The sequence below is a fragment of the Mustela nigripes genome, chromosome 14 (assembly GCF_022355385.1).
Source record: "Mustela nigripes isolate SB6536 chromosome 14, MUSNIG.SB6536, whole genome shotgun sequence".
NCBI lineage: Eukaryota > Metazoa > Chordata > Mammalia > Carnivora > Mustelidae > Mustela > Mustela nigripes.
Window position 1 is genome coordinate 71,349,062 of NC_081570.1, and position 72,089 is coordinate 71,421,150.

General features: G+C 37.8%; 1 protein-coding gene and 1 pseudogene across 1 annotated transcript; one reads left to right on the plus strand and one right to left on the minus strand.

Moving 5' to 3' along the window:
• Window positions 1-4,762: 4,762 nt before the first annotated feature.
• Window positions 4,763-52,852, minus strand: SYDE2 (synapse defective Rho GTPase homolog 2). Its single transcript, XM_059375287.1, has 7 exons — window positions 51,435-52,852; window positions 41,971-42,642; window positions 34,044-35,146; window positions 29,332-29,458; window positions 16,257-16,438; window positions 12,788-13,019; window positions 4,763-6,982 (listed from the first exon to the last, which is right to left on the minus strand). Exons 1-7 carry the CDS (start codon window positions 52,759-52,761, stop codon window positions 6,483-6,485), a joined length of 4,143 nt encoding a protein of 1,380 aa, XP_059231270.1. The 5' UTR covers window positions 52,762-52,852; the 3' UTR covers window positions 4,763-6,482.
• A 13,844-nt stretch (window positions 52,853-66,696) lies between these two features.
• On the plus strand, window positions 66,697-66,821 carry LOC132002292 (U4 spliceosomal RNA; annotated as a pseudogene).
• The last annotated feature ends 5,268 nt before the right edge of the window (window positions 66,822-72,089 follow it).

Sequence of the window (72,089 nt, forward strand, 5' to 3'; positions counted from 1 at the left end):
ACCCAGGTGCCCCAGGAGTGAGTATTTGAATAATTACATAGATACTGCCTCTCTTGGTCCTTCATCTTTTCCTGACAGTAAGATAACCATTCTCTGAAAATCCCTTTACATTCTTTCTTTATTAATAATTAACTAAACGTCTTCTATGTTATAGTTCCTAGGCAGATGTCAGTGAAATAGATGTATAAAGGCATGGATATACTTTTTACATTTTTTTTTTTTTAAGATTTACTTATTTATTTATATGGAGGAGGGTTGGTGGGGAAAGCGTCTTAAGCAGACTCTGAGCTGAGAGCGAAGCCCAAGGTGGGGCTCGATCCAACAACCCTAAGATCAGGATCTGAGCTGAAACCACGAGATTCTCCACCAACTGTGCCACTCAGGTGCCCTAGTCTTGTTGAGGATGTAGAATGTCGAGGCCAATACCCAAGTTTCCACTTCATAAATACGTCTAGTAAGCAAAACAACAACAACAAAAAGAAAGATTAACTCAAATGCCAGGTCCTTATCAAACAGGTAAGGATTAAGTTCTTCTTCAATTTGGTTTAAATGTAAACATTTTCTAGTTATAGATGTCCATCATTTAATCAAATAGTACAATAACTATTTGGTACTTGTTAAAAGACACAGAAATCTCCATCTTCTTCCTCCCCCGATTTCCAAAGCAGGTTACTAACTGGGTTTTCAGAGGTAGCCTCTGAAGTGGCATTTGGGCACAGACATGAAATGACCAAAAAAAGCTACTCAAGGAAAGTCTGGATGAGGAGCATTTCACACAGAGGAAATGGCAAGTGCAGAGACCCTAGGACAGAAAGGAAGTTCTCAGCATTGCTAGAGCACAGGGAGCCAGGGAAGAACCTGTGGAAAGGATACAGTTTCTTTCTTTTATAAAAGAGGACTTTGGCTTCTGTGGATAGAATGGATTGTGAGTGTGCGGAGAGAAGAGTGATAGCAGAGAGAGGGAACAGGGAGAGATTGAGAGATGACATAGCTCGGTCTAGAGTGTGAATAGTGACAAACCTAAGTGTACGGTTTCAGGATCTATCATAACTTTGATGGGTTGGGAAAGGTGAAGGAAGAGCGAGACTCCAGTTTGGGGGCATAGGGTAAGATGAAGACTAGGGAAGTGTTGTGGGTATTTGTCACTGTCAGGCTGCTGGCTTCTGAAGCCCCTTCTTAAATTCATAGAATTTACCTTGGTGTAAAATCCAGGGAAAGGGTGCGAGTGAATTTCCCTGTCACCTGGAAGCTGGGGCACCATGGGATGCTTCTGTCAAGGACTCTGAATCAGGAATGATGCAGCAGAGCAGGGGGTTTCATGACTAACTCCAATAGTGTGCATGAGCTGTGTTTGGTGGCAGTATGCTAATCAGGCAGAGCCTTGGTTGTTGTCATTCTGATCACCAAGCCTCTCCTAATTCTGCTTATTTTCCAAGTCTATTTCTCCAGGTTTCCCATTTAAAAAAAAAATAATAAATTGAGGTATAACTTGCATGAAAGGCAAGAATCTTAAGTATGGAACTTCATATGTAAACACCTGTGTAATTTCCACCTTGATCAAGATATAAACCATTTTCAGCACCCTGTAACAGTCTTCCCTCCGAAACATTGTTTGTTGTTGTTGTTGTTTAGTGAATTTCATTTCTGCATGAATTAGCCAGTCAGTTTTTGGCTAAGTCAGAGAGCAACCAAGAACTCTGATTTCTGGTACTTCCATGTTTATCAGACATGAGACTTACTAAATTAAAAATGAGCCTTGGGCTGGGAAAAGAGCATTCCTCTTCATAGGAAAGTCCTTAAGTCTCTAAGATTCAAATAAAAACTTGTTATTATTAAAACATATTTCAATTTGATCACTTTCCAAGTACCTAAAAGTTGGTATCTTTAAATTATAAAATCCTAAACCTTAAAATTCTTCTGTCTGGAAACATTAATTCTTTTCAGGAACCATACCACTACCCACAACCTGTTTCTTTGGGGTTCCTAAACATAAAGCCACACAATCTGAAGTTTTCCAGAGAGTTAGATTACAAACTGGGCTTTAATAGGTATATATGTATTTACTCTTCCTGCTTTCTTAGTCTTGCAGTAATTATTGGCATCATTACCAGGTATACAAGCATTAGTACTTACAGTTAACAGTATATTATAAGGTATTTTGATAAATACTACATTAATTTAAAAAACTTCATTGTTTAAGACTAATGAATCATAGACCTGTACCCCTGAAACAAATAATGCATTATATATTAATTTTTAAAAAAATAGTAACTTCCACTACAAGCTGCTCTTCTAAAAAAATGTAATGGTTACCTCAATCTCATTTGATGGTAACTCCATCCTTCAGTTGCTCAGGCCTTGCCCCTTTCTCTCAGGGTCCATTGGCAGATTCTTTCAGCTTCTACGTTCAAAACACATCCAGAAAACAACCAATTCTCACCACCTCTCTTGCTTCTTCCCTGATCCAAACCATCATCTTTCTTGCTTGAATTACTGCAAAACTTGATGCAAGAAGGTAACACAGAAATGCCTTCACAGTTCTAAAGGGAAGTGAATTGGAACCTAGAATCGCAAGTCCAATCAAAATGAAGTATAGGTTAAAAACAAAGGCCTTGTCTGATATGCAAGGACTCAAGCACCTTTCTTGTGTGGGGGGGTGGGGAGGGTATAAGGGGTGACAAGAGGTGTGTGTGTGTGTTGGAGGGAACTACTTATGTACTTCAGCAAACAAACAAAATCCCTAAATTTTAGAAAAGTGAGATACAAAACAGAATATAGGAGTGCTAGGAAAACATATATCCCAGGATGACAGCTGAAAACTACATTGTCCACATTTGATAAAGTTGATTAAAAAGCTTAGGATGATATCAGGGTTTTACTGAAGAAGATATTTTTCTCCTCTCAAAGAAAAATAAAGGCAAGAATGTACTTCACAAATCCCAGGATGAGCACTAAAAGCACTTTAAACAAATCTGGTAATTCAAGAGCATGATAAAAAGAAAAATAAAAATCAGCAAAAGCCATGACCCAGTTATGAAGCAAATAACACACAGCATGATTTGGAGAAGTTGATGGCTATAAGATAAAATAATCCATTTGACCTTTAGCTTGGAATATTCTGCTTAAATCAGCATAGACTTCAGCACACAAGATTGGATATGTAAGAGAAAAAACCAAAAAGAAAAAAAAGAGAGAGAGAGAAAACCATCTGGCTAACCTGTAAATGCTTTTGCATAACCCATAATGGCTATTGATTTGTAGTTTTTAGAATCAACGTATTAAGGAAAAGCCTAAGTCAAATACAGTTCCCCCAAATAACATAATCTATTAATGTTAATTATATCAACTAATCGTGTAACTTAGAGAAATCAAGAGGTCAGGGGCAGTAATGGGCTGAAGGAAAGTATAGCATTGGTCATTTCCACAATGGTAGTGAGCCAAGAGATACTGTTTAAACAGATGGATCGAGAAGCAAAGATTATTAAAGTTATAAAGGAAACTGAAAGAAGAACTAAAAATATCAAATGGGGAGGAGGAATGGAGATGGCTTGTCATTCATTCATACTGGAAAATCTACAGATACTACTCAAATGACAAATCAAGAAACAGCAGCAGAGGGCACCTGGGTGGCTCAGTGGGTTAAGCCGCTGCCTTCGGCTCAGGTCATGATCTCAGGGTTCTGGGATCGAGTCCCACATCAGGCTCTCTGCTCAGCAGGGAGCCTGCTTCCTCCTCACTCTCTCTGCCTGCCTCTGCCTACTTGTGATCTCTCTCTGTCATATAAATAAATAAAATCTTAAAAAAAAAAAGAAAAAATTAAAAAGAAACAGCAGCGGAAAACCTAGACCCAGTGATGATGAAGGCAGTACCTACTTGAGGAAGTATAGGCAGCTGTACCGCTGAGGAGCAGTGCTGGTGTGAATGGCAGGGAGGCTCACTTTTAATCTCTATCTGTCGGAATTGCTTGAAACTTTATTTAGGTACATGCACTAAAATTAAAATTGTTGGGGGTACCTGGGTGGCTCAGTGGGCCAAAGCCTCTGCCTTCGGCTCAAGGGACGATCCCAGGGTCCTGATATTGAGCCCCGCTTCGGGCTCTCTGCTGGGTGGGGAGCCTGCTTCCTGCTCTCTCTTTGCCTGCCTCTCTGCCTACTTGGGATTTCCGTCTGTCAAATAAATAAATAAAATCTTTTAAAATAAATAAATAAATAAATTTCTATTTAAAAATAAAATTAAATTAAAATTGTTTTTGATCCTAAAAGATGTCAGGATTGGTAGACTAGAAGGAATGACAGCTGATAGTCTAATAGTGCAGAAAAAGCAGGTATAAAAACTCAAAAAGTTTTGAAGTTAAAGGTCATTAAAGTAAAGGCATACTGAGGGTTGCTGGAGGGGATGGGGTGGCTGGGTGATGAACATTCATTGGGGAGGGTATGTGCTATGGTGAGTGCTGTGAATTGTGTAAGACTGATGAATCACAGTCCTCTACCCCTGAAACAAATTATATATATGTTAATTTTTTGAAAGAGTTGAAATAAAAGAAAATGAAGTAAAGGCATAGGCTTACTGAGCACTACTAAATACAGCACAGTCAATAAAAGAGATTTATAGTCAGGACTCATGATTTAGACAACATAAATGTTTAGTATTTTCTATTTAAGATGGCAGAGATTAAACTATTCCCATCCAAAATTATATAACAAGATACATCTGGCCTTTAAAGCATTTCAGATTTTGGAAAATTCAATTCTGGACCAAAAAATAGAGTTACATGTATTTAATGGGTAACATTCGATTGTCCAATACTCTAACACATTTGTTTAAAAAGAATGACACCAAAATAAGTAATCCTTAAAATCATTATGATAATTAATAGCATGACACCAACGTTATAATACTTTAATAAAACTTTTACATTTCTGGAACAACTTATTCAATTCATTTAATATACATGATATAGCAAACAAAAACATTTAAAGCACATTTCTTTTGACTGTTTATTCAATATATAATACCTGTCACATGTTTTTTTTGGTATTCTTCTGAACTATTATACAAAGCTTTAAAAATGAAATTTTCATATAAAAATAGCTATTTATCTGGCTTTTTAACAGTTGAGTTTTCAAATTAAATAACAAGGTGTTCTGTTTATCAATGTATATTACATAGAAATAGTTAAATACTTCAATATTTAGAAAAACATCAAGAAGTCAGTTTTCTAAAGGCTACTACGTCTTTAGTTGGTGATCCAGATTTTATTTATAATTTTAAAATTACATGTTCTGTGGGTATAAAAGTTTAAAAAAATACATTCCAATGTAATTAAAAAGGCTTCTAAATTTACATTTTCAAACACTGCTGTGATTGCTATAGTGACTATCTTGTAATATAGTTAGCCAAAATAAGTTAATTTTTCAAAATCAGTAACATGGATGCTGGCAAGATTTCTTTTGAAACAAATAAGGGTAATTATAAAGTCAATGTTATCGATATACTACTACAAATAAATATGCTTAAAGTATAATTACTTTGTTTTAAAAAGCAGGACATAAAAATGCATAGAATAGATGAAGATTTTTAATGCAAATCACTAGTGCAGAAAACTGGGTTCTTAATTCCTTAAGATAGCAGAGGATTTCAGTTTAAAAGATGACTTCTCACTAGGGATATTGTGACTTTCTGCAAATCAAAAAAAGAAAGTCTCTTATTTCTATTTAGCTGCTTCTAGTGTTTTGGTTCAAGTGTTTCTACGGAACTCCTTTAACTTAAATGTTCTCTCCCTGAAAAAGATATTTTAAGCTAATAATTTTGGCCTCATGACATACATACTTTAAAGATATATATGATTCTGCAGCCAATGCCTCCCCCATTCTAATATCTATCCACATATGCACTTATAAATAGACACATTTCCAGGATTATAAAAATATTTAATTTTCATAAGCTTAAATAATTACTGAATGTTAATACAGAATACATTAATATTTGTATAATTTTACTTTTATTTATAAAAAGGTTTTTTATAGCAGCATTTGCATTGCAAATGAAATATGACAGATGATGCTGCAGTGTACATGGACCCACATTGCAAACCCAATGGAGCAGCTGCCACGTTCCTCTAAAAGAAACATCTGTTTCAGCTACAAAGGAGCAGTTCCTATAACTTACAAAAGCCGTGAGGGGCTAATAACTTATCTGAACCTTATAAGTGCATTTAAAAGTTATCTCCATAGAATTGGCCATATTTGTTAAAAATAGTCACAAGGCCAAGTTATCTCTGCCCCCAGAAAAATTTTCTAATGAGATAAGTAAAAATTATATTAATGAATAGAGTTTTTAATTGAATCACATGAACTAACTAAAAATTAATGGCATTTTCAAGAGTAAAAAAATAAAACCATCACAGTGAGAGGTATAAGATAGTGAGAAAGACAGATCAGAAATTTAAAACATTACAAAAAAGCAAATTAAAACTCTCAATCTCAAACACTCATATTAAGCTTGTTTTTGTTGAGTTCACGCTCCAGATTTCCAATCAAAGTATCAATACTTTCTTGTAGGTCTTTAAGATTGACTTTTCGATCCACGGTAGACTCAATTGTCTGCATGGTCAAGTATGTCTGAAATGTGTACTCTTTGGACATGGGTACTGGCTGTTCAATCATTATATCTTGTCCATACATTTTGCTACAGTTTTCTCCATCTTCTCTATCTTCCGAAGGGACATTATCATAATCTACATCATTTAAATTTTCTTTTGCATTTAAAAAGTAGTTTTCTCCACAGCTGCTCCAGTCTCCTGCGTAACGATTGCTAACTGGACTGTCTAATCTGGTTTGCCTTGGTCTAAGTATTCTTGATGACTCAGTACCACTCAAATTTAACAGGCAAGGTCGTTCTTTCCTCCTCCTCAAATAATTTAGAGAAGACATCTGCTCTTGAAACAAATTGTCTGTCGATTCTTTAACAGTTAAACGTTGCACTAGAAACAAACAACAAATTTGCTTAGTCACAGCCATCCAACTGGCCTTAAAAAAACAGAGCAAAGATAAGCCGTTTAATAATCAACTACAAACATGCATTAAAAAAAAACATGCACACTATTAAAAAATAGCATTCCATAATTACTTTTTTCTATCACCAGAAATAATCAAGATTAGGGACAGAAGCTAGGAGAATGTTCAATGGTGCTAATTCATGCCGTATCATAACATCCCCAAACAAATTTCTGATGTTGATTAACTTTCGGTGCAAGTTAATTATTATCTAGGTATAATTCAAATAGTAGCTAAGCTGGTAGCTTCTTCTAAATTAAAAGCTACAGTAAAAAGCAGGCAAGGCATGTTGGTGTACAAAAAAAAAAAACAAACAAACCAGAAGTTCCTTCTGCAAACATCTAAATGAGGCAAAGACATCTAAAGTGCTCACTCTAACCTTTGTGCTTTTTTGCAATTCTATTAGCAGCAGTGTCAAAATTTACTAAGCAGCCCAAATTTCACTTTGATAAAATGCACAAATACTAGACTTGACCACTAGTTACCTGAGTTTGATTACACAGCATTAACTACTAATAGTCTTCATTTATTGCCTGAAAACAGTACAGATATTTATTTTCCCATTCTGGTTAGGTATTTAACAATCTCAAATAACATTCCTCATATTAAAATTCATTTCTTCTAAGAGTATACATTGTCCTGGCCATACAGATTACTACAGATAAACACATCATGAAAAACCCAGGCTTTACTGTTTACCCTTTTTGTGAATATTGGACAAAACATTTGTCTAAGGTTCTTCTGTATATAAAAGGACTTAAATGTTGAGGCATAGCTTTTAAAAACTGCCCATAATGCCTTTCTCTTTTTGCTTATTTTCCATTAATAAATGCCTCTCCATTTATACTTTCTTTCACTAAGATACATATTATCAGTGTGAATATATTATCAGTAGTAACACACCCACTTTTCATACTCCAACATATAAAGAATGCTTGTTTCCTACTGTAGAAAATAAGATAATAAAAAAGTAATATAAACATGTATATAGGGCTAGTTTTCCAGACTTACAGGGACCTTAATAACAGTTTTCAGATATCTTTTTACTTAGATTTTATTAAAATACTTGATAACTATCTATAGGTATGTTTTTAACATGTCCATTTGTCTATATTTCTATGATGGCCAGTATATATAATTATGAATAGCTAACAAAACTCTTAATCAAAAATTTTCTGAAAATAAAGGTCTGATATTTACTTTAAATTGATCTTTAATAATTAACAGTATTAATAAATAATGCCCCATGCCATTAATTGATGCAGTTATAGAAGGAATATCTGAATTTTTTCTACTGTTTATTCAAATTTCTTTTTCTCCTCTAGCTGCTAGTCTTCTTCCCTTCTCCCTCATTTTCTGTGCTATTCCTGTTCTTAGTGCTTAAGTGTCAAGACTATTGTTTTCATTACTTTGCTAACCTTGAAGTTACCTGGTTTGTGAGCCAACCAAGGTAAAAAAAAAAATTTTCTAAGTAAGCTCTATGCCTTGGCAACATGGGACTTGAACTCATAACCCTCAAGATCAAGAGTCTCGTGTTTTACCAACTGAGCCAGCCAGGAGCCCCAAAGTAAAACATTTTTGATTGTTTGTTGAGCTTATCTTGTTGTGCCCCCATCTCTAACATTTACCTGCAAAACCCAGATTTATTTTGTTGCCAGTTACTTAAAGTTGTTTAAATAAGCCCTTATTCAAACATGAATTTTTGTATATTTTCTTGGAAAACATTTAGAAAACCAATTATAATATTTTATATCATTTAGACAAAAAATTCAGTTTCTGAAAAATCGACTTCACTAACTTTTTAAACTATAATGGTGGAATGATTTCCTATTAAAAATGCAGAGAAAATGCCTAATTTTAACCCCAAAGGGAAGTTCTGGTTTCTTAGCATTATGACTGCCCATCTGCAACAGAATAAAATTTAAAATGCAATCTATAAAGTTGCTGAAAATGTTTCAAAATGTAATGATAAGTACTAAGAAACTTAATTTTCTTATCTTGTTCTACTGACAGATTTGTATTTTTAATCATTTTATTAGTCTTTTATCTATAGTATAACTGCCTTATTTAACAGAATATATTAAGTGCCTAGATAATGCCAAACACCACTGTCTTAGAACTTGGGTTCTAAGGGTAAGCAAAATATAATCCCTGACCTCATAAAGCTTACTCTAGTGAGAAAAATGAAAGAAAAAGGAATAGGAAAAAAAGTTATAGCTTTTCCCCAAAAAACCTGCCCCAAATTTACTCATCATAGAAAATGTGATACAACAAACAGCTCTAAGAGTTATACTCTCTCTAAAGCTATTTCCCCATCTATAAAGAGAAAGTAAATTTTAATATTCTTCTTAAAACAGCAAAACCATTTTTAAAAAGCAACAATTCTGTAAAAATCCAATACATAAAAAAGATGAAAAGAAGACTATTTTGATCAAAAGGGAAGTGTGTTTACATTTTGTTCCCTCACCTGCTGCCAATCTGGCTCCAAAGCTGCTTCCAAAGAACCTTAGGGCTTGGCAGAAGACAATATGAAATGCCACTGGCGGGATGATTTTTACCTTCTAGTGCCAATATGCTAGAATTCTAACTGATCACTTTGCAGATAAGATTTTTCCAATGGAAAGCTTAAAGCAAATTTTATTATTGCCCCAAATTAAAAAACAAAAAATAACACAAAAAGTTAAAATAACGAAGCCACGTGGGTGGGGGGAGGGTAGAACCAACTTTTTTTACCTCCAGAGGAGGAGGGGAAATTCCAAAATACAAAAATAAGTAAGATATGCATCTAGCAAGGCGGGTCAAACCCTTCTACTTGGTGTGTAGAGATGGGCATTCACCAAGTTCATACACTATGGCCCTTTCTCTGTATCACTACCAACTTACTCAGGCTCAGTAACGGTACTACTTCTACCTGATGTCTGCCTTTCCTTCAATCCAAAAGCAAATGATTTTGAGGGCCACATTAACCGGTATTTATTTATTATTTATTTATTATTATTTATTATGAGATTATTAAAATCTCATCTTTCTGCCCTTTATTTGAGGTACTATAACTAAAGAAAAATACAGGTTATAGAAAAGGGGGCAGGTTTTTTTTTTTTTTAATTGAAGTACAGCTGACATACATTTATATCACTTTCAGGTGTAAATACAGGGAGTCAAAATTCTACAGATGACACAACGCTCCCCATAACAGGCGTAGTCACCATCTGTCACCAGCGTTATTACAATGACATTGACTATGTTCCCTGTGCCGCCCTTTTCATCTCCTGGACTTGATGTGATTTGGTAACTGGAATTCAGTGTTTCTTAGCCTTCTCCACCCATTTCACTCCTCCCTCCACCCACTGCCTCTCTGGGAACCAGCAGTTTGTTCTCTGTACTTACGAGTGTATTTCAGGTTTGGGTTTTTTTTGTTGTTGTTGTTTGGTTGTTGACTTGTTTTGTTTTATAGATTCCATATGTAAGTAAGATTATATGGTATTTGTCTTTGTCTGACTTCTTTCACTTAACATGATACCCCCTTGGTCCATCCATGTAGTTCTGAATGGCAAGATCTCCTTTTTTTAAATAGCTGAGTAATAATCCATAGTGTATATGTGGGTGTGGTGTGTGTACCACATCTTCTTTACCCTTTTGTCTACTAATGGGCACTTAGGCTGCTTCCATATCTAGGCTACCGTAAAGCTGCGATGAACACAGGAGTGCACACATCTTTTCAAATCCATGTGTTCATTTTCTTTGGGTAAATACCCCACAGTAGAATTACTGCACTGTATGCTACTTCTCATTCTTTAAGGATCCTCCATACTGTTTTCCATAGTGGCTGCACCATTTACATTCCCAACAACACTGCACGAGGGTTCTCTTCTTCCCACATCCTCACCGACACTTGTTACTTCTTGTCTTTTTGACATTATTCATTCTGACAGGTATGAAGTGATATATCACTATGGTTTTGATTTGTATCTCCCTGATGATCAGTGATGTTGAGCATCTTTGCAAGTGTCTGTTGGGCATCTGGATGTCTTCTCAGGAAAAATGTCTATTCAGATCCTCCGGGGCAGTTATTTTTAAATAACACTAAACTCTGATACAGAATTAATGATAAAGAAATCAGGTACTTATAGTAAACTCCAGGTAAGCAAGTTTTCATTTGTCAGTGATGAAGATGGCTCCTTTCCCAATTCCTGATGCTTATTAAAATTAAAGCAGTTGTAGGAAGAGCTATAGGAAACACATATTTAAAACTTTAACCTGGGAGCTCCCTTCTGTTGGGTACCAAATGCAGAAATCAGACGAATTACCCAGAACCTCCTGATTCAGGATTTTTAAATAGTAATGATATATACTAATTTGGTTAAAATTAGAAGAGTTTTTTAAGTCTGTGTTTGAAAGAAAGCAAAAATTTTAACTTTATAAATTTACAAGTTGACCTTTTTATTCACTTTTATAATTAATTTGATTTTTTTTTAAAAGACTAAATCAAGCATTTCTTTGTAGTTTGGTCTATCCTCATATGTACCATTAAAAGAGTAACAAAGCTAACTTTATATAAAACACTTTGCACAATGCCTAGATGCTTTGTCTATAGAATCTTTTTTTTTTTTTAAAAGATTTTATTTATTTATTTGACAGAGAGAAATCACAAGTAGACGGAGAGGCAGGCAGAGAGAGAGAGAGAGGGAAGCAGGCTCCCTGCCGAGCAGAGAGCCCGATGCGGGACTCGATCCCAGGACCCTGAGATCATGACCTGAGCCGAAGGCAGCGGCTTAACCACTGAGCCACCCAGGCGCCCTTGTCTATAGAATCTTCATAACAACCCCAAGGTAGGAACTATTTATAGAGAAGCCTACTGAGGCTTAGGGGAATTAAATATGTGCCTGGGCCACAATCTGGTTCCGAATCCAAGACTGGCTCCAGGGCTCAAGCACTCTTACCACTGTGTGTTACTCAAGTTCCTAGGTACTTTCATGTTTGGTATTATGCAGGGTGGGGAAGCGGGGGGTCACTACAGGATAAGAAAATTTTGGAACTTAAATACAGCATCCTGTATAGAACATCTCATTAAATACATATCCCTTTTAGCTCTGAAACTACATAACAGAGGTATTAGGAAAATAACTGTCAGCTTTTTGTCATTGACTGGAACAAGGGATGGATAAGAAAGGTGGAAAGATCAAAGATGACTGTCAACTTAAGCCTGGAAAATTTGAAGAACAACCATGGATACAGTAAAGTTGTCAGAAAGAAGAACTGAATGAAGGAGAAAAATGATTTCTCCTTCATATCGCTGAACTAAAAATGAGAAGGGTAAAGAAATTAATATTTACAGAGTACCTATTATGTGACAAGAGCTGTGCTGAGCACCTTACAAACATTAACTTTTTATTTGATTCCCCTATAAATTCTATAAACATATTATTAAATCCATATGGAAAAATATGATATTGAGGAGCTAAGATGTTAAAGAACTTGTCTAAGATCAGAATGCTAACAAGCAACACAACCAGGATACAAATCCAGATCTGACCAAAATGTGTACATTGATCTATATGTCTATCAGTGAAAGCAAAAATCTAAATGGAGAAATTTAAAGATATCAATTCTTAACTATCTGAAAAAGCAAAATCTAGAAAAGATTTTCTTGAATCATATGGGCATATTTAAAGATTAGTTAATTCAAATACCCTATCATTGAAAGAGAAAAATACTTCCATAGAATCATTTACCTGGCCACAGCTGAAGTAAGTAATGAAGAACTTCAATATGTTTTTTAAAATCCAAAGCACTTGCAAGTTCTTCTGAGTCAGTAAAGACTCTGTTGTTATGGGTAGAAGTCTCTTGTCTTTGACTTAATAGTACAGGTCCAAAGCACACGGCCAAATTCTGGCAAGTCATCTTGTTCACTTCATGATAAGAAGCCACTAATTTCAAATGATCCAGTAACATCTTTAAGGTTGCCTAAATTAAATTAAATTACATTTCACTTAATAGAGTTATACACAGGGGCAAATTTAAGGACACAAATTACAGCAGAAAATACAGGTAGGCATCTTTTTAAAAGGTTGTTTCAAAGATTTGCTTCTAAGTTGGATATTTGGAACTCTGAAACATATTTTCTTATGAAAACATTACATAGGACCCTTAGATTCCAATGACATAACCTGATCCATTAAATGGCTAAAATACATACTCTTTATAAAAGTCTCATGAATGCATTCCAAATTTCAACTGGAGTGCCTGCGAAAATATACATCAACAGTTTCCTCTCTTTCCTCCTCTAAAATGACAACAGCTTGGGCTGTGATGGAAGAGGAATTAGGTAAGAATGTTCATCTTAAGCACAAATAAATCCTGTAGTTGTGAGTAGGGGACTACCATCCTTGAATCTGGGAAGCCAAACATTTTAAACACGACTCGGTTTATCATGATTCAGATTAGGAAAAAGGCTAATGCGCTTAACCAATAAATACTTTAAGTAGGCAAACCATGAATAGCATAGCTAGAAATAACAGAAAATTTAGTTGAAAAAGAATACTTTTTAATACTTGAGGAAACTAGTAAGGGGAGTTTGCTCAAGAAGTGGAAGATTATTTAGGTTTAAGCAATTATGGAAAGAAATGATGTTTCTGAAGTGCTGGAATAAGATCAATCATTTAACAAATAAAATGAGTATATAACTTCTTCATAATTATATTAAAGAAATGAATGACAAATAAAACTGTAGTTATAAAAATTAGAAAGAAAATGAAAAAATCAAAATGACATATTTCTAGAGCTACAGCTGGATTCAGTGATCAGAAGGTCATCAGTAACCTTGGCAAAAACAAATCCAGAGAGATAGGGTCGGAAGACAGAATGTGTAGAGTAGTCAAGTGTGGTGAGGAAGTAAGGACAGCCGAAATAAACATTCTTTCAATGTTAGGCTGTGAAAGAAAGGAATGACAAGAGAATGAAAGCCAGAGGAGACTATAATTGATATTTTGAAATAAAAACAAATGTATGAATCATAAAAACACTGTAAATAATAAGTACCTGTTCCTCTTCTCCATTCACTATACATTTCCTAACACAAATGGGACTCTACATTCATTGACATATTAAGGCTAGTTTCAGCATATTGTGCTGTGAGCAATACACACACACACACACACAAATATAACCACCTCTGGTTAAACATCTTAGGTTTAATCTCAATAGCAAACCAAGAAATACAACCTAAAATTAAAAAAATACTTTTTGTCTACTAAGACGAGCCAAAAAATATAATTGTTGTGTCCCTCTTGAAAAGTAATATGAAAATTATTAAGAGCCTATACGTGTTCACATCATTTAAATCAATAACGTCACTGAGATTCTATTCTAAATACATAACTCTAACTGAAAAGAAATTTCTGCATACAAATACATACAAATAGGTTCAAAACCTAAATATTATACAAAAGAGAATAGTGACAACTTACGTCAAGTTCACTCAATGAAATGTTATGCAGCCTTTTTCGAAAGGACAGTAATTGCATGAGTTTTGAGGCCTGACAGGCCTAAATTCAGATGACAGACTACAACACTCATAAAAGCAATATAACTTGGACAAGTGTTTGAATACCTAGATAACTCATTTCTTCACTTATAAGCAAAATGACACAATTTTATCTTATATAAAAGAAGGACTATCTCTATCCCTTCACCACACCCTTCTGCTGCTGTCCACGCCTTTGTAGCTATTCCACTCTCCCCACCCAAAGAAGCAATAATTGCTGGGGTGCCTGGGTGGCTCAGTGGGTTAAAGCCTCTGCCTTTGACTCAGGTCATGATCCCATGGTCCTGGGATCGAGCCCCACATCGGGCTCTCTGCTCCACGGGGAGACTTCTTCCTCCTCTCTCTCTGCCTGCCTCTCTGCCTACTTGTGATCTCTGTCTGTCAAATAAATAAATAAAATCTTTAAAAAAAAAAAAAAAAGAAGCAGTAATTGCTAATCTAATTGAGTGAGCACAAGATGTTCAGAAGACTACAATAAACTGGTGAATGAAGTTTTGGGGCTTAACATTTCTGTATGCTCAGGTGCCTGGGTGGGGTTAAGCATCTGCCTTCGGCTCAGGTCATGATCCCAGGGTCCTGAGATCAAGCCCCAAACTGGGCTCCCTGCTCAGCGGGAAGTCTGTTTCTACTCTCTCTCCCTCTGCCCACCACCCCCCACCCCCGCCACTTGTGCTCTTTCCCTCTCTCTTTCTCTCAAATAAATTAAAAAAAATGTTTTTAAGAGTTTATTTTTTTATTTGACAGAGACAGACACAGTGAGAGAGGGAACACAAGCAGGGGGAGTGAGTGGGAGAGGGAGAAGCAGTCTTCCTGCTGAGCAGGGTCCCTGATGCAGGACTGGATCCCAGAACACTGGGATCACGACCTGAGCCCAAGGCAGACACTTAATGACTGAGCCACCCAGGTACCCCTCAAATAAATAAAATATTTTTCTAAAAATTTCTACATATTCACTCTTGCCCTTTCTACCCTCACATGATAAAAAATACAGGTAAAGTCAGCCTCATCCGGACAAGCCCAGCCATATCACTCTTAGTTTCCCTTTTGTTCTAAGGAACAACAGCTAAAGTTAGGCTAAGACTGGTTCTGCAGACCCAGCTATCCTAATATCTGCTCTGCAGGCATGCCTGAAGATACGGATCTCAAGATTCAGATTGTGAGGAGGCGGCAAATGGGAAGAGACAAGAAAGAAAGAAACGGTGATGATGAGGGTTGCTTAAGTCTTGAGGCTAAGCCATGTACACTACAACAGTTACCACATTGTTGAAATACTAAAAGGAAATAAACTAATATGTTAATTAGGGTTGCCTTTGGATAATGATAATTGCCATTTTCCATTCTTTTCTATATCTTCCCAATTTTTCTTTAATAAACATATACTATTTTAATAAGGTAATCATAGTTTTTAAAAATGTATAGGAAGTACCTGTACCTAAACTAAAATTATATATAGAAAAGATAAAATTGTTACCTAGGTTTATTCCATTTAAGAAGCAAGTTTTTGACTTAATGTTGCTTAAGGAGCCTTTAGTAAAAGGCTGAGCTTAAACTCATAGTGCCATAAATATAAAATAACTGAAAAATTATTTGCAGCTCTGGAGCTAAGTATCTATTCATCAGCTGGCTTTTAGGGAAAAAGGCATACCGCATATGTTTACCTTCTCAACATCAGGAAGACAATCAAGCAGGTCAACAGTGAACTTAGAGTCACTTGGGTCATTCTCACATCCGCTTGATGACATTTTCAAAGGATTTTTTGCCATTGTGTCTAATACAGCCTCATAAAGCTGCTTTGTTATCAGAGGAGAAGGAAGTTCTCTTAGATAGTCCTTAAGAACACCTTTAGAAAACAAAGAGAGATAGCAATTGGTCTTCAGAACAAAATTTTTAAAAACCGTGAATTTTTTTAAAAGTAGTTATAGCTAACCTTTAATATTCTGAAAATAATAAACACAGCAACAAAAACCTATTAAACAAAACACTAGCATTCTGTCATCTTATAAACTGCCTCAGTAATTGACTTGTTTTGAAAGCATGCTAAAAATGCACACACATCATTTCCAATGATCAAACATATTAGGTTTGTTATTCATAAAGTAAGCAATTCGTGGTTCATATACTCTATTGATTCTGGCCCTCTATAAATACACGTGAAACAAAAGTTGAGAAAACAAGGCATACTAATATTAATTGGAAATTATTCCAACTACATGAATTTTGAGTTTCTAGACTTTTGAGAGTTAAGGAACACAATGGTCCATGTATAGCATAATGACTATAATTAATGTATTTAATTATGTATTTGAAAGTTGCTAAGACAGTAGACCTTGTTTTGTTTGTTTACTGATAAGTAAGAGTATTCTTCCTTACATTGCTTTGTAGATTTGGGGTGTTGTATCCAAAGAGACGACTGGATCAAAAGATCCATTGGAATAAACTGGAATCCCATCCTCCAGCTATGCTGTAAGATTTTAAAAAGTGGCATTTTATAGCCACATCACAGTATTCCAAAGTGTGAATATTCCAGAACTTTATCTAGTCAGTCACTGCAGATGGAATACTTGGGTTGTTTCTAATCTTTCATTATTCCCAAACATGCTACAATGAATAGTCTTGCGCATCATTACTTGTATTATGCACATATGTCTATAGGATAATCTCCCAAAACAGGATCACTAAATCCAACATGTATTTGTGAATTTGAGGGGAAAACAGGGGTAAGGATGTCTCCTACGTTTGAGCTTGAGCATCTAGTTGGAGAGCAGTGCTATACTTTAAATGGCAGGGGAAGGAAATGGGAAGGAGTTTCATTTTTTGGTATATTCAGCGTAAAGTCTCTAGGGAACATTCAACGTTTCTGGAAAGAAACATCTAAGGCTCACAAAGAGATGGCTGGAGACCCTGAGAATGATCAACTTAAAGAGGATAACAGAGCTTGGGAATAGATGAGATGACCAGGGAGGCACAGATGATGTGAGAAGGCCCTGAAGAACAACGGCTTTTAAGGGATCATCAGGAAGAGGATTTTCCAAAGGCGTCTAAAGAAGGTAGTGAGAAGAGGAAGGGAGGGGCTCAGGGGGGATTGGCAAGTATGCTGCCAAGGAAGTCAAGAAAAGAATGTTTCAAGAAAGGGTCTATGATATCAACTGATGGCCAACAACAGGCAGGTTGGATAAGAACCATGTTAAGTACTATGGAGAACAGTGTTAAGCAAACCTGGTTGCACACTGAAATAACCTGAAGAACTTAAAAAATATATATATATTCCAGAATCCCATGCCAGCCGTACTAAATCATAATCTCCAGCGGTCTGAGCTATGTCCTTGTATTTTTAACAAATTCCTGTTGTGATTCTAAGGTGGCAGTTTTTGTAACTAGGTATAAGAAACATGAGATAATTCAAGACAAGGATCAAAAAATGTCCACCAGACAAAGAAGTCAGCAACTTTGGTAAGACAGCTTCAGTGGAATAAAGGACACAGAAGTCAGGTTGCATTTGGTTCAGAAGTAAATGGATGTTAAAGAAATAGAGACAGAGAAAGCAAGAGAGGCAATCTGCTCAAATATGGCTTTGAGAGAAGGTGATAGCCATAGATGGGTGAGAAGGAAGGAGAGAAGCAGGATAAAGTAGGGATTTTTTTTTAGATGAAAGAGACATGACCATTTAAATGCTAATATAAAGAAGATATTAAAATGGTTTTTAAGGTCCAAGAGAGAGGAGTAAGTTGAGCAAAATCTTCAAAGAGGAAAGAAGAAGAGATTCCTAAGAACACATGAAGGAATTAAAATTAGTCCAAAATGTGAGGAAGATCATTTCTATACTGTTACAGAAAAGACAGTGGAGAAGTACAAAGGATGTATGCCAAAGAAGGCATGCTGGCAGGTGGGGTCACAGCAAGTACAGAAGGTTCCTCTCTGATGGCTTCTATTTCCTCCAGGAGGTAAGGAGGCAAGGTCATCTGCTAAGAGTGACACGGGTGAAGTGAGATTTGAGGAGTGAGAAAATATTAAACAGACACTCCAGACAATGAGAGAAGAGGAATGGGAGAGACAAGAACACATATTTACTAGCACACACCACTGAAAGCCCAGTTGATTTTGAAGTCCATGGATTTATACTGGTATCAAGATATACCCCTGTGTGATTTTTTTTTTCTAGTAGAAAGCAGCAACTCAGATACAGGCTAGAAAAATAGACCAGCTATTCCAGCCAACATGGAGCAATGTGGACCAGATTTAACTTCTTGCCTGAAACAAGTAGAAACACCCAATAAAATAACTAGAAAGCAAAACAAAACTATGTTCAACACATTGGACATCAGGCAAAGAAGGATATGATCCCTAAGGGATGGGAAACTAATGAAGTATGCCCATAACTACTTCAGCTTACTGCCTGGAAAGCCCTTCCAGGTCGCAGTGAGGAGGTGCAAATGCAGGTAGTTAGTAGGTCTAGCTAAGTGGAGGAGAGGAAGCTAGAAGTCTAAGGAGATCAAAGCAGTAGAGCTTGAAGAACAGAGTATTAGAGAGTAGAGAGCTGTCCAGAAAAAAACTCTGAAGTATTTCCAAATCCTCCTGAGTTTCCATCTGAGTATTGATCAGCAAGTGCTGGTGAGGAAACTAACCAAAGCCAGAGAAAGAACTGCCCAAAATGATTAGAGGGAAAAATTTCAGAAGCTTACACTGGCAGGCAACAGCTCCTGACCTGAGCAACCACAGTGAAAAACTTCATAACTTGTGAGATTTGGCCACAGTACTGTACTAGGTTGAACTGTCTCCCACAAAAAAAAATATATTTAAGTCTTCATCCCCAGTACCTCAGAATGTGGACTTGTTTGGATCTTTACAGAGATAATCAAATCAAAATGAGGTCATTAGTGTGTGTCCTAATATAATATGACTGGTGTTGTTTTAAAAGGGGAATTTGGACACAGGGATAGCTATGCATAGATGGAAGACGATGTGAAGATGCCTGAGAGAACACCTTGTGAAGGCAGAGGACTGGAGTGAGGCCTTGATAAACTTAAGGAATGCCAAAGATTGCCAGCAAATCACCAAAAGCTATGATGAAGCAGGGAAGAATTCCTCTACAGGTTTCAGAGGGAGCAAGACAGAAGTATTAAAAGGATTAAAACAAACAAACAAACAAACAAAAAACAGAACACCTAGCACCCAAGAAAATAAAATCTACAATATCTGGCATCTAACAAAAAATTACAATGTATATAGAAGCAGGCAAATATGATCTATAATGAGGAGAAAAATCAATTGTGAACCAACTCAGGAATGACATAGATGATAGGACATTGAAACAGTTATTATATGGTATTTCATATATTCAAGAAGCTAGAAGACAGACTGAACATGCTAAGTAGAGATACAGAAGGTAGGAAGAAAAGATCATACTTGTAATACTGAAAATTAAAAACTCAGAGATTAAAAATACAATAGATGAAATTAATATTAGCAGAGAGGATTAATGACTTGAAGAAACAGCAAAAGAAATAATCTAAAATTAAATAAAGATTTAAAAAAAAGATTAGAAAAAATGAACAGAATATAGGTGAGCTGTGAAACAAACACAAGTGACCTAATGCATGTGTAATTGAAACCTTTAAAGGAAAGAGGGAGTAGAAGATGGGTGAGTCAAAACCACAATCATAGTTGAAGATTTCAACATGCCTCTCTTAACAAGAAGAAAGAAAACACATAAAAACATCGAGGATTGGAACAACATTATTAATCAACTTGACTGCATTGATAATTATAGTATATTACATTCCAAAACACCAGAACACACATTCTTAAGGGTTCAAATGAAAATATTCACCACAGAAGAGCGTGTCCTTGACATTAAAGTCAGTTTAAACAAATACAAAAAGATGGGGCACCTGGGTGGCTCAGCTGGTTAACCGTCTGCCTTCAGCTTAGGTCATGATCCCAGGGTCCTGGGATCAATCCCCCACATCAGGTTCCCTGCTCAGCAGGGAGTCTGCTTATCCCTCTCTGTCTGCCCCTCCCTGAATTCATGCTCTCTCTTTCTCCCCTTCGCCCTCAAATAAAATCTTAAAAAAAAAAAAAAAGATTCAGGTCACATGAAGTATGTGCTATGATTATAATGGAATTAAATGAGAAATTAATAATTTTAAATATCTGGAAAATTTCATAAATATTTTGACACAAACTTAGATACTTCTAAATAACCCATGATTCAAAGAAGAAAAAGGAGAACCAGAAAGTGTTTGAACTAAGTAAAAATGAAAACATAACACTTGAAAAATTTGTGGGAGGTTAAAGCAGAGTTTAGAGGGAAATCTATAGCACTAAGTGTCTACATTAGAAAAGGAGGAAGGTCCCAAATCAATGGGTTCAATTTCTATCTTAAGAAAATGATGGGGATGGGGGAGGAGTACTCAAAGTGAGTAGAAGAAAGGATCCCAGTCGAAAGACCAGTGTTACCCCGATATCAAAACCAGACAAAGACATCACAAGAAAACCACAGACCAAAAACTTTCAGGAACACAGACACAAAATTCCTCAACAAAATGCTAGTACACTAAATCCAGCAATATATTAAAAAAAGAAGAAGAACAACAAAAAGAAACATCATGACTAAGTGGGATTAATCTCAGGTATGCAAGGGTTGGCTTAACATCTGAAAACCAATTAATGTAATATACTACATTAATAAAATAAAGGACATAAACCACATGATCATTTCAATAGACTCATAAAAGTCATTGAACAAAATCCAACACACTTTCATGATAAAAACACTGAACAAACTCAGAATAGAGGGGAACTTCCTCAACTTGCTAAAAGGGACCTATGAAAAATTCAGTTAACATAATAACTAAAATCGTCAAAAACTGAAAGCTTTTCTCCTAAAATCAAGAACAAAAATGGGGTGCCTGGGTGGCTCAATGGGTTAATCCTCTGCCTTTGGCTCAGGTTATGATCTCAGAGTTCTAGAATCAAGCCCCACATCAGGCTCTCTGCTCTGCGGGGAGCCTGCTTCCCCCTCTCTCTCTGCCTGACTCTCTGCCTACTTGTGATCTTTCTCTGTCAAATAAATAAATAAAATCTTAAAAAAAAAAAGAACAAGATAAGGATATTCACTCTTGTCACTGCTGTACAACATATACTGGACATTCTAGCTAGGGCAACTAGGCAAGAAAAAGAAATAAGAAGGACCCATCTTGGAAAGAGAAAAGTAAAAGTATCTCTATTTGCAGATGACATAATTTTATATATAGAAAATCCTAAGGAATCCACTAAAAAACTAAGAGAACTAATAAATGAGTTTACAAAGTACAAGATAATATGCAAAAATCAACTATTTTTTACAATTCAATGGAAAGAGAATCGACTTTTAATAGATTCTGGATGGGTCATTTCATTTGCATATAAAAATCACTTAGGACAAAGGCAGAACTTCAGTTGGAAATATAACCATTGGTGAGATATCAAAGTGTTCACTGAGTAAATGGGAATGCCCAAGAGTTCTGTAGATTATGGTAAATAGGAAAGATGCAGGTGGTGGTGCCAGGAGCCTTAAGAGAGCTTTATTCCTCAGGAAAGCATAAGTTTCTACTCAACAGTGAAAAGACAACAATCTGGAAACCGTTGGTAAACTACTGACCAAACTTCTTCCTTGACATACATAAAGAAATATGATATATATAAAAAGAGCTTGGCATATCACAACAAAGAATACATGTCAGATGTACAGTGATGATAATAATAAAAAATTTTATATACCATAGACATGAGTCTTGTTTGTTCCCATTTTTTAAGTTATATCACGGGATTTTTTTTTTTTTTTTTTTTTACTACCATCATTAGTTTCACAGTCTAAAGCTATCTACAATGAATAGCAACACTTGGTGTAAAGAGGAAAATTGAGTTACAATTAGTGAAAATGCAGTTTCTTGTAGTTGCCAAATAAAGACACTACTAACCCTCTAGGGCATGATTAAAAAAAAAAAAAAAATTCCATACATTTTCCTTAACAAAGCAAGACTTGTTAGTTCTAACAAAATTCAAGATGCCCTGGTAGTTTGAGACTCGCCCTATAAAGCAATTAAATTAAATTAAAACCTAAAAGATCTCCAGAAAAGATAACTTTATAGCTTAGTAAAACACATATTTCAAATATCATTATCCTTTATATAATACACTAAACAACCATTAATATAAGTGGAATTTTAAATTAATCCCAGCTCAAGATTACTTCCTTCACACATAATTTGATGGTAAATAAGGGAGAATTATTACTAATGAATACTAAGCACTTAGAGAATGCTCAATGTATATTATGTTCAATGAAGTAAAAGTTATAGCTCTTTTTCTATATGTAGACAAAGAGTTCACTGGAAAAATAATGAACAGATTTCACAAAATGATACATATTAGAGATATTATACTACATTGTGACAGATACTATGTAACTACTCATCAATCTAGACATTAGCTTTATGACCTTATCTCAAAAACTTAGTAACAGACTGGAGTATCTTAAGCTATAATGCCTTTTTAACATATTTCAAACACTCTGGAGACATAAAAACTTTCAGATAATAAGTTTGTGGTAACAATCTTTATTGCCACAGGGAAACTTGGGAAATTTTTACATGGAGAAATTTATTTAGTGCAAACCAGTAAATTTTTTATTATGTACTTGAAGAAAATGCAGGCAATTACAGGTAAATAAAGAACTAGTTCTGGCTATATCTCTTAAGCTGCTCTGTAATAGTTAGATACTATGAAACCATATGCTTCTCACCTTCATTCAGGCACAAAGACCAACTATACAGGAAAATTCTACTAATCTCCATGATAGAATGATAGGTATCATCATACTTAAAAAAAAAAAAAGCATTCTAATAACTAAAACTACTTCTACCTCTCAAAGACTAATTTGTAGTATCTTTTTTTTCATTGATTCTCATGTAGCAAAATCACTCTGTTCTTTTTTTTTTTTTTAAGATTTTATTTATTTATTTGACAGACAGATCGTAAGTAGGCAGAGAGGCAGGCAGAGAGAGAGAGGGGGAAGCAGGCTACCTGCTGAGCAGAGAGCCCGATGTGGGGCTTGATCCCAGGACCCTGAGATCATGATCCGAGCTGAAGGCAGAGGCTTTAACCCACTGAGCCACCCAGGCACCCCAAAATCACTCTAACTAGAACTCTGTCCCCAGATCTTCCAATAATTAACTCTGTATCATACAGATCTTAGCTCAAAAGGCACTTCTTAGATTAACTTTCTTCTCTGTTCCCCTAGCCACTGGAGTTACCAAAGCTGAACCTCCAGTCAGGATCATTCCCAATGTCCTGCTTATCACTAGTAAGTTACTAGATCTCACTATTCATTGGATTGATTACTGATTCTCTCTTCCCCCACTAGAAAGCATGCATAAGGACTGAGATACTGTTCATCCTGTTCACTTGTCCCTGGTGCCTAGAAGAATGCCTGGTGTATAGTAAATGTTCAATAAATATTTAGTAAATAAACCAATTAATTTCTAGATAGGGAAAGATAAGTGATTAAATGGACTCTGGTTAATCTCATGCATAGACTTCCCTTCTCTTTGGGGCTTTTTTTTTTTTTTTTTAAGATTTTATTTATTTGACACAGAGAGAGAGACAGTGAGAAAAGGAACACAAGCAGGGGGAGTGAGAGAGGGAGAGCAGGCTTCCAGCTGAGCAGGAAGCCCAATGTGGGGCTCGATCCCACTAGGATCATGACCTGAGCCAAAGGCAGAGGCTTAACAACTGAGCCATCCAGGTGCCTCTCATTTGGGTTTCTTACTTTGATTTCCATAGCCACTATCACACCAGTACCCCCAGGAATGTACAGTGTTAAGTTTAAAACTCTGGTTCTGATTTGGAGAAAAATACCAAAACAAATAGTCTTTCAGTATTTATTTACTCTTTAGCACTGCAAAACAAATAAACAATTTTTTTAAGTTTTGTTTTTTATTAAATATACAGGAATAATAATTTTAAAAGTCACTATAGAACTACACATATTCACCTCAAAGAGTTCGTAGATCACTGTCTCCACACCTTTCTTTTAGCCCTCCCAGCTGCCTCTACGTGTTTAATGTGTAAGCACTATTATAAAACCTAATACAGGGAAACTCAACCAAGTTGGAAGGAAGAGAGAGAGGTAGGGAGGGAGGGAGGGAAGGGAAAGACAGAAAGAGAGAAAAGTGAAAATGACCATGTTCTAACTCTGCTGTTTCCAAATGACCCTCATCGTCAGGTCTGGGTTCCAGTCTGAGACAGCATTCCAGGTATCTCTCACCACTTACCTGCCTGATGCTTTTCTCTTTAAAGCAAGTACTGCAAATCATGTAGCTCGCTGTCTCCCAGGTTTTTGCTAATAGATTGCTCTCCTCCAACTCCCGCTGGCTAAGTCCAGTTCACCCTTTAAGTTAGCTGAGGAGTCACCTTTCCCACCGAGTTTTCCCTAATTTCCCCACAATTTATTAAGTGCTCCTCTTCATATATTATAATCAGCTATCTCTGACTCTGTCTTCCCCCTTAGACTGGTATTCTTGAGGACAGGGATTATCTCTTACACATTGTTGTATTTCAAATGCCTTAGCAAAGTGTCTGGTGTATAGTAACATACAACATATGATGGTTAGATGAATGGATACCATTTTTCTACAAGCAATGGCAGGACTATGAAGATTAGTATCTAATTAAACTCATTCTCCAAGTGAGACACTGTCCCCTGAGAAAGTGCCCTTATCCTCTATCAGCACCTACTATAACAAAAAATTAACTCACCAGAACAAGAATACTGAAAATACAAGTACAGGACCACGAGAATCTTTCTCAGGTGAAACTTCTATAGATAATAAAGAAACATTAGAGTAGATGGATTTGAACATAGACTCACTGACATTTCCTAAAGTTAATGCTATAAATTAATTTTTAAGTCCATTAATCTGACCCACCCTACCTCACTTACTCTTTCTGAACTTCCTACTTACTTTGGTCACACTCCACAGATGTTACTGCCTCAGTATATTTCGATTGTTACATCTATGATCATTCAGTGTTTTGCATTCCTTTAAATGTCTATGTTCAATCCAGGTTAAAAAAAAAAATAGAAATAATTTGAAAGTTAATGTGCCAGAGATCAGAGAACATATAATACATATGGTATGGGAAAATGTATTATTTAATATGCACAAATGAAGAAAATTACTAATGTTTGAAAGATAATTTGGGGTTTACTTCTGACCAAGTTTTCTTTTAAGGGAAAATAAAAGAATGAATAATTTAAAAATAATTAAAATCAGAAAAATTCACAGTCAAATAAACGTTTAAGTACTGAACTTAGATATCGATCATGTAATACTGAAATATGAAGACAGTTTACCTAAGGCAGGTAAATTTTCCTCTGCAGGAGGCATGTTCTTTTCTAATAATCACTAAATGATAAATATTTTTACTTTTCTAATAGCTTCTATTGTTCCTATGATAAATAAGCTCCAAAAAGGGCTATGAATAAATTTCATACCTTAAATTTTGCACTTCCTTGAAAAATCTGGTTTGTTTGGAACAGTTCATTCTGTGTGCCAGACAAACCAGCTACTAAACTGTGAGTAAACTCTATTATTCGCTTTATTAATGGCTCATTTTTTAGAACTACTGAACTGTTAATTATATTCGAAAGTTTACTTAGAAATGTGAGTTTACATGGAACAAACACATTAGGCAACATCATTACTGGCCAATTCTCCAAATCAATAACATCCTTTCTTCTGAGACATAATGAGACCCTGTGTATAATTTATTGTAATTCCGATGACATTTCTCAATTTTAAATCATTTCCTTTGCTCTTTATCAAGAAAGAAAATAGTTCTCGGTTCTTTTTAAAAACAAAAAAAACAACAGCTTTCCTGGGGTGCCTGGGTGGCATAGTTGGCTAAGCACCCGACTCTTAGTTTTGGCTCAGGCAGTGATCTTGGGGTCCTGGGATAGAGCCCTGAGTCGGGATCCACACCCAATGTGGCGTCAGTTTGGGATTCTCTCTCTCCCCTCACTTCTCCTTCCCCCCATCCATTCTCTCTCTCTCTCTCTAATAAATAAGTAAATCTTAACAAAACAAAATAAAACCCAGCTTTCCTGAAATGCAAGAAAACAAAGAATAGAGCCAAAAAATGCCCAATTCATAAATTATGGAAACTCTCAATTTTAGAAAAGAATGCTATAAATCTAATATTCATTCAATGATCTATTATTCATATCATCTGCACATGCTACAAATTTCTAAGGATCTTGTCATAGCAAATAATCAAAATAAACCACATCATTCACCTTTTTAATTTGTACATATTTGATATTCTTATTTTTTATTTTTTATTTCCTTTTTATTTCTAAGATAATGCTCCACCAAGGCAAAATCTCGTTTCACTGGGTTATAGAGTGTAATTTCCTGGGAATTGCTACTTATAAAATTTTCCTTTAACGAATTCATAAAATGGGTCCTTTGCTGATTTTAATCACATATTATTAAGGGGAAAATTCTACGTTTTTGTAGATATGATCCATTTTTTTTTTTAGAGAGAAAGGATAAACTTTCTTCCTTTACAAAAATAAAAGGATCCAGTATTTCTGATTTGTTAAAATGTATACGAAAGAAAAGGTGGCTTGGTTTGTTGTCTCTTTTAAAATGGTTGGGATCAAAGTTTTGATTATCTAAGAGTACATATTAAATATTATGAAAATACAGTCATTCAGCATTCAGAGACTGGGAGCCTCATCTATATGAAAAGAAACAATCCTAAAAGTAAGTTTTAAAGGACTCTAACCAACAAAAATCTCTTTAATATGTGCAAGTTACACCTTCCTCAAATTCTCTCCTAAGCAATTAACTGCATGTGATATAAAAAATCAAATTAGAGAGATACATAAACAATATTACAGCATGAAAGAAATGGTAGTTAACAGAAGAGAGAACTATCAAAATAACCCAGAAGATCTGGAGACCCCCATACCAAAGCATCTATAGGTGAAGGGATATGATATCCAAGATATACTTCAAAATACTCCAGGTCTAGGGGAGAATATATGGGGGGTATAAAAGAGACAGGTTTGATCATGTGTTGATCATGGAAGCCAGGTGATAGATAAAGAGGGTTTATCATAGTGTTCTCTCTACTTTTGTATATGCTTCAAAAATTTGCTAATAAAAAGTAAAACAACAACAAAAACAAACATAGAATTATAAGCCAATAATCCCTGAAGATATCCACTAGTTTTGAACAATGTTATAGCGGCCAAATTCAAAGGACTTATTTCTGTTCTCATCTTATAAGCTCTCAATCAAATGACACTGCCTCACACCTTTCCTTAAACTCTGTTGTCTTTTGTTTCCCAAACTTTCTGACTCTTTTCCTCTCAATGTCTTTAGCTGGATTTTCTTTCTTTGCATGCCTTCCAAAGTTTGGAGAGACTCAAAGGTCGTATCTTTTCAAACTTTATGGACAATCGCAAGGCATTAATTACAATTACAGGTCTGTCGGAGGCAGGCCCCTGGCCAGGGCAGCCTCTGCCATTAAAAGATGGCGCCTGGCTAGTTGCCAGGTTAGGATTGCCTCGTGAGACTAAGCGGAACGCCCAAAGAGGAAGTAAACAGCATTGGTTGCTAGCGAAGTTGTTCGTTTAGGTGCACAGCCTGATTCGCTACCTCCTGTACCCTGCTCGCTGATTGGTCATGTAAGCGTATATAAGTGTGTAGACTTGCGGAAATAGAAGAGAGAGAAGATGCATCCGAACCAGGGTTCTTGTCTGAACCAGGGTTCTTGTCGTCCTTGTGCGCCGAGGGCGATACAGGTCAATGACCCTTACATTGCCATCTTCCACCCCCATGTCTCAGGAGTGTTAGAAGTATATTTTCAATGCTATATATTGGATTATATTTCTCTCCTAAACTGTACTTTCTACTTTGCCTGATATTTTCACATAGATCTCCTACTACTAGCACCTCAAATTCAATGTAAAAGAAACCCAATTCATAATCTTTCTTTAAATTTCTCCACCAAAAGCAGTAGCTCTCCTTTCAGCTTTTTAGTTTCTGCAAATGGTACCTAACCAACCAGGTATCCAAGCCATGCTTAGCTGGGCCCTCTCTTTCTTCATATCCTTTTAAATCTGTTCCTTCCTGTTGTTACTGCTATGAGACTCCTTCAGCTGGGACCACTGCCAAGGCTTCCTGACTGGTTTTCTGTCTTCTGATTTCTTCTAATTCTAATCCATCACATTGAGTTGCCAGATTAGAAGATTATCTCTAAAGATTTCACTACCCTGCTCAAAAATCTTTGATGGGTCCCCTCTGCCTATCTGAATTCTCTACCCAGATAGTCAATGCCCTTTACATGACCTAAGCTCCAATCAAACTGAACTCTAATGGTGTTTTATTTATCCCTCTATGAAGAAAATGTACCCTTTTCCTTCTGCTACCTAGTACAGCTAATTTAATGCAAGTCTTACTCCCACCTCCACTCCCCAAATATTTGTTGCCTATTTAAGGGCAGGGACCACACCTTGGTACCTCCCCATAGAATATAACACGGTAATGTCTGTGAAGGAAGGAAAACAAGACTTCAGAATAAAACCCAATTCAATTTGGGCTACAAAATAGTATCTCAATTCCTTTTCCTACAGATGTAGTCTTTCCAGAATGTGTACAAAGAATAAAAAACATTTATTACCTGTTATTACATTTATATCTGGGTACTGGTTTTCACACAGACCAACAGCTTTGCTATCTCTCTCAAAAGCCTCTCGAAGTTCTTTCTTGACTGCTGCTGAACCACATAATCGATACAGGCCTACCACCTAGAAATGAAATTATGGCCATATTAGGGTAAATTTGATAAAGAGAAAATACAATAGCACAAAATGTAGAAGTCACATGAAATTGGTAATCAAATATGTTCTGATGACATTTAATTAAAAATACCTCAGCTTTCGAAATCTCACCATAGACTATATTCATCAGTTGAATAAAAGCATTTTATTCTTTCATTTAAATCCAAATAATATACTATGATTTCTGTAGTGCTATCTACCTTAAGATACAAGCCCTTCACTTTAGTTTTATATGCTCAACCACTATGCCCAAGGTTGTGCCCTTTCACATCTTTCGCTCTAAACTGAAGAAATACAGCACAGTGGTTAAACGAGAGTTTTAGATTCCAAAAGGACCACTCTATCACTCCCTGCTTAGTGATTTGGGGCAAGTTATTTACTCTCTTTAAATCTCAGTTTATTTATCCAAAAAAAAGTACATACTTGAAATAAGATTCCAGTATACTATTTGCGTTACCTTACCAGGAAAAATAAAATATTCTAGGGATGAAATAAAAGCAAACTTGGAATTTTTTTTAACTTACTAAGTCAACTGATTAAAAATAAAGGAAATTTGGGGTGCCTGGTGGCTCAGTGGGTTAAAGCCTCTGCCTTCGGCTCAGGTCATGATCTCAGGGTCCTGGGATCGAGCCCCGCATCAGGCTCTTCCACCTCTTTCTCTCTGCCTGCCTCTCTACCTACTTGTGATCTCTCTCTGTCAAATAAAATAAAATCTTTTTAAAAAAATAAATAAATAAAAATAAAGGAAATTCAATTAAAATAATATATTAAGGTAAAATAAAACTTTTAGTTCAAAATATATGTAAGATCCACCCTCCCCTCAACCTACACTAAAAAGATTTATTTTAAGAAGATTTAACACTGTTCATTCATACAGGAGATAAAATATTAAGTCTCAGGAAGCTCCCTATAAACTCACTGAGAGGAAATCAATATGATACCTGTGAGGAGAAAACATGTCTGATGAAGCAATCAGAGTTTAAAAAACAAAAAACAAATTAAAAAAAACTCTTCAAGAAAATAAGTGATTATTAACTATACCTCCACATCAAACACTATTTAGGAAGCTGAATCACTTTGAATTGAAGGAAGTTATAAAGACATTATTTCAAGACAGAAATAAAGTAAAAATAAACAATGAAGATCCTCAAGGATATGAACTAGGAATCACTTTAAGATCTTATAAACAATCTAGGAGAAGGCGTACACAAATGAAATTTCCAGGTGCACTTGTGACACAAACCTCTCCAAGTCATTACATAACTGGTAGAATACAGAAGGTGGGTCTTGATATAGGAAAGTGTCACTCATAGATACAAAGAAATGTTACCCAAAATATTGGAGATGATAAGCTATTAAAAATTTTTGGAAGACAGTAAGGAACCTACAAGATTTTTGTTTTGTTTTGTTTTGTTTTGTTTATTTATTTGAGAGAGAGTGCGTGCATGCGAGCAAGGCCAAGGACAAAGGGAGAGGGAGGAGGGAAGCCAACTCCCCGCTGAGTGCAGAGCCCAGCATGAAGCTTGATCTCATGACCCTACAGATCATGACCTGAGCCTAACTCAACAGTCCGATGGTTAACTGATTGGGCCACCCAGGCACCCCAGGAACCTGAAACTGTTTTTAAGAGAAGGTAATGCAAGGTGGTGCTACATTCAAAAGGATCAACGTAGTATGGGAAACTAAGGAACATACTGAGAAGTAAATTTCCTACTCTTATCCATGTCCTACACTGGTCACATCTCACAAGACATGGCAGAACCATAGATAACCCAGGAAATAAAACTAAAATATTAAAATGTTATCACATTAGAAGAAACTAACTTGAGTAGACCCTTCTGGTGTGGGCACACTTAAGTGTCACAAAATTCCCTAATAAGGATATATCCCCTTCAACCTGAGAACGAGATGAACATAGAATCAATTGAAGAAAGCATTATTTCAGTAGTAAAAAATTAAGGGAACATGCTATTCCAAAAGGTGAATAAAGGAAGATAGAAATCTAACATATATATTTCAAGGAAAGGATACCTTAGGATATTATCCCCAACTTCAGATGCTGACTTCTTGAATCAAACACTTGAAGTACATGGTTGATGTCTCTATAGAGAATCTGTACTGGATCAACCATGAGTATGATTTCCACCATAGTTTTTCCCATTGGAAGCAGGGGGGTAGGTGGTAGTAGTCATCAAAGCATTTGCAAGATGCCACAAACTACTCTTGTATGACTGTTGAAACCTCATGTTCATGGTAACAAAAACAAGAATAATTACTGACTAAAAAGGTAAACAAAATCTAAGCCGTGTGCAAGTCCATAAAATAACAGACACAATAAGCCTCTTTCTATGTATGTTGGGGCTGGGGGGGGGGGGGGCAAAAGAAACAAAACCAAAGAAAGTGTTTAAAAACTGCAGTTCCAGGGGCGCCTGGATGGCTCAGTGGGTTAAAGCCTCTGCCTTCGGCTCAGGTGGTGATCCCAGGGACTGGGATCGAGCCCCACATCGGGCTCTCAGCCTGCTTCCTCCTCTCTCTCTGCCTCTCTGCCTACTAGTGATCTCTGTCAAATAAATAAATAAAATACTTTTAAAAAATAAAATAAAATAAAAACTGCAGTTCCAAATGCACTACTTTAAATTTTACTTTTTAGTTCACAGGCAATTCTTTTTTTTAATACACTATTTTTAAAGAGTTTATCTATTTATTTGAGAGAGAGAGCAGAAGCAGGGGGAAGGAGAGGGCAAAGGGGACTCCCCACTGAGCAGGGAGACCAATGCAGGACTGGATCCCAGGACTCAGAGCAGAATCTGACCTGAAGGCAGATGCTTAACCAACTGAGCTACTCAGGTGCCCCATCACAGGAAATTATTCCTCATTAAAATAACTATTTCTAAACTTAAAGTATAGAAATAAAAAGCATTGCTAAAAATGTTTTCTTAGTATTTAAAAAAGTTACAACAGTCATATATCCATTCTTTATAAAATATTTCAGAAAAGAGTGCAGAAGTACAGTGCTATTTGAGCTACTTGTTTTAATACTCAATTGTGAAAGTTTCTGTTTAATAATTAGCTTCACAGTCCCCCTAATCTCTGACCCCTCTACATCTCTCTACATCCTAGCCAAAAAAAAAAAAAAAAAAAAAGTTGTGGGAGAAAAACAGAGAACCTTAAGAAAAAGTAACCAGACCAAAAGTTACATTGGAAACTAAAGGCTTCAATCTCATATAGACAACATAAACTCAATCTGAATAATATATCTAAGAACAGGTTTCAAAAGATCAGATATCCCTCCTACCTCTCACCTTCAGAAAGCTGCATCATCTGTTTTTATAGATAATCAGCAAATAAGACCCACAGAGATTAACTGACTTGCCCAATGTCACCCAGCTAATTAATAATGGAGGAGAAACCAGTACCTGTTTCCTGCATCTTTAATACAAAATCTCACTAACTCACTTACACCTTTCCGTAGTTTCCACATCAGGTCCAGGGTGAGTGATTTTTAAATCTTTTCTTATATAAAGAAATCATATCGGGCTCTCTGCTCAGCGGAGAGCCTGCTTCTCTCTCTCTCTCTCTGCCTGCCTCTCCATCTACTTGTGATTTCTCTCTGTCAAATAAATAAATAAAATCTTTAAAAAAAAAAAAAAAATTAAAGAAATCATAGTTCAGACTTGGTGATATTTACCCTTGATGCTTTCAATCAGTGTCATAAATTCTGATAGCCCTAAAGCAGAAATACCTCAGAAATACTGACATTAGACTTAATTTTTGAATTTAAGCAATTACTTGTACCTCAGAATAATACCCTCAGTGATATGCTGTTTTTCGTTGTCATAGTCCACATGTATTCATGAAAATAAAGAAAGATAAGGTCTATTAAACTGGTTAATATTACAGATCTGATTACGTGTAATGCCAGAGTTTTTGTCTGTTTTAATGGGCTGCTTTTACCTTCTTATTTATTTATTTAACCTTCTTATTTAAAAGGAAAAGGGAATGAGAAATGTTATTAATAGGACCTCTCTTCATCCTCCATGCTATCCCAAAGTTCAGAGACAGACAAGCTTGTGCATCCTGAAGGGTGAGACGAGGGAGAGGAGAGAATAAGGGCAGGGAGTTAGTTTTAGGAGCAAAGTGGGGTTTTAAGATTCACTGTTGGAACTCTGTGCCATGAGAATGTCAAACCAGGCAGAAGTATTCCTTAAATGAATCAGTCTTTGGCTATCTTATCAGCTCTGGCTTTTCCTAGGAATGCCATTGTAAAGCAATCCTGATACAGAGGTGTAAGGCCCAAATAGCTCTGCCTCAGAACTTGAAACTGTGGAACGATCTAGCATGTTCTCAGTTGCTCACTGACAACACAGGTGAAAGTATGAATTATATGCTAAACAGTCATGGAATAAAAATTTAAAAACAGGAATGAGAAAATGTCTAAATTGGATTTCTTTTAACCTCACCTTGAATTCCTTCCCTGAAGACTTACTATAAATCTAATTAATTAAGGTAAATAAATTGATAAGGAGGTAGTAGAGAAAGAGTGAAATAATACCTGACAGCCTCTCTTCTCAATTTCCATAATACATTTTTGTATCAGGAGTGGCACCATCAGCCCTATATTTTCTTTCTCTACAACTTTTCGAATATCAACACCAAATATTACTGGTTCTCGATTTATATCCAGCCCATGAAGAGAATTCTCCCACTGTTCCAGAAGAGTCACTTTCACATAAATAAGACCTCGGGGCTCAAGTTTGACAGCCAACTGATGTGTCTTTGTCACTCTGAATAAAGTGGGGAGAACAACAGTTCCATGACAACACACTCGATTTTTTCTTGGAGTCGGTTCCCAACTGAACACTACTAATTTCAAATGCTGTGCATTTTCAATTTCTATGTTGAAAGTATGATCCATGTCTAAAAATGTTGTCCGACACGTGAGCAAAGCGGTTCTTGCTTTGTTTACTGAATCTACCTGAATTGCACAGAAGACATCTTTTGAATCTATCCGAGGTGGTTTTAAATCCTCAGCACCATAGAAATGCACACTCATGAGCCCAGATATGTACTGTGAACATTTAGGTTGGTCAGAAAAACTATAATGTCTGAAAGCATCAATGTCTATTTCACTCTTGCTACAACTGTTTGGAGTTATTTCTTTTCCCTTTCCAAATTTGTTTTCAGATCCATGTTTGATAGATTTAGTTATAAGTTCAGGTGAATCTCCATCACTGAGATAACCGCCTTTACAAGAATACTTAGAACTCATAAATGTTTTCTTCTGGTAGCTGTGCTGAGAAGATACGCTGGTATCCAAGTGGTACCGACTTATAACATTCCTCTTCGCAGCTGTGGTTGTGTTCCCAGAAGGGAGAATATCAGTATGATGAATTTCCTGACAGTTACATTTAGACAGAGAAGGGGTATTATCTGGACTGTTCGTGTGATTCAAAGTTCCTCTAACGCTCAGCTTTCGGCTAAGTTCTGGCAACCTTTTCATTTTCATAGAAAGTTTCCTCACAGTTCGTGGAGATTTTATTTTATCTGGGAAAGACCAGTTAATTGAGCTATTTTTTTTCACAGGGCTAGGGCTTAGAGAAGATGGTTCTGGCACTCCCAATTCAGTCTTATTTGTAGCAGCAAGGCTCCCAGGACCTTTAAAAAAAAAAAAAAGAAATTATAAGGTGATATTTTCTGATTCCTGCCTTATAAATCATCGATTAAACAAACTCTCATATGGACAGATTTTTTTTTTTCTCTCGTTTCGTCTCATTGGGGAGATTTAGTTAGTTATATAAGCAAGTTTAAGTAAATCTCCATTACCACTTACAAACAGAGTATTAAGGATTTCCAGGGGTGCCTGGATGGCTCAGTTGGTTGAGTATGCAACTCTTGACCTCAGTGTTGTTAAGTTTGAGCCCCATATTGGATGTAGGGATTACTTAAAAATAAAATCTTAAATAAAAAGGGGGGGGTTCCAAATAGCTTACAGCAGAAAAAAAGCATCTCCATCTCCACCCGCTTTTCTATTCTAAAGGTTTGGAGGAAGGGTAACATAGATTCCTTTAAAATCTTTCCCACTGCAGTATAATTCAGGGATTATGTTATTTTATAACCATAAACAATGGGTATCAGAGGAAACTAGGAAAGCTTCCTATTTTGGCATATTAATACTTGTTTATTTTAACATATTTCCTATTTTAATGTTTATTTAGAAATCCTACTCTAATAAAAGAACACTTCTTTTTTTAAAAAAAAGATTTTTAAAAATTTATTTACTTGAGAGAGAGGGAGAACAAGTGAGTAGAAGCAGGGAGTGTGCATTTCTATGGTGCTGAGGATTTAAAACCACCTCGGATAGATTCCCTGCCAAGCAGGGAAGCCAGATGATGCAAAGCTGGCTGGATCCTGGATCCATCCAGGATCAGTCCTGGGATCATGACCTTAACAGTAGGAAGATGCCTAACTGATTGAGCCATCCAGGTTCCCCAAAAAAACATTTCTTCTATTTACAATCCTCTAAAAACTAAACTTTATCATGTAGCATGACTGGTTTTTAAAAAACTTTAAAAACCAAATAAAATTTATAATTTTGACAACTCAGAGCCCTTCTTCATTCTAATGTTCTAATAAAACATGCCACGGAAGATTACAAAAAATGAACTTTAGTGAATCAAGAATAACTGAATATTGAGGGGCGCCTGGCTGGCTCAGTCAGTTGGGTGTCCAACTCTTGATTTCGGTTCAGGTCATGATCTCAGGGTCATGAGACTGAGCTTCACCTGGAACTCCCTGCTCAGCACCATCTGCTTGCCCCTTTCCCTCCCCCACTTGTGCACGCTCTCTCTCTAATAAACAAAATCTTTAAAAAATAATACACTAAAAAAAGAATAACTGAATATTGAATGTCATAAAGCTAATTAATTAATTTTTAAAACTATAAAGACACTTCTTATATTATTTATATACAGTAACTCCCTAGAACTTCAAAAGCTAACTTAGGGTCTTTCCTTGTAATTTCAATATATTCAATGACAGTACAGAGACATAAAGAAGTTTTCTTATAATTCTCATTTTCATGAAGAGTAAAGGATTGAACTCTTTCTAAATTCTCTTCACAAAAATAGTTTTATTTTTTTCTGAATGTGAAAGTAAGTTTTTAAAAGATACAAAGAAATACAAATAAAGTGACTAGCCTAAACTGCACTACCAAGAGATTAGCCATTGAAAATACTGTGGTCAAAAATAATTGGTCAAAATAATATTAAAAGTTGTTTAATATTAAATTGCTAATATATATAATACTGACCATTTATTGAGCTAGAAAAAGTATGAAAAATTAATTTAAAACTTCATATGCAATGATCCTCATTTAATTCTTGAAATAGCCTTATGAGTTAAGATACCACTAGCATCCCATTCTGCAGATAAAGACTTCATACACAGGGCTGCCTGATATGTGTAAGATCCCAAAGCTGGTAAGTGGCAGAAACAGGAACGATTCAAATCTAAGCATAGGCTTTCAAAGTCTATATTCTTAAATACTATACTTTAGAGCCCTTCCATCCTTCTAAACATTTTTTCATCTATACATACACATTACATTTATTTTTAATGACCTTTTCTCAACTATTATTAAGAAGTTAAAATATTCCAGGGCGCCTGGGTGGCTCAGATGCTAAGCGTCTGCCTTCGGCTCAGGTCATAATCCTAGGGTCCTGGGATCAAGCCCCACATCAGGCTCCCAGCTTGGCGGGAAGCCTGCTTCTCCCTCTCCCACTTCCACTGCTTGTGTTCCTTCTCTCGCTATCTTTCTCCCTGTCAAATAAATAAATAAATAATCTTAAAAAAAAAAAAAAGAAAGAAGTTAAAATATTCTATTTAACCTCACATTCTCAATCCCCCAGTTTAATATATATATATATATATATATATCAGGGCACCTGGATGGTTTAGTCTGTGAAGCATCTACCTGTGGCTGAGGTCATGATCTCAGAGTCCTGCTCAGCAAGGAGTCAGCTTCTCCCTCTCCCTCTGCTTCTCACCCTGCTTATACTGCATCTCTCGCTCTCAAATAAATATGTAAGTTTTTAAAATGTATAGACTAATAAATTTTATTTTAAAATTTGAAACTGTTCCTGTTTAAGGCTTTAAACTAATAAAGTAAAATGAAACTATCTTCTAAAATCTAATGTAAGTTTAAACTGTTCCTTTAAAGAAACTATCTAGGGATGCCTAGTTCTCTGTCAGGAGAACCTGTGACTCTTGATCTCAGAGTTAGGTCTAGAGCTTACTTAAAGAAAGAAAGAAAGAAAGAAAGAAACAAACAAACAAACAAACAAACAAACAAACTATTATTTAAACGATTTAAAATTTAAATCAATTTTTCACATTTCATCTAACTATTCCTTACAAAGATCTCCAATGACCCTCATATCAGAGACCACTTTATGTAATACATTTTACAATTAAGATGACCAAAAAAAGTATTAATTCATTTCAAAAATCAATAGATTAAATGACCTTTCTTTAAAGAATTAATATAATCTCCCTCCACCCCTCTTTATGTGTCCTAATGACAAAGAAGTGGTTTTTTTATAGAGAAAGGACTATTTTAAGTACACCTGCTGGGCTTTTCTGTAAGCAACTAGTAAGAAATGGAGTGTTTGACAAACTAGACAAAGCATTCCCTTGTACTATAAATTGTAGTACAAGTCTACTGGTTTACTGGCCTAAAACATTCTATAGTAATTGGATTCCTGCTGTAGTCTATAATCTATTTTGTCATGGCTTAAAATGCTACCCAGTATATTAAATTGCTCTAGGTTTGTTTTACATTATTAAGGAGGTAATTTAACATTCTGACTTTTTCTACACATAGCGCATTAAATATTTCTTACTTAAGTCCTTAACTAATTATTAAAATGAACTGGGTAAATTAACAATTTCTGCTGTAGACAAGGCAATTTATTAAAATGCTCTGTTTCTGTAAAAGAGCTGAAATATTACCAAACTCAATAACTGCTGAAAATTAAACCAATATTACACTAATCAAATCACAGACTAGCTATAAAGGAAAAGTACAAAATGGAAATCCTTATAAATTCATGGGCCAGGCTAGAATCTAGTGAACCTGGCACATTCCTTCAGCACCTAAAACATTAACTGGCACACAGCAGAAACTGAGTGATGGCTGAATAAATGAATTTACTCAACCAACCAATTGTTAGTTGTCTGTAAGTTGGTAAATCTTTTAGGAACTATAATACAGGAATTACATGTAACAGTTAACAGCCATAAAAACCCAGTAGTACTACTAGTAATTAATCCTAATTAAGTAAAATAGAATATGATGAACATCACTCCATTAGTAGTAGAAACAATCTATTAACACCCAGCATGTAGATCTGGACACATCAACCCAATTAAATGCTACAAAACTGGCAAACAATAATGTTAATCTACATGTACAATACAAGATGAAAATACCAAGTGAAAATATCAAAAACCAAAATCAGCATGCTAATGATTGCAACTAGTTAAAGATGCATGTATACATGTAACTTGAGAGACAAAAAACAAATCATAATTGTGTTACGATGATTAAAAAGTTGTCATTCATTTTTTTTTCTTTCCTATTTCTTGACAATAAAATTATTTTAAAATTCAACCATTCTCCTTGCCTATTTCTCAACAGTTCTCTGTTAATACTGCTAAAGAAAACATTACCTTAGGTGACCTTTCTGATCAAATTTTAAAAAGATGACATGTAAATAAATTATCTAAATATGCCCTTCGGTGGGTGCCTGGATTGTTCAGTTGGTTAACTGTCCAGTTCTTCATTTTGGCTCAGGTCATGATCTCAGGGTCCTGGAATCGAGCCCCGTGTTGGACTCCTTGTTCGGTGGAAAGTCTGCTTGTTGCTTATCTTCCTCTCCCTCTGCCCCTTTCCTCCACCACCCCCCCACCAGAGCGTGAGCTCTCTCTCTAAAATAAATAAGTGAATATTTATAAATAAATAAATAGATATTTCTTTTGGTCATATTTAATAGTGCTTATATTTTAATAATATGTTAAAGAGAAGAATAATAGTGAGAAAGGAGACATAAATGACAATCCTACCATACTTTCAAGTTTGGGGGTTTTTTGTTTTTGTAATGTCTGTTGGTCTTCCCAGGTTCACAATTTGCCACAAACATAAAATAATAAAATTTACAGACAAGTAACTTAAATCAAAGTACGTATCACTTTACAGACACTGGCTTTCTAACTTCCCACTTATTCCTGTACCCTTTTGCCTTTTCTGACCATACCAATCCGCCACTCTCTGCCATACTCCTTTAAGCCTTCCCTACCACTCCACCCTAATCACAAACTGCCTTCCAAACTATGATATTATATCGCATTTATTTCTCTCTCCATCCAGATTACAAAAAAAACCAAAAAACAAAAAACCACAAACTCATGCTGAAAAGTCAATCTACAAATAGGAATGCACACACACAAAATTTTTTATTACCTTCAATCCCACCATGGTGGGGGGAGGGGGTAGTTACTTAATATTTCCAGTGTAACTTCTCAGTGTTTCTTTCAAAAAACTAATATCATATAGTACATACTGTTTTTTAACTCACTTGTTCTCTTATCAATATAACATCCACTCCACCTCCTCATATCCCTGAGGAAAAGATTCAAATGCAAGTAGTTTATTTGTAAAGTACAGAAATACTAGCAAGAGGTGAAAAAATTCAGGGGAAAATCCAAGAATTATCAAGCCTGCTACTACTATGGTGCTTAACTTCAGAGAAAACTCTGGGAAACAATGTTGAATTATGGCACTCAAGGAGGGAGAGAGCTGAAGTAGCCCTACACCAACTCCTGTCAGTCACTGGTTCAGGGGCACTCCCAGGCTGCCCTGCAGAGAAATTCCCTAAACTCCCAGAGTCCTTAAGCAGAGAGCAGATACTGATGGCTGGAAGTAGGCGGTTTCCTTCTAAATAAGCAATAAAACACAAAGGATGTGGACGAGGTACTGCCAGCACCTGCTATACACCACATCTAGGAATATTCTGTATCACTTGGAATTTTTTTTTAGATTTTTTTTCTTATTTATCCAGTTGAGAGAGGGAGAGCATGAGTTGGGGGGAGGGACAAGCAGACTCAACGCTCCCTGCAGAGCTGGATTCAGGACTCAATCCCAGGACCCTGAGATCATGACCTGAGCCAAAGTCAGATACTTAACCAGTTGAGACACCCAGGTGTCCCTCATTTAAATTTTATAAATTAAAATGACTTGATATAAACCAGAACTGCTTTTTATCAAACATTTGGTATCTGCAACTAAATATGTTTTATGTTGTTTCCTGTGTAGTGTGTTTGGGACCAAATTTGAAAAGAAGCCTATCAAAAAATCAAGGCAATCAAAGAAGAATAAAACCATCAGGTTGAACTATATGAAATGCCATGTTTTGCAGGTCAGAAACTGTTGAATCTCAGCAATTTCATATAGTTCAACCTAATATGCATCAAACTTCAATTATTTCCTTTCTAGGTGCCATAACTATTGTTGCACCTATTTCCAAGGTCTTTACTTACATCTCACTTCTTTTGCTCTTCTTCCTTTCAGTTGTTCATGAGGAAATGTAGGCATGAAACAATAAAGTAATAACTACCAATGCATTGAACATACAACTTTTCAGCTGTAACCAGGCTAGGTGTAAATGAATGAAGCAAAATCAGATTTATATAAAGAATATATCTTTCTCAGGGGCACCTGGGTAGCTCAGTGGGTTAAAGCCTCTGCCTTCGGCTCAGGTCATGGTCCCAGGGTCCTGGGATCGAGTCCCGCATCGGGCTCTCTGTTCAGCGGGCAGCCTGCTTCCCCCTCTCTCTCTGCCTGCCTCTCTGCCTACTTGTGATCTCTGTCAAATAAATAAATAAAATCTTAAAAAAAAAAAAAAAAAAGAAATTTAGGGGCACCTGGGTGGCTCAGTGGGTTAAAGCCTCCGCCTTCAGCTCGGGTCATGGTCCCGGGGTCTCAGGGTCCTGGGATCCAGCCCCACATCGGGGCTCTCTGCTCAGCACGGGGCCTGCTTCCCTTCCTCTCTCTCTGCCTGCCTCTCTGCCTACCTGTGATCTCTGTCTGTCAAATAAAAAAATAAAATCTTTAAAAAAAGAATATATCTTCCTCTCCCACTCCCTATGATTCCATTCTTTCACTGTCTCAACGGACAGACATCCTTTGAGTTGGTGTAGGACTCCCCCAGCATCTTCACCCCTTACAAAACCAAAGTCTGTGATAGTAATAATTAAACCACCATTTATATAAAAAGGTTTGTAAGTGTTGTTGAGTTCTATTTTTACGAAAATATACTCACACTGTAAGGAAAAGTACATGGCTATCATAGACATCTATATTCAGTTGTAACTACTGTCAAAGAACTGAAAAATGGAAAAAGAAAAGGAAAACATATCTTTACCTGCAAAAGGAGATTTCAACATGAGACTCTCCTCTACCATGATACCTTCTTGTGTCTTGTGTCCAACCCTTTGCTTGAATGGCTGCATGATCTCTGGGGAATGGATGGGATCTACAGGATTCGTTTCATTGGACTGTGTGCTTCTGAGTTCTGAAGAACACAGCAAGTCTTCAGTGTACTGCTCTGCTTTCATTAGGTCACTACCAGACAACACTCTCAAGCTAACAGTAGGAAACTTCAGAACAGGAGAGTCCGCTTCACCAAAACTCAAAGCATTTGATATACCAAAGTCATCATCCTCAGGAATGGGGTTGTACCATATTTCTCTCTCATCGTCTGCATCATTTTCCTCATTAAAGTCTAAAGAACAGTTTCGTGAAGGTGAAGAATCTGTAGCATCACACACCATATATGTACAGTATTCTTCAGACGACTTGAAGAAAGGTCGTGAAAGCTGATGTTTGGGTGAGATGGATAAGTGACTTAAGTCTTGGCATTTCTTATTTTCTTCTTCCAAATTAAAAGGTCGCAGAGTGCTCTGATATAGCCAATTGCGTTTCTTTGACACAGTGATGCTATTAAGTGGCTTATGACTTCTGAATCCAATATTATCCTTCAGGTCTTCAAGTTCTCTTCTCTTCACTGAAGACCCATAAACATTTTCAAATAAATCTATTTCAAAGGGAAAAAAGATGGTAGAATGTAATGATGTAATGCCTAGCATACCATGAAAGACAGGTCACTTGAAATCAGTTATTAAAACAATATTTTTAAAAAGATAGAAAAGTAGTATTACATTTGGAGATTAAAACGAAACACGAAGAATTTTGGCTTTTTCACCTAAAAATAATTTCTATTATTTAGACTACTGGTATAAGTGACATAAGAACTCTGAGAAAAAGAATAAATTGTAAGACTGCCTTTATACGCATGATAGGGCTCACAAAGACTTACCCTAAGCAAAACATACTTTATAAAAAGCTTACATGGAATGTTTTGTACACAGTATGCCTTTAATTAATATTTTTAATAATTTCCAACTCACTACAAGGTCCAGAAATCTTTAGAAGACATAAGTAATATTTCTACTTTCTCATACAAAGATGAACTTTGAGTAAATCTTTAAAAATAAGTGTGGCTTACTTAATACTAAATGCTTTCCTGATTACTGAAATTTCAGCATAACATCTATTTCCCAATCATATAGTTATGCAGTAGCATTTTATGCAGGGTTTAAGCTCTAAATACCTAGGGCAAAATTAAAAATAAAAATCCCTTAAGAAGGCTTTAGTTTAGAACCAGATATCTTGTCTCACAGTAAATACAACCAGCTCTCATTACTGGCCAGGCACAAACTTAAGGAGCAAGAACATAAGAATGAACAAAATAGTTCCTACCCTTAAAAAATTCATAGTCCAATGAGGGTCATCAAATACTTGTTATGTGTTTGTGTTAATATAATGAAATAAGGCTCTAAAAATGTATACATAACATTAATTCCATATAAAGAGGAACATATCCAAAGAACTGCATAAAGCAGGCTTCAATGACGCTCAATAAGTTAAATATACACCATAATACCAATTCATTAAACACAGAAAAACAGACAAAACCACCTTTCTAAAAATTTAAGGTCATGCTAGGTTTATAAATGATGGAATTATAGTTTATCTACTTTAAGTATGCATATGATTGATTCATATTAGTATTATAGCAAATACAATATAATACCCTAATAACAGAGTAGTAAAGGTGTAGTATGAGGAGCTTAATAACAACCAAAAAATTAGGTTCATACATCATCAAGGCTTTCAGTAACCTCCGTCTACTGAACAAAAATCCCTTAAAAAATGTAACCTGTACCCCTGGGGATAAAAATATATGTTTATAAAAAATAAAAAATTAAAAAAAAAATATATATATATATATAAAAAATGTAAACTTGTCTTTTTTTATTCTAATTTTTATCCAACCAAGCAATTAATTTTAAAAAATTATATATATAAATATTTTTAAAAACCCTCCAACACAAACTGCATTTCAAGTTCAACTAGTTCCAGAGGCAGGAACAGACCAGGACTCAAAAGGCAAGGAAGCGCCCATGAATGCCTATTATGCATTTATTTCCTGAGTGCCTACTGTATATCAGTGCTGAGAGATAAAACAGGAAGCCCTTAACCTCATTTAAGCCTCCACAAAAATGCTAAGATTATTTCCACAAGCCAGAAAAAATGAAGAATGTGGTCAAGGTACTAGCTGTAGTATTCAAATTTAAGCCAGTCTAACCCTAAAATCAATGTTCTCCTACACCTGTCTCTCCTATACCATGCTACCCACCAGAAAGTAGTGAACAGGCAGTCCTTTCTGAATATGGTAATAATATCAACCCAGTTAGTAAGAATTAAGTGAGATAATGTTGGAAATATTTTGAAAACTATATAGTACTACTCAAAAAAATCAAGTAACTTGTTAAGACCACCTAGTTCATAAATGGGAAAGGCAGCACTCAAAATAAACTCTTCTGACTCCAAAGTTTGTAGCAGTATGCCTGGTCCAGGACTAAGAGAAACACACATCTCTACCTCCAAGATTTATCATGCAAACATGTAACAGATATTCAATACCTATCTTGAATTGATTTAGTTTAATTAATGAAAAACATGAAGATTCAAGAGTCTTTCTTGGTTCTGCTTCCTTTAAAGTAAAGAAATTAAAAACTGAAAATCAACACATACTCAGGAATCACTGGGGCCTCTGGATTTTTAGTGGCCACGTCTCTGTCCAAGTGTACTAAAAGCTAAATCTATTGCACATTTAAGTCCAAATGCCATATTATTTATTAGCACATCAGACATTCACAAGGTATTACTTGTAATCTTTATACAATTGTAAATTTGAAGCCAAAAGTACAAAATTATACAACTCACAATGGCTAGGAGTCACATCTTATCTTTTTCTCAGCTGTCTCTCAAAAGATCCAACATTTTATACAGTTAAATTATTTTTAGTCCTAGAGAGTTTTTTGACATACATTTTAAATGAAACAGACATGTTTCTACTTGTACTGCATTCCAAGGAGCTGCAATGACAAAAACAAAGCTACTGGCATCCCATACTTACGCAAATTGACCCATCTATTGACGTGAGTACTTAAAAGTATAATATTAAAAGGAATAATTACACAAGATACAATGCAACTACTTTTCATGAAACTACAAACTACAAAAACTTGAAACCAAACAATCTGATTGCTACTGCTTGAATAATTCAAAATAGTACATGATGCTGAAGTTGAAATTTAGAGATAAACAGGTACATGATTGTGATTTCTGGATAAAGGCCAAATTTATTCATTTATTAAAATTGAATAAGCAAAGCCTACAGGGCACTAATTTTACTTGAGCAATTATTTATAGAGAATTTAAAACATTTCATTTTTATCTCCCTTAACCAAAGGGATGAATATGACTGTTAATGACACAGAAGTGAAAAACCATTTGCAATCTTCTATTTACTTCCTTTGATGCTAAAATTAATGTTAAACCCTACAGGCATAAGTGTGAATTACCTTTAGCTTCCATTAGCTTTACTTACAGCTCTATTCATACATAAACACCACACTGAAAGAAGATAAAGGTAAAAAAAGATACCAAAATAAGTATGCAAGTTGCAAGGCAAAAAAGTCTTTATTCCCTTACAATTATACCTGTTGTGGTATAATTAATTAAATGATTAATTAAAGTCATTTTACTTTGAAAATATGTAAGAGAATGCAGAAGCGGTAATTAAGTTTTTCACTTAGAAAAATATTCTACATAGTCATGAACTACTCAAGCCAATTTGGGTTCTTAACTATCTCATAATAAATTTAAATGAGTTACTATTACTAAACATTTATTTAGTGTCCTAGCTCAAAATATCAGCAACCTTTCTGAGAAATTATGCATTTTCACCCTTAGTGAAAATATACCTATATACAGACATCTTTTCATCATTTAAAAAAGACCTACTGCAGAAACAAACTCTGTTGCTTTTGCTTACTTCTCTTTAAAAAATCCTAAAAAAAAAAAATCCTAAATAAAATACTGTATTAGAGTTTAAATAAATACAAACAGCCCTGCGTAGAGTCAAACCTGGCAGCCCAGAAGAAATGACTAGAATAAACTTAAACCTTACGTTTATGCATATACATATATAAACACAAATATGTGTGTGTGTGTGTCTTTCTCTTTTCGAGATAAATCTAAAGAGGGAAATGGGTAGAAGGGAGAAAAAAAGAAACTTATTTTTCTATCTTTTATGTTTCCTCCCTTGTGACTAGCAACAAAGCCCTTAAGAAAAAAGCTGTGTGCTAGCTTTGGGGACAGTAGAGAAAAAAAAACCCTGAGACTGTTTTCAGTTCCATAAAAGTAAGGGGGAGGAGCAAGATAAAGATCCACAAAAGAAAAGATGAGCAGAATAAATAATGCCCCTAAAGGGGTATGTTCTAGCCCAATTCCCAGTGTTCTTCAAGGTGGTACTCCCCAACTTCTGATCATTTCCCTCTCCATCCAGAATCCTAATGATCTGGGCAAGGTAGTACTCTCACAAAGCCTGCTTGCCTTTCTCTTGATAACGGCCAACTAAGTACCAAACATGGTGCCAAATGGATTATCTTTTTTCATCCTCACAGCAATCTGAGTACTAAGGCTATGCCATGTTGAGTAACCTGTTCAAGGTCACAAGCCTGATAAGGTAATTGGTGGGGTCTGATCAGAAACCCAGAGGTCCTATTCTGATAACCAGTATAGTATATGGCCTTCTCTCTGGCAGATTCCAAAATCTCACATTTACTGGTAGAAGATGAGACCAATATAGAGGGAACTGCTTAAACTTGTCACATGTAAGCAGTAAGTATACATGTATACATAACTAAACCAAAGCAGAAAGAGCTCAACTGCTTTGTTCTAATAGGGGTCAGGTATCAGAATAAAGTAGAATGCTTTTTCAAAATTTTAACAACTGTATCAAGATAGGTGATAGGGGGCATTGGGAACTCTAGAACCTAACTACTCAAAATATGTACCAAACAGTAGCATCAACACTAGGAGTATGTTAAAATGCAGAATCTCAGGTCCCACCTCAGGTCTATAAATCTGCATTTTAACAAGATTTTCAGGAAATTCATATGCATATTACGTTTAAAAAGCACTGCTCCATAACCACTCTTTGAGTGGCAATGGTCTAGAAAACAGCCTTAGCAATTCTCAAAAAATAAACTCCACTTAGAAATGTAGGACTTTCAAATCAACACACTATTTTCTGCTGCCTTTGTAATTCTCAGAGTTTTCCTGCCACCAGCAACTCCAATGTTCTATGGCACTCTTTCAAAAAAAAAAAAAAAAAAGGCAATTAGACTTGCTCCTAGGGCCACAATGGCAGAATTTCTCAGAGGGGTAAATTTAACGCTAGAAGGCAGCGGTGCCTGAATGGTTCAGTCAGTTAAGCATCTGCCTTTGGCTCAGGTCATGATCCCAGGGTCCTGGGATGAAGCCCCACATGGGGCTCCCTGCTCAGCTGGGAGCCTGCTTCTCACTCTCCCTCTCCCTCTGCACCCCCCCTGCTTGTAAGCACCCTCACACTCTCTCTCAAATGAATAAAATCTTTTCAAAAAAATAAACAAAACAAATAAAAATAAAACTAGAAGACAGTCAAAAATTATATGCATATTGCCACTAATCGTGAAGAGGGCTCATGCATAAAAGAATTTGTTGAAAAAAATCCATAAAGATCATGTAGCTCAAAAAGATAAGAAACCAGAGCTACAAATACTTGAGAAAAAAGAAGAAATAGATGGGACTCCACATTTTAAATGTCAACTTCCCTTTAAGGTTTATTACATGAGATTAAACCAATTAATTATACTATTTTAAGAGAACTGCCTAAAATTTTTTTAGACAAAATTTCCTTTCACAGAGAGTGTAGTAGCAAAAGTAGAGTCAAAATAGGCTAATTTTAGGGGCTTCTGGGTGGCTCAGATGATTAAGCCTCTGCCTCCGGCTCAGGTCATGATCTTGGGGTCCTGGGATCAAGTCCCACATCTGGCTCCCTGCTCATCAGAAACCCTACTTCTGCTTCTCCCTCTGCCCCTCCTCCTGCTCATGCTCTATATCTGTCTCAAATGAATAAATAAAACCTTTTTTAAAAAGGCTACTTTTAAAGCAGTAAAAGGCTGAAATAGTTTAACCTAGTGTTTTTGAATTTATTTCTGAGTACTATATGCTAATTAAATTTATTTATAAAGACTTTTAATGAACTATAGTTGGCAAATTAAAATTCCTTTGTAATCTTAAGGCTTGCAGAAACTTGACAATATTTATCATGTGTAATGACTTTAGATTTCTTAAATAATCATCTCAATTAAGAACAAATTGGCCAATCTGTGAATACTACATACCCAATGCACCAAGTCACTGGCACTGTTATACTCCCTAAAGTTTTAGAGGTTCTTAGGAGGAGCCAGATCAAAACAGAAAATCATTTTGGCTTCCATTTGTTATAGAGTCTCAAAAATTTCCCAAATACCTAAATATTAGGTAGATTAGGTATCTCTGTCCCATTATACGTTCCTATATTATAAATTCTGTAACTTTTTTTAAAGCAAAATATCCTCACAAAGAATACTGCATAGAAATGTAGGATATTAACCTTTTAGTCTAACATCTTTATACAATCTAAAATGTACTGCTTCATTTGGACTGCCCAATTAAATTTTAGAAAATATGACTGTAAAGTAGAATCCGGAAAAGATATTTAAAAAACAAAACAAAACCAGAATCCATGTAACATCAATCTGAAGTTATTTAAGGTAAAGGTTTAAAATAGATGTATTGATTTAAAAATTGTCTTAAAATCTACGTGAACTCCTTCATCTTTGCAACTTTGAGGCAGTTACATTTCTGAACCTTATTGAAATTCCATTCATGTCCTCAATCCAAGCAACGTGATAAAATTTGTTGGGTCAGACCTCTAAAGAACTTTAGCATCTGTCTGACCTTAAATAAATACAGGTTTTGGAGTCATAAAGACGTTAAGTCTGAATCTATGTAATTGTTTGAATCCATACCCTAGTATATACAAACCATATACTAGTTTGTGTGACCTTGGGCAAACTACTTAACCTGTTTCTTTTATTGTTGTTAAATGACAAATGTCATACCTGGGTGGAGGGAGGGGTCATATGAGAACCGCATAAAGTACCCAGAATGGTTTTAATAAGTTAAACTAACCTTCATGAAAAATAGTTAAAAAACAAAATTAGCTCTCCAAATCTATACTAGATATGTAAGCATTACACAAATTATTTTTATCTTTCCTAAAGATTTGAAAGGAAGCAACATTTGATTAAATAACATTAAATAATAACATCTGAGAAAGTTGTTTAAACCAGAAATTATCTGGGGCACCTGGGTGGCTCAGTGGGTTAAAGCCTCAGCCTTCGGTTCATGTCGCATGGTCCCAGGGTCCTGGGATCCAGCCCCGCATGGGGCTGTCGGCTTAGCAAGGAGCCTGCTTCCCCCTTTCCCTCTCTGCCTGCCTCTCTGCCTACTTGTGATCTCTCTCTGTCAAATAAATAAATAAAAATCTTTAAAAAATAAAATAAAATAAACCAGAAATTATCCAAGCTTTTGCTTAGATTCCTTGTAAAATATCTAAAATAATACCACATAGGGATTCTAATGTTTCATTTTAACTTCTTTTAAAGTTACTTCCATTTAATTAGTTTCTCAATTAAAAAAATTCAATGAATTCATTGTTAAGCATTACTACATTTATTAATTTATTACTTTTAAAGTCCTTGAATATTTATTTATAACTTAAGGCCTTAAAAGCCATCAGACTTTGCATGTTTAACCTTTGCAACAAAAGAGTATAAAATATTTGTTTTATGCAGATTTTTGCTATGGCTGAAATTTAACAAGCTTACAAAGAGTTAACTGAACCAAATCATGGGAAGTAAAGATACAGTGGCAATAAAATATGATTACAAATTCTTTTAAACCTGCAAATGCATGATTTTAATATAAATTTAGCATAAAGTACATCTCTCTTTACAAAAAAATTTTCATCCTGTTATCCTTTTATTCAAGTGAAATGGAATAAATTTGAGGAAAAAAATTGACAGGTATGGATTAGAGATTTATTGATTCAAAAAAAATTCCAAATTTGTATAAGCTTTAAATGAATCATTTGATTTGTCTTCACTGTGTGATAAGAAGTTTTGTGAACTTTGTTTCTCCCCACTGTTTTGTATTTAGTGGTTAAACAAAGTTAATGTGTATAAACCCAGCCCTGGAGAATCTGTAATTCTTACCAGAGAAAATGACAAGTACTCTGAATACTTTTTACATTTCACCATCCAGTATTTTTTAGAGAATTAATGACATGTACGTCTTTATGTTCACTAAAAAGTCTTTGTATTTAAGATTGTACTTCAAAGGATCACGTTGTTTTGGACTCAGTTTGAAGGTATTATACTTCTTTCAGGAAAGAATTTTTACTACTTACAGCATAATTAAAAGATTTCTAAAACTGGCACTCTAAACCTTCAGCGAAAATTAAAAATCATGTACATACAAAGCTGGGAGCAAAATCCTATTTTATAAGGGCAAATATAGTTAAGTTTACAAATGACTGTAAAAAAGTCTACACTTCCTTAGAACCACAGGTGACATCTTTTTTTGATTAAAATACTTGATTTTCCACAATAAAAAGATTACTCACTTTGTTAGTTTTTTTGTGGGAGGGAGGAAGGAGGAAAGGTGGAGAGAAGTATGTGAAATCCTACTTGACTAAAAAGAAATTTTAGTTGGTAGTTTTTGTTTGTTGGTTTGGTTTAGTTTGGGGTTGGGTTGTGTGTGTCTGTGCTGTGCGCACGCCGGCCTGGGGGGCGGGGGGGGGGGGGGGATGCGTAATGAGTAAAATGACAGTTTATGAAGCCCATAAAGTCTACCTTGGATCAAGTTCAAATTCACAAACTCCACAAAGTCTACGGATTTGCCTAGAGCCACAAATAATAAAAATCAAGGCAGCATCGTCGACTCTATACTAAAAGCATGTGGTGAACTTAACCTTTACTCACTGTCCCGCTGGTTCTTCGGGAAGAAAAATCAAAAATCCCAAGGTCCTCCTCATGCCACTGTCTTAAAAACAAAACAAAACAAAAAAACGGAAAGGAAAGAAGGAAGAAAAGAAGGGAGGGAAGGAGGGAGGAAAGAAGGAAAGAAAAAAGAAAAAGGCCAAACAAGTGAACGCATTATACTAAGTAACCCGGGGCACTCAGCTGCCACTTACGTGACACTCACTTTGGCACCGGCACGTACCTGTCTGCAAAAACATACCTTATTCTTCGCTCTTAAAACAGAAGCCCAGGTAGTAAAGATTAAGACGCAAAGTGTTAGCATTCTGATTGCAAAACAACCTACCTGTTAACGTAATTCTTTGGTCTGGAGGCACAGAGAGGACTTGGCTCTCATGCATTTTCAAAGGGCCCAGATTTGGAGAGGTTGCCTGCGCTCCCGTGACTTTGGGGGGTGCCCCCCGGGAGCGACCCTTCATTCCCAAGGACAGCAGACGTCCTTTGTACATCCACTTCTGCAGCTTCTTGACTGTCACCGCGGGAGGCTTGAGAAAGGGGAGCCCCTCCTGGCCATTTTCTTTGCCGCTGCGTAGCACAGCGGACCCCGCAGGTTCCCTGAAAGGGCTTCCTGAGGAGCGGCCGGGGTCCCCGGAGCGGGAAGTCAGGAGGCCGGAGGGCGCGGCGGCCGGGACGCTGCCTCCGCTCCAGCCGTCCATCCCGCCTCCACGTGGCGGGGGCTCGTCCAGGTCTCCGCGCGCGCCGCACCTGATCCAGCTGTCGCTCGGCCACCGCTGGAAGGGAAGAGGCTTGGCACCCACCCGGAGGCTCTCGAGGCTTCTGCTGCAGGACAGCCGCATCCGAGGAGTCCGCAGGCGGCCTTTCCCCGACTCCCTCGGAGGCGACCGGGGCGGGGACACCTGCTGCCAAGGGCGGCCACCGCCTCCCCGCTGCCAGTCTTGGGGGCAGGCTCGGCGGTCCGCAGCGCCGCAGGGGGAAGGCGGCTGGCCCAGCGCCCGGGCTCCCACAAGGCAGCCGCGATCCGCCCAACCCCTGTCGCCCCGCCGCGCGCCCGAGTCAGGGGGCAGGTCGTGCATGGCCTGGATCAGCAGATAATAGGCCTCTCGCAACTGGGTCTGCAGCCTGCCTGTCTCCTGGCGGCCGCCCTCCGCCCCCGGGGAGGAGCCCGCCGCCGGGGGAGGCGGGGGCCACCGCTCCGCCTCCGCCCCCTTAGGCTTGGGCGCCGAGTGGGAGCCGCCGGGCAGGTTCTCGTAGTAGTCGGCGTCGTCCTCCCGGTCGTCCTCCTCCTCTCCGCTGCCTTCGGAGCCCGGCGGGGCGTGCAGACAGGCGCGAGGAAGCCCGCCACCCGAGGAGAAGGCCTCCTTCCCGCCGCGCTGACGAGGCCCGAGCGCTCCCCACTGCTCCGGGCGCCCTCCGGGGACCCGCGCCTCGGGAGCCCACGCGTGCGGCGACGGCGACGGCTGCTCCAGGCTCGGCCGGGCTGCGCGGGCGTGCTTACCTGGGCGGGCGTCCGGAGCACGGCCGGCGTCTCCCTCGGCAACCGCGGAGGCCGCCACGGTAGCTGCAGCGGCCGCCCGGAGCCCGAGCCCCCCGGCGGCGCGGGGGCTCCGCCTCCCCCGGAGCCTGGACAGCGTCCTTCTCAGGGGGTCCGCCATCCCTTCCGCCTCAACACCCAGGCTCGCCCCCGCTGCGGGAAGAGGACGGAACCCAGTTCGGGGAAAATCTGTGCTCGCGGAGGCGGCGGCGACGGCGGCGGCTCCCCATGACCGGCGCTGGCCCTCGCGGGCTCCTCACATACTTGGCATAACTCTGCCGCGGGAAGGGGTGGGGGAGGGCGGCGGCGCCGCAGAGCGCATGCCCCGGAGCCTCGGGCCGCGACGGGGCGCGCAGTCTGCGAGCCGCGGAGCTGCGCTCCCTGGGGTGGGCGCGGGGCGAGGCGGAGGGCGGGAGGCGAGGAGGGCCAGAGTGACCTAACGGAGACCCGGGGACCCGAGAGGGAGCGCCCAGAGGGTGGGGAGGAATGGGGCGGCGCGGGGGATAGGTAGACAGTGAAAGTTGAGGCAGAAAAAAGAATGAGCGGGAAGGCGGCAAAGTTTTGGAGAAAGGGAAAGTGCCCTCCTGGCTGCCACCCCGTCACCTTCACCCCCTGCCTATTGCCACCATTGCATGAGGCGTGTCTAAGGTAACAAGTCCCAGCTTGAGAGAAAACAAAAATCGTTTTGACGGACACAGTGTGAGTACAGGTGTATCTCATTGAGTGCAATGTGTTCTACAAACATTCCTAATCATTTTAACGACACGGAGAGCCAGCTATTTAAAGAAAATTTGCAGAGATTTCTTTTCAGTGAGGAAGAATCCTTTTGCCCCCAAAACCACCACTTTGTCCCCGTCTTTCTTTCTTTAATGAATGCATACTACCACAAAATTCTGATTATCAACCAAAACTTGTAAAATGGAGACGCAGAATAGTGCCCTGACTTTCAGCCCTCTAACACTTCATTTTAATGAAAACTTGGTTGAGAAAAAATTGGGCAAAATTGGGAAACAGTGTTAGTTGGAAATACCAACTCTCTTAAAAACATTAAATCCTGTATTCTGTGTAACAGTTGCACAGTACCTTGAGTTGCCACAGGTGAATGGACCTATCCCTGATTGGTAAGAATCATCACTGCTGTCATCTCTGATTTCAGTTACTTTTTTTTTTTTTTAAGATTTTATTTATTTATTAGGGCAAGTTGGGGAGGGGGCAGGAGAGGGAGAAGCTGATTTCCCTCTGAGCCCAAGCCCCATGCACCACAGGACTCCATCCCAGGACCCTGAGATCCTGACCTGAGCCCAGGTCAGACACTTCACTGACTGAGCCACCCAGATGCCCCCAATTACTTTTTTTTTTAATGTTTACATATTAGAAAAGGGCCTTTGTCTGATTAGCTCATGAATGTACTCCTCTAACTCCCAGCACAATACTCGCACATGATAAGAATTAAAGAAATACTTGTTGAATAAATGAATGCTTACATAACTAAATAAAAGAATTTAGTCTTGGGGCATCTGGCTGGCCCCATCACTAGGGCATGCAATTCGACCTCAGGGTGGTAGGTTGGAGCCCCACAGGCCCCATCTTGGACAGAAGTAACTTGGGGGAAAAAAAAAAAAGAATTTGGTCCTAAGTTATCCAATTTCCAAATATATTTATGTAAGTTTCATTTTCCCCCACCAGTTAAAGACCGATCTCTAAATGTGCTTTGGCATATACCACTTTCTTTAGTATCTAGTCCCTACCTCCTTGAATAATTTTACCTGCGTCTTGCATCTCCATTCACAAAAATGTTACCCATCCTTTAAGACGCCTTCTCTCAGAAGTCATCTCTGATATTTCAGAGGACATGATCTCTCATTCTTCCAAACTCCAGGAGTACTTTATTCATAGCCATTCATAGTGTATTTATTGGTTTTTGTTTTCTACAAAGTATGCCTTATCTCTCCTGCCAGAAAATTCATAAAATCCTTATGAGCAGAGACTATTTGTAATTGACTTCTGTATTCTCCACAGAGCATAAGTATAGCATCTTTTATGATAAATAAATATTTTTGAATTAATGTCAGTTTTAATTTAGAGGAAACGAACAGCTTTATTTCCAGTCTATTGCCTAACTCTCCACTAGACCATATTATATTAGTGTTGTTTTAAAATTCCCGGGACGCCTGGGTGGCTCAGTTGGTTGGACGACTGCCTTCGGCTCAGGTCATGATCCTGGATTCCTGGGATCGAGTCCCGCATCGGGCTCCCAGCTCCACAGGGAGTCTGCTTCTCCCTCTGACCTTCTCCTCGCTCATGCTCTCTCTCGCTGTCTCTCTCTCAAATAAATAAATAAAATATTAAAAAAAAAAATTCTCTTGGAGGGCGCCTGGGTGGCTCAGTGGGTTAAGCCTCTGCCTTCCGGTCAGGTCATGATCTCAGGGTCCTGGGATTGAGTCCTGCCTCAGTCTCTCTGCTCGGTGGGGAGCCTGCTCCTCTTTCTCTCTGCCTGCCTCTTTGCCTACTTGTGATTTCTCTCAGTCAAATAAATAAATAAATAAATAAAATATTTTTTTAAGTTTTTTTTTATTTGTTTACTTGACAGAGATCACAGTAGACAGAGAGGCAGGCAGAGAGAGAGAGAGGGAAGCAGGCTCCCTGCTGAACAGAAAGCCCGACGCAGGACTCGATCCCAGGACCCTGAGTTCATGACCCGAGCCGAAGGCAGCGACTTAACCCACAGAGTCACCCAGGTGCCCAATAAATAAAATATTTTTAAAAGTAAATAAAATTCTCATAGTTATGAATAAGAAATACTTTTGTTTGTTAAATAATCTTAATCCTCATCTAGGGAAATACTGTGAAATGTTAAACTATAATTTGCATGCATTACTATTTATAGTCCTACAGTATTTTTATTCCATGGAGCAAAGGCTATTTAATGAATAATCAAGGCATACAATTATGTCCCAGGGAAATATTCCCACAGGAAATGACTGACAGTAAATCTGCCAATAATGGTGTCTGTAAACACAATTCGATCTCTATCTCAGAAATTATTTCATTCCAACTCTTGTAAGTTAACAGTTATGAAGTATACCATAAATTGCATATATGTGTAAAAATGAACACAAAAATATAACCTTGAAGGAGGTCTAGGTTGAACTTCTTTAATTCAGCTTGTCAACTTGTCAACTTGTTGATTTCAGGAGTTATAAATACATTGGCCCATATCAAATACTACACATTGTTCTACACATTACGACTAAGTCTGAACACAACTGAACTTAATGCCACTTAGAAGCAGAAAATGTTCTATCACATAAATTCACAATTTTTAAAGGGTCACAACAGAAGTTAATAAGGCAGTTAAGGCTATATGATACTGCAAATCCCAGTGTATGTGTATTGCACTTCAATAAAAAGTTTATAAAAATGTAACTACAAAGACAGTACCCACAGAATTTACATTACATATACAATTAAGATGGTGACAAGATATGAACATAAGTTAAACTTCATGAAATCCTTTTTGTGTTTTAACCCATTCTCTCAGTAATCTCAATTTTCATATATTTCTAGTCAACAGATTCCTACAAAAATTAAGGGGTGGAGATACATTTTCCAGTGTTTGTACTTGTTTCTCACTGACTTGGGAATCATGTTGATGCCCTGTGAATTAACAACTGTGTCGGCACAGTCACAAAAGATGAAACAACTATGGGATAATAGGACTCCAGCAAGGCAGGGAGCCAAACTAGGGATGGGGTAGTACTGACTCAGTCTGGGGGAAGAAGTGGGAAGCAGGGCAGGTTGAGACAGAGGGCTAAGTTTAACAGTAATATAAAGCAAATGTCTAGGTATGTTATGGTTATTTTCTAAGCAATTTAGAGTACACTTCTGTCTCACTGCTGTTCAGTCTTCCATTGGAGTCTTAGTGGAACCAAGGACAAATTTAACTCCAGCATTTGCCCAGTTCTCTCTCTCTCTCTCTCTTTCTTTCTCAGCTGGCTTCTAGGGATCCTCTGGTAAAGAGCTGCCTGGTCTGCCATGATGCCAAGCCATCAATATTGAGTAAAAGTGTTCTAGCCCAAAACTGACCACACTGCCACTGCCCTGAAAATCAAAGATGGCATGTCCTCAATATAACATTTTTTTGTCAATTTTTTCCATAATTAATATTTGGCAATTAGTCATGTCCCTTACCTCATCCCCTACCTTGAACCAAAGCAATAAAAAGGCGGCTTTTGCCTAATGTTTTAGAAATATATAATGTTTTAGAATATTCACTATTTTACACTTTTTTTTCAAAGATTTTATTTATTTGACAGAGATGTCAAGAGAGGGAATATAAGCAGGGGGAATGGAAGAGGGAGAAGCAGGCTTCCCACTGAACAGGGAGCCTGATGTGGGGCTCCATCCCAGGACCCTGGGATCATGGCCTGAAGCCGAAGGCAGATGCTTAACAACTGAGCCACCCAGGTGTCCCTATTTCACATTTTCTTATCATATATTTAGGATGTGTAGAGTAAGTTTCTCAAAGTTACCATAATAAGTGAAAGGGAATTCAAACCTCATCTATCTGATTCCAAAACCACTATAGTCTACAGCCCTGGGACATTTCCCTATAGAGAAAAATAGAATATCCATTCACTATAATAGTCACCTGCACTGACCTAAAACTTGGTCTTCATAAATTATTTGGTCACCTTTCAGAAGAGTTTAATATTTCTGAGCTTTTGTGAATCGGGCAGATCATTAGAAAGATACTTGTTGAAGATTTGAATGCTTTTCTGTGTAGTTCTCTTCAAAGGTGTTAGGATGAAATCCTGTAATATATTCTCATTTAACTGCAAGTATTAAGCCACAATGTGCAATTCCATCCTAGAAACTCTGTCTAATTTTAAAAGTTGGACAAACTACAACATTTTAAAGGTAAAATATATGCATCCTTATCCAGGCACTCTCAGATGAGCCTCTTTTATTTTTTATTTTTATTTATTTTTTTAAGATTTTTATTTATTTGCCAGAGAGAGAGAGTACAAGTAGGTAGTGAGGCAGGCGGTGGGGGGATGGGGGGTAGCAGGCTCCCTGCTGAGCAGAGAGCCTGATGCGGGGCTGGATCCCAGGACCCGGAGATCATGACCTGAGCCTAAGGCAGAGGCTTAACCCACTGAGCCACTCAGACGCCCCAGATGAGCCTCTTTTAGAAGTGAACTAAGGGGATAGCCTGTCCCTCCTAAGTGATTTGTATCTCAGGGTAACTCACAGTTGATGGAGGGAAGTAGTTGTTTCAAAGCTGTTATTCTAATAAAAAGAACCAGTGCCATATTTTTTTGTTCTGATGAAATACTGGATCTAATGATGGAGCTCGACAAAAATCACAAGTGGCTACTCACATTACCAAGAGGGAGGCACAGCCTGACATTATATGGCCTCTGGTTGAGTACCAACCACCATCTGTGGGGTATTCTTACCATAAATTAACCTGAGTTTGATCAACCTCAAGGTCTGATTACCAGTTTTCAGGAACTGCAGAGAACAGAGGAGCGTGCTAGCACCAGGGGGCTGCAATTATAAAATCCAGGCTATGGGAAAGTACAGGCCAGGATTCAGTTTCTTCAACCTATTAACCAACTGCACGATATGGACTTTTTTTCTTTTAAGTAGGAATCTAACTTTCCAAATGGATCTTGGCAACTATTTAAAGCAACATAATTTTGAGGGCGGCCAGACGGTTTACACTGCGGGGATTGCACGAGAATATTGAAATCTAGGTCTAGACCGTAATTCTTTTTTTTTTTTTTTTAAAGATTTTATTTGTTTATTTGACAGACAGAGATCACAAGTAGACAGAGAGGCAGGCAGAGAGAGAGAGAGGAGGAAGCAGGCTCCCTGTTGAGCAGAGAGCCCGATGCGGGACTCGATCCCAGGACCCTGGGATCATGACCTGAGCTGAAGGCAGCGGCTTAACCCACTGAGCCACCCAGGCGCCCCTAGACCGTAATTCTAATCCAAATCTGATGTAGTGTAATAGAAAGTATTTGAAATCAGACAGAACTAGTTCCCCTCCTAATCCTGATCAGTCACATGCCCCAAACCCACAGATCTTGGTGAGGGAGCTCTTGCTCAGCTTTGCCAAGTCCAGATCATTATTCCTCCTTCTTCCTGAAAATCCACTTCTCTCTTGAAATAGACAGCATTCAACTATATCACCTGCCACCTCTGATTTTCGCTGTCATCTGCCAACCTCTCCTTTGTTCATTCTAGCATCTGCCCCGCGATCTCTCTGCCATTTTTCCTGTCATTATTATTTGGGATTTTGTTATTTATGAAAACTATCCAATAACCTGGTCTATTTTATTTTTTGGTGTTTTTTTTTTTGGGGGGGGGGGCTAATTTTTTTTAACTTTTCTAATAATCTTGTTCTCCACCCACCTCAGGCACCCAGTCTGAGTCATACATTAGACTTCATCATAACCAGTACCTGCAAACACTCTAGGCACCACTTCCTACTTTTTAGCATTCAGGCTCCAACTATAGTTTGATCCCACCGTCCCTCCGGTCCGTCACTCCTCTTCTGTCCTTTCTTCTCCGTTTGGGTTGCATGCACGAGTCCTCATACCATCACTCCCTTGCCTACATTCCAACTCTCATCCTCTCCCCCACTGTCCTCCTCACGTGGCAAAACTCCAACCCTGGTTACAACTAACTTTCCCACAAACTTCATACTTGATACTTGGATGACTTAAGTGGCTGGTGAAAAACACGCTAGAACCTCCCCCTGGTCCCTCAGTGCTGCCAAATAACTCCACTAAATACCCTTAGCCCATTCATTCCCGTCTTTCTCTCAACTTTTTGACACCACTATCCCCTCCTCACTGTCAGTTATCACTTCTCTTTTTTTGTGAACTAAGGGGACAGAAACATTCAGGGGAGAATGGCTTCAACCTCCCACCACCAGATCTCCCAGCTGGCATTACTTGCCCTCTGAAATTCCACCTCGGGTCCCCTCTGGACCCATGAGATGTTGCCCCTGTGCCTACGGGAGGTCAACTCTCCGCCCTCCTACCTGTCTCCTCCCCTTCCTCCTCTCACTGCCCTCCAATCACACTGGCTTCCGTGTTCCTCCAACACACCAAACACACTCCTGTCTCTGAGCCTTTGCATTTGCTGTTCCCTCTGTGCGAATTCCTCAAGTCTCAGCTCAAATGTCATCTGCTCAGAGGGCCCTTCCTTGACCATTTTACTTAAAATAATAACCCTGACACTTCCTCTCCATTCATTTTGCTTTCTTTTTCTTTTTCTTTTTCTTCACTATACTTATTTCTAGTTAGTATTACATTAGATGTCTATGAGTCCACCACCATCACCACTAAATGCCATAACCCCACTTTGTAGAATATTTCTGGCATGTGTAGATGTTCCATATGTATTCGTTAAATGAATATGAGATCTTCATGCCCAAGAGCAAGTTAACGTATGTTACCATTTCCTTCATGGTAAAACTGATTGCTATTATTCTATGAGGTATCTTAAAGAAAATTAAAAGAGGTAACCTTGAATTAATTATACTAAGTCAAAAAAGTCAGCCACAAAAGGCCATATATTGTACTATTCCATTTCCATGAACTGTCCAACAAGAAAATCAATAGAGACAGAAAGTAGATTACTGGTTGCCTAGGGCTGAGAGAAGTGAGGAATGAGGATTGATTGCTGAAGGCTGTGAGTTTCTTGTTAGAATGATGAGAACATTCTTGAATTAGATTGCAGTAATGTTTGCACAGCCTTGTAAATACACAAGAAACCACTGATGTGTTTCTTAGAATGGTTCATTTTATAGTAAGCAAATTATATCTCCATTTTTTAAACAAAGGAGCAGTATTTCTCTGCCCTTTTAAGTTTAACTATATTCCCACTAATGTTAATGGAAAATGTCAGTTCAAAAGCAAAGGTTTTAAGGGAAGCATTAAGAGAAGATTGTAGATGCAAATAAGAACAGTTCAAAATGTGTTTCATTGGGTATTCGCTGTCAGAAATGTTTTTCACATACCAAATCCCAGCTTTTCAATAGTGCATTCAATTCTACATATCCAACAAATAAATACAAATAAAAATTTTCTTACTTAAAGTTTACTTTTCTCTATCAATTACCAAATGGGTTCAAATGCAGACTTACAAAATTAAATAAGCAACCTCAACCTCTCACTACCACCCAAAAAAAAAAAAAAAAAAAAAAAGCAGAAACATTTTCAGCACATAGAAATAGCTTCCTTTCATCTCCTACTGGAAACTCACAGTTCTTTCATGTAAACAAAATGAAAGAGCATTACTTATAGGCAAGAAGCTACTAAGAAAAGCCATAATTACACCAAAAGAGATAAGTAAGTAAACACATATTTAGCCTTTTGTATTCTTTTAGCAGAGGATTTTTCTTTAAGGTACTAGGTAAGGAGTTATATATTACTTCATGTTTTGGACTAGCAGGGAACAAATTTGGGGGGAAAAGAAAGCAAATACTGCCTAATGATGTCTCTCTTGATTAAAAATCATCTTCTGATTATTCAGGTGTGTGTAAAGAGGAAACTTCAGATAAGCACTTATTAATTCACTATTTCAGGTAATCCAGAAAGTATGCTAGACTCTTTTTTTTTTTTTTTTAAGATTTTATTTATTTATGAGAAGGGGGGGGGGGGGGCGAGCACAGGCAGACAGAATGGCAGGCAGAGGCAGAGGGAGAAGCAGGCTCCCTGCCGAGCAAGGAGCCCGATGTGGGACTCGATCCCAGGACGCTGGGATCATGACCTGAGCCGAAGGCAGCTGCTTAACCAACTGAGCCACCCAGGCGTCCCTTAGACTCTTAATATTATATAAAACCAATTATTTTCCTCCCAAGCTCATTTTCATAACAGCACATGTCACTATTAATACCTACAATGGTTTTACTTTAGAAAAAAAATCTCCATTTTATTTCAGTTTCTAACTTAAATTGTGGTAAGGTATCAGTCACATACAAGAAAGGGGAGCACAGTATATGCAAAGATAGAAACGTCCATTCAGTGTAGAAACAGTGGATCCTAAGAAATTTCAAGAAATTTCAGGTGGTGTCATGGACTGAAGAGTTGAATTGTGTCTTCCCAGATTGTATATGTTGGCCTCTCAATGTGATGGTGTCTGGAAGTAGGGCCTTTGGGTTGCAAGGGACAGACCCTGGTCTGATGGGATTCACGTCTTTATAAGAAGGGACAACAGACAACCTGATTCCCGTCTGGGAGACAGACCAAGGAACGTCCATGTGAGCTGTCTTAGTCTATTTGGGCTGCTGTCACAGAAATACCACAGACTGGGTGGCTTATAAACAATGAACATTTATTTCTCACAGTTCTGGAGGTCAGGGAGTCTAAGATCAAGGCACCAATAGACTTCGTGTCTGGTGGGAGCCCACTTCCAGGTTCATATAGGACTGGCTTTTCTCTGTATCCTCACATGGTGGAAGGAGCAAGGAAACTTCTGGAGTCTCTTTTGGAAGAGCACTAATTCCATTCCACCTTCAGGATCTAATCACCTTGCAAGGGCCCACCTCTAAATACTACCCAAATACCTTGGGCCTTAAGATTTAACATATGAATTAGGGGGCCCTAATAGACACAAACATCCAGTCTATGGGATGGGCACACAGTGAGAAGGCCATCCTCCACAAGCCAAGGAAGAACCCTTCCAGCAACTGACCGTTCTGACACACTGACCTCGGACTCATAGCCTCAAGAATTGTAGGAAAATTTATTTCTGTTGGCTAAATCACCTAGCCTACTGTGTTTTGTCACAGCACCAGTGTATGCAGACTAAAACAAGTAGGTTCTCTTAAAGAGTTAAGTGTCTGCTTTCGGCTGGAGTTGTGATCCCGGATCCTGTTATCGAGTCCGGTATAGGGCTCCTTGCTCAGCAAGGAGTATGCTTCTCCCTCTCCCTCTGTCCCCACTTGTGCTCTCTGTCTCTCTGTCAAATAAAGAAATAAAATCCTTTAAAAAGGAAAGAGAGGGAGGAAGATTTTAAAGTAATATGTTTTGGGGCACCTGGGCAGCTCAGTGAGTTGAGTGGCCAAATCTTAATTTCTGCTCAGGTCATGATCTCATGGTCCTGGCATGGAGCCCCCTGCATGGGGGCTCTGTGCTCAGCAGGGAGTCTGCTTGTGGATTCTCTCTCTCCCTCTGCCTCTGCCCCTCACCTCTCAAATAAATAAATAAATAAATAAATCTTTTAAAAAAGTAAATAATAAAAAATAAAAATAAAGTAATATGTTTTCAAAGGGTTAAAGATATGTAAATTAGGCAACCAAAGATTTAGCTTTATTTGTGATAATAGTGAAAAATCACATCATGAAGTTTGGACAGTTTCTTTGCTCTAAAAAGTTCTGTCTCTGTTTATTAACCATAAGACAGTAATCACCAAAGAAATGTTTTTTTTTGCATTCTATTTTTCTTGAAGTCTGGGACTGTGTTTTGTTCTCCCACAGGCCCCAGCACTGCACATCTTTATGCATCTTTTGAAGTCTGGACACTGGTCTCAAGTCACATTCCTGTTCACAAAACATATCTTCCTACCATTTTTACTAAACAACTTATCCAAGGGTGAATAAAGTTCTTTCTCCCACTACTAATGCATTCAAGATAAAGAATAAGACTTTCTGTTTTATCACCAGAATAAACAAAATCATCATTCTATGGATTCATTTAAGATGAAGCATGGTGACAGTTTTCCTGGGTATACCTAGACATGCACTGCTGGGTATACCCCCTGCTCAGTGGGGAGCTGGCTTCTCCCTCTCCCTCTCAACTCCCCCTGCTCATGCTCATGCTCGCTCTCTCAAATAAATAACAAATTTTTAAAAAATGAGTTTCATGTAAAGACAACTTGACATCACATATCTCTGGCAGGGTCCAAACTCAGAGCCCACCAGGATCAGGCAGATCCTGACAATGAGAGGACCATTCCAGGTGTAGCAACCAAACGACCATGCTTGCCTATTAAAAGGGAACAACTGTTTTCTCAGGTCAAGAAATGATGAAGGTCATTTGAGAGAGAGAGAGAGAGAAAGAGCATAAGTATGAGCAGGGAGAGGGAGAAGCAGGATCCTGAACCAGGGATTGAACCCAGGATCCTGATACCATGACTTGAGCCAAAGCCAGATGCTTAAATGACTGAACCACTTAGGTGCTGCATAATGAAAAAATCACTGCTTCATCCTTGTCTCCCGGTCTTGCTTTTAACCCTTTGGCCATGGAAGTGGGTTTCACATTTAAAAAAATACTATTAAGGCTAACTTGTGTGTTACCTCAGATAACTGAGAAAAGAAGCTCATGTAACCATTTTCCAAGCCCCAAACACACATACCCACATTTCCACATGAAGGATAGTTACTGCTGGGAAACTGTGTTTTTCAATATTTCAACAACCTCATTAGAAGTATTAAAATAATATTCTGGTCATACAGAACAATTATCTTAGAGCGTGGTGTTTTATTATAAACATGGACATGGTACTTGCTAGTGTATTTGATCGAACATGTCTGAGGAATGAAAACATAAAAACTTATTTTACAACAAGAATTTTAAATGGCCCAATAAAGAATGTCATTTCTACCAGTATCTTTGTGAAATTACACTGGGGGAAAAATGTTTTTCTTTAAATGCAGAAGTTCACTTATCTGAAAACTTTTTTTTTTTTAACTATGCACACCAGTCAGCAACCTCATAATTACATACCCAAAGATTGTTCAAATAAAAAGGGAACAAAGCTCCTAAGCAAAGTTCAATGCATATGTCAAGACTGCCTGAAGGTATAATAAGTTTTATGTCTCTGTTTGCCCCAGGAGTAAATTAAATAAATGCATATTTAATATATGAATCACAGTTATATTTGGTCTACATACTACAGACAGAGAGAAACAAGTCTTTCTCAGATAAAACTTATTAATGAAAACTGAACATATTCCCACAGATCTAGATAGTTCCCCCTTAGAATGCTGTCAGACAAATACCGTAGAATATCTGCAATGCAAAAAGTCCGACTAAGGTTGTAGATAAAATGTTCACTCTCTCTTTTAATTACAGAACATGGACACAATGCACACAGCACCTCTTTAGACTCTGAAAACTAAACAGAAGCAAATGGATTGGGAAAAGCACAGAGTTCAAAGCACCACCAAACTGGTCCAGTATTCCTTGACCCAAATACAAGGCAGCTTCACACTTGGAAATGACCCTGGGGCCCCAAAAGGAAAGTTTCGGGAGAAGCCCTCTAGTCTTTCAAAGAGGTGAAAAGGAATTCCCAATTCTCAGAGAAAGTGCAGAAACCCCTAGGACTTTTTTCCTCTCTGTTCTCCTGCGCTCCACCTCCCAAGCATGCCTGTGAGGGTGACATGGTGGTCTAAAGGAAGGAAATCTTTCTCCCTGAATGGTGGAGCTGTGGCCTCACAGAGGGTGGGACAGACCCCCCCATTGGGTGTTTCTCTCTCTCCATCCTTTTGGTGCTTGACCCTGAATGCAAGCACAGTAACAGTAGTGTGCGGTAGAGTGAGGGCACTGAAGCCTCAGCTCGGGGGGCCGAGAACCAAAATAGACAATGCCCAGAAAATAAAAAGAGCCTGAGAGATTGTGCCATAGGCTAGGTGCTTGTGTCTCTGCACAATTCACTTGTTGAAATATAACCCCCATTATGATGCCATTAGGAGGTGGGACCTTTGAGAAGTGGGTAGGTCATGAGGCTGGAGCTCACACAAATGGGAAGGGTACCTTTATTAAGACCCCAAATGTCTCCCTCATCCCTTCCACGTTAGGATACACAGAAGATAGCCATGTGTGAACCAGGAAGTAGTTTCTTATTAGACACCAACCTGTTGGTGCCTTTATCTTGGAATTCCCATGCTCCAGAACCATGATAAAGAAACCATGAAAAATAAATGTTGTCTAAGCCACCCAGTCTATCCATCTATGGTATTCTTACTATAGCAGCCTGAGTGGAATGAGAAAGAGTTTTTAAGGATGCCAGGAGCTTACCACTGACTGCATATGTATGGACCGGATCTTGATTCGCGCACTGAAGACATTGAGAACTGAACTAATGGATACACCACCACCCAGATCCCAAAGTGACTATGAGACAACCCATATGAGGGACAAATCTGAACTGTGCTGGAAGGCTGGATTTGCTGAGCTGATCTGAGCGTCAGAGCCCACATAACGTGGGTTGAAATCTACAGTCTTGACCGAGCCCAATCAATTGTTAAAAAAAAAAAAAATTATATATATATGGGTGTCTGGGTAACTCAGTTGGTTAAGTGTCTGAGTCTTGATTTTGGCACAGAGCGTGATTTCATGGGTCATGAGATCGAGCCCAAGGTAGGCTCCACACTCAGTGGGAAGTCTGCTTCTCTCCTTCTCCTTCTCCCTCTGCCCCTCTGCACATGTGTGCAATCTCTCTCTCCAAAATAAGCAAATCTTTTTTAAAAAATCAACATTTAAAAAAAGATTTTTATTTATTTATTTGAGAGAGAAAAGAGAGTGTGTGTGAGAGAGAGGTCACGAGCAGGGGTGTCAGGGGAGATAGAGGAAGAGGCAGGCTCCCTGCTGAGTAGAGAGCCTGAAGCTGGACTCCATCCCAGGATTCTGGGATCGTGACCTGAACCAAAGGCAGATGCTTAACTGACTGAGCCACCCAGGCACACCAACAAATTAACATTCTTTAATGGGTTTAAGCAACCATTTAGAACTAGAATTTGACATATTCAATGGGTCCAGGATAGGTTCTAATCCAAAACTACTCAGAATACAAGGAACCAGGAAAATCTTAATTTGCATGGGAAAAGACAATGAAAAGACATCAATACCATAGTGACACAGCTGTTGGAGTTATCTGACAAATACTTTAAAACAACTAGTATATAAATCCTTCAGTAAACAATTGCAAACACTCTTAAAACAAAGGGAAAAATAGAAAGTCTCAGCAAAGAAGTCAAATGGAAATGTCAGTATAGAAAAGGACAGTCCTAAACAAAAAAATGTCATTGAATGGGATCAAAGGCAGTATGGTAGCCAATGAGGTTTATCCGAGGCGCGATTATTGCTAATTGAAAATAGAGATAACAAAAAAAGAATCAATGGACGTGAAGATATGTCAATAGAAAATTTCCAATCTGAACAAAAAGAAAAAATACTTTTGGAAAAATGAACAGAGCTTCAGGGATCTGTGGGTTAATGACAAAAGGTCCAACATTCACATTGTCAGAGTCCCAGAAGGAGGGGAGTATGGTAGTGAAAAAAGTATTTGAAGACATAATGACTGAAAACTTCCCAAATTTGATTTAAAAAAAGACATTTAGGAAATTTACCTAACTCCAAACAGGATAAAGCCAAAGAACTCTAGGCCCAAACATCATAACCAACTTACTGAAAACCACAAAGAAAGAAATCGTAAAAAGTAGCCAGAGCAAAATTACCTACATTACCTATAGCCAGACAATTACCTACATTACCTATGGCCAGACAATCATTCAAATGACTAAAGATTCTTCATCAGAGCCATGGAGATCAGAAGAAAGTGGCATGACATTTTTCAGATGTTGAAAGACTATTAACTCAGAATACATACCCACCTGAGTATCTTTCAAGAATAAGGGTGAAATAAAAACATTTTCAGATGAAGAAAAATGAAGAGAATTCATTGCCAGTAGACCAGCTCAAAAACAATCTTGAAAGAAAGTTCTTCAGAGAGAGCTTGGGTAACTCAATTGGTTGAACATCTGTCTGACTCTTAATTTTGGTTTGGGTTGGGGCCTACTTGGGATTCTCTTTCTCCCTTTGCTTCTGCCCTGACCCCCAACTCTCTCTCTGTCTCTCATTCCCACTCTCTCTCTCTCTCAGGCATGCATAAGTCTATAATCCCAGAAAGAAATTTAGGGGGTTCATTCCATTTATATCTAACAAAATTTCTTAAATGTATTACTTGTTTGGATTTAGTTCTACCGTTTCATTACTTCTTTTCTGTGTGTTCTCTCTGTGACTTTTTTTTTTTCCATTTTCTCCTCTTTAAGCACATTTTAGTATTCCATTTTTAACTTATGGATGGTGATTTGAACTCTATGTCTTTGTGTAGGTCTTTTTGTTGTTAGTTTCCCTAGAAATGCTATATGCATGCTTCCTTTTTTTTTTTTTTTAAGATTTTATTTATTTATTTGTCAGAGAGAGAGATAAAGAGCACAAGCAAGGGGAGCAGCAGGCAGAGGGGGAGGGAGAAGCAGGCTCCCCGCTGAACAGGGAGTCCTATGAGGGACTCCATCCCAGCTGAGGGCAGACACTTATTTGGGTCACCCAGGTGTCCTCATGCTTCCCTTTTCACAGTCACTTACAATCAGTATTTTATCACTTCAAGTGGAATGTAAAAATGTATCAACATACAGGTCCTCTCACTCTCTTTCTTTATATTATAATTGTCTTATCTCCTATATCCACCTTGAATCTTTATCAGAAAATTGTAATTTTGGGGCGCCTGGGTGGCTCAGTGGGTTAAGCCGCTGCCTTCGGCTCAGGTCATGATCTCAGGGTCCTGGAATCCAGTCCCACATCGGGCTCTCTGCCCAGCAGGGAGCCTGCTTGCCTTCCTCTCTCTCTGCCTGCCTCTCTGCCTACTTGTGATCTCTCTGTCTCTCTCTCTGTCAAATAAATAAATAAATAAATAAATCTTTTTAAAAAAAGTACTTTAAAAAAAATAAAATTGTAATTTTTTACTTTCAACCATCAAATACATTCTGAAAACCTTAAGAGGAAAAATGGAAAATGAATAGTCTGTTCTCTCTGCCTTGATACATACTGCTTCTGTTGCTCCTCCTCCACTCCTTCAGTGAGATCACCTGCTAGAATGAAGTGGATGTTTTCCTCTCAGCCGGGCTGACCGGGTTACTGACTGCTGAGAGTCTATCAAGCTAGTCTACACTGAGTGCTCAGCATCACCACTGTCCAGGGAAGCTGTCTGACACCGTGGTGGCAGACTGACTACGTTAGACTCCTCCAATCACATTTTCCCCACTCTAATCACTGCTTAACTATTTATCAAATGATTCCTTGGCTTCTAGTTGTTGTCTTCAGGAAATCTGAACAGATCATCGCATGGTCTTGGGAAAAATGCCCAATGAGCAGTCAAACAAAGATTTTTGATTAAAGCCTTCTGAAAAGGCTTAGTGAAGGAGGGAGGAAACAATCGTTGGTTCACAGAAATGAGGAGAAAGGCATCCCTGCTAGTGGAACAGCATGAGGAAAGGCGTAGAGGTGGGCAAGTAAAGACTGTGCTTGAGAATAGCATAAAGTCGACTTCAAGAAGAACAGAGGGTTTGCTCCTGGGTGAAAGGAAGAGGGAGAAGAGGTGTAACATCATGGCTAGAGGAATGTCTGAGACAAGGCTGTGTACGAAAAGAAAAGTGCATGCTTTTCCCCCAAATGGAAATCAGAACAAAGTAAGTGGCAGTTACTGCCAAGACCTGTCAAGGCTGAAGGGAAGCAAAGATTTTATTCCATAGTATTATGTTAACAAAAGAATGAGCCAAACTATAAACTAATTCTCTGCGCAAACATTCCAAATCTGCTCCTGGAGAAATAACACAGGGAGGTTCGTATGCTAAAAGACCTGAAAAGACCTGAGAAAATATCTGAATGAGTCAGTTACAGGCCAAAACAAAGAAGCAAAGAAGAATTAGGAAGATGGGCTGTAACTAAAAAGGAAATCAATGAAGAACCCACTAGAAATTTCCCTTTGGGAAGATGCGAAACAGGTGTTGGCCAACATCAGCGAGATGAGTAACAGCAAGCTCAAGGCTGAAACTGAACTCATAATTAAGTGAAAGCTTTTTAGAAAAACGTAATGGATTTCTCTCTGAACACTGAAATACCCTAGAAATACAAAATTCCATCTTGGTAATGCAATTTGGACACATAGAAATGGACACTTCCACCATAGGTTATCTCTTACACCCCGTAGAGAGGCAGACATTTCTGAACCAATAAAAACTTGAAGGATCACGAATAACTTCTGAGTGCCTGTGGCCTCAGAATAACTTCTGATAATGATGCTGTTCTCTTCTGAAAGGTAAGCAATGGATCAAAATTGGTTTCTTGGTTTAATGTGTTCTCTGTGCATGATAAATCAATTTTAAAAATACTGGATAGGTTTCATTGGCAGAGTGCAACGTTCCAGGGCTCTGGATTTAAGAGGCTTTTCATTTTTGACGAATGACAGAGTTTGGGTGCAGAAAACTGCTTTAGTCACATTCATTTCCCTACAAGATTCTCAATGTGGGGCTCTTTCCTGAATTTTAACAATCTTACCACACTTTTTAATATCTCCGCATCTTTGCGTGTGACTATCCCTGGACTCTGAACACTTCTCCCAATCACATTCACCTGACCCTCCCCTGCTTAAGCCCTTCAAGGTCTCATTGCTCCTCGAATACATTTCAGACTCCTTTCCTCGGCCTCCAAGGGACTGTGTGATGTGGCTTGAGCTTGTCTTTCCATCTTCATCTCACACAGCGCCCCCACTCACCCTCCAGCCATGCTTGTCACCTTTCTGTTTCTTGCACCTGCCAAGCACTTCCCCATCAGACTTCACATGAGAATTCCTCTTTGCAGAGAGTACATGGCCATGCTCATTCTTCAGGTCTCAGCTCTAATGTCTGTGGTCTTGACATATCACAAACTATAATTATTACTTATTGGAGCATTTTACTTGTTTACTTTCTATCCCTCTAAGATGTAAGATCTCTGGGGGACAGGGACCAAGCTTAGAACCCAAATTATTCTTCAAGTCTCAGCTCAAATACTTCTTCCACTCAATAGCGGGTAGATGCATGTATGAATGAATGGAAGGAAAAATGGAAAAGGAGTGAGGCAAAAGGTGGTGGTCTTCACATAGATATATCAGGGAGCATCTGGAGAGCTCAGTCAGAAGAGCATGCAACTCTTGATCTCAGGGTCATGAGTTTGAGCCCGCTGTTGGGTATAGAGATTACTTAAATAAATAAAAACTTTAAGAAAAGGTGTTTTAAAAAATAAATCAGACTGAGACTGAGAAGAAAAGGATTTCTAAAATTGGGACAATACTAGTAAGAAATCCATAGCATATCCTTAATGTGGTATCTTTTATAAACCTTGTAGTTATTTGTTGTAGAGGAAATAAACAAGATATCTACTGGTTTGGGTTGTTACAAAATAAACTGCTTTAAAGTTGTTCATTTATTATTAACATTGTAGCAACTTTTGGGGGATCTGGCTGGCTCAGTCCTTAGAACACGCCACTGTTGATCTTGGCGTCATGAGCTCAGCCCTACGGTAGTCATGGAGATTACTTAATAAAAAAAATAATAAAAATTATGGAGCACCTCGGTGGCTCAGCTGTTAAGTGTCTGCCTTCAGCTCAGGTCATGATCCCAGGACCCTGGGATCTAGTCCCACATCTGGCTCCCTGCTCAGCGGGAAGCCTGCTTCTCCCTCTCCCACTTCCCCTGCTTGTGTTCCCTCTCTTGCTGTATCTCTCTCTGTCGAATTAATAAATAAATTATTTTAAAAAATAACAAAAATTAAAAACAATTGTAACGACTTTTTAAAAATCTGAAAACCTGATAGTATTTGCCACCTCCCTCTATCACAAAGCTAATGATGAGTGCAAAAGCTAATGATGAGTCCAACTTGAATAAAAACCTCTAAATATTATCTTTAAAAAAAACAAAAACAAAAAAAAAAACACATCTTTTTCTAGGTGGCGCACTCAGTTAAGTGTCCAACTATTGCTTTTGGCTCAGCTTATGATCTCCGGGTCCTGAGACTTGACTTTCCAACCATGAGTATCAACGATCATTCCAATTTTAGAGAGTTTTTCTCACAAATTAAAAACAGTTCTCTGAATTATCAAAAAACAAACCCTAAAAATAAAAATGTGTTTTTTTATTGGAAGCATTAAGATCATATCATGGTGGGCAGAGATAGTAAAACCATCATGAAGGAGTAAAACACTGTCCCCAAGAACAGAATACTTGAGCTCAGCCTAAAGGACATCCATCAAGCGCACACTGTGTGTTTGTTATTTTAGGGCTGCTCCTAAGAGCTGGGGTCATAGGAAGGGGCTTGTTCCCATTGGCTGCTATAAATAAAATTTGATTCATTATGCCATCTCTTAAGAGGATTTTATAGAAATACCAGGCATAGCAATTTATGCAAGGCTTTCTCTAAATATATGTCTTGGGATTGTTGCTAAGCTAGGTGGTAAGGGGCATTACCACTTTTGCGAAGGCATATTTGTGTGACAGATTAGACCCTGTTTAGGCACCTATTTACAGGTCAAAGCCTGCAGGCCTTGAAAGGAGAAAGCAGGGAGCTCACCCAGCTTGGCCCCCAGCTCCCAGGCAGCTGTGCAATCCCACTG

Excerpts from the sequence above, each read along its gene's own strand:
- SYDE2 (XM_059375287.1), bottom strand. The coding sequence starts at position 52,761 with ATGGCGGACCCCCTGAGAAGGACGCTGTCCAGGCTCCGGGGGAGGCGG. Across the intron at positions 29,459-34,043 it reads TTGAGAAGAGAGGCTGTCAG|GTGGTAGGCCTGTATCGATT; the intron begins GTATTATTTCAC and ends TTTCATTTCTAG. Across the intron at positions 6,983-12,787 it reads CTTACTTCAGCTGTGGCCAG|TGCAACGTTTAACTGTTAAA; the intron begins GTAAATGATTCT and ends GTTTGTTTCTAG.